The 52670-nt window shown below is 41.7% G+C and overlaps 1 protein-coding gene across 1 annotated transcript; it reads left to right on the top strand.

Moving 5' to 3' along the window:
* Positions 1–28636: 28636 nt before the first annotated feature.
* On the top strand, positions 28637–33026 carry cyp26a1 (cytochrome P450, family 26, subfamily A, polypeptide 1; the record flags this gene model as incomplete). Its single annotated transcript, XM_083932882.1, has 7 exons — positions 28637–28825; positions 29219–29443; positions 30118–30399; positions 30950–31099; positions 31233–31367; positions 32433–32579; positions 32688–33026. The coding sequence occupies 7 exons, from the start codon at positions 28637–28639 to the stop codon at positions 33024–33026; spliced, it is 1467 nt and encodes a 488-aa protein (XP_083789008.1).
* Positions 33027–52670: the final 19644 nt, after the last annotated feature.

The following is a 52670-nucleotide window of genomic DNA, read 5'->3' as shown; positions in this document are numbered from 1 at the left end:
GGTTGTGTTGCATATATCTATGCAAGTGACCATGGATGCGTGTGTGATACCAGCCTGTAGAGTCGCCTCGACCAGCTACCCAGTCAGTGTCTCAGAGTGTCAGCGCAATAACACAGCAAGTTGCCATGGAGATGTCCATGATTGGGTCCCAGCCACAGTCAACAACCGGTGTCCGTGAAGGAACGAGGGAGGAGGATGTGCAGAGCGTCACACAGCAGCGTTCTCTTGGAGGAGTTGTTCCAGCAGCAACCTTGGCCAAGGCAGCTGCAGAGATAGAGTCCGGAATGCAGATACGGTTATTATCGTTAGCGCGAGCAGTAGACACGACTACTCTGAATTTCTTTCTTGGTCACCAATATGATCCATACGCCTCTGCAAAGCTATTAACTTCTCCAAGATCTTTCCCATGGGGAAGTCTGATCAATACCTGCTTCACCTACAGCTACTGTATACCCCCCCAGTCCAAAAACAGCCGGTGACAACTCTCACCATCAGGAGGTGGTGCCCTGAGATGGAAAGTGCCCTGAGGGACTGTTACAACACCACAGTCTGGGATGTGCTGATCGGCCCACAAAGTGAGGACATAGAGGGGATGACACATTGTCTGACGGAGTACCTGAACTTCTGTGCAGACGTGGTCTCCCCTGTCAAGAATGTCCGCTGTTACCCTAATAACAAGCCATGGGTAACGCAGGAAGTTAAGGCTGTCCTCAACAAAAAGAAGGCTGCCTTCAGGAGCCGGGACAGGGAGGCCATGAAGGCAGCACAGCAGGAGGTTAAACACTGTGTGAGGGAAGCTAAGGATAGCTACAGGAGAAAGGTGGAGCAGAAGCTAAGGGCGAACAACATGAGGTCACAACACAAAGACCAGAGCTACAGGGGGGACAATGGAGAGGGCAAACGACCTGAATGACTTCTTCAAGAGGTTTAACCGGCCCTTGCCCCCCCACCCTCACTGCAGCTATCTCTCCTTCTTCCCTCTATCCCCCTCCCCTCCTCCATCTCAACACAATCCCTGCCTCACATCTCCACAGACCAGGTCAGAGGACAGCTGAGGAAGATCTGGCCCCGGAAAGCAGCAAGCCCGGATAAAGTGTGTCTGAGGGCGCACTCACACTGTCCTTCCGCACCGCGCCCCGGGCTTTAGGGTACTTGTCCCCCCTCCCTCTCCCCCCGTTTGTACTCACACTGCCTGGGCCTCGCGCAAATGCTTCTCGCTGTCCATACGTCATCACGCCGTAACGCGTCACACGCATTGATTGATGTCATCGCGATGCGTCTCTTTGATTACAAATCTTTCCATAGACCTTGGAGTTTTTATGCATCTTGTCCGACTGTTTTTGAATATTTTCATCCGACCAAATCTGCAGTAAACACTCCATCTCCGCATCACACCAACGTGAACCTTTCGCCGCCATTGTTGTTGTTGTTAAATGTCCGCGCATGGTCCGTCCTTCTAATTTCTATGTCCGAACAGGCGCACATAAATGAAGTCAGAACCGCCGTAGGCATCGTGCTCGTGCTCGTACACGTGGGCGTGCTCGTACATGTGCAAACATGCTCTACAAAAGCCCACCTCTTTCAGGCAGGCCGTGGACGGCCCGCTGGTCGCAGTTATGCGCGGAGCGGGTGCACTCACACTGCTCAAACGCACTAGGCTTTAGCTGAAAAAACGGTTTTGGCCCGGTGTGGAAGGACAGTGTGAGTGAGCCCTCAGACTACCGAAGACCTGTAAAACTGGGGGAACCACTACAAAGGATACATACATGCATGTATGTATGTATATTTATGAGTATATAATGACGTGACACAAATGTAAGTTTGCATTTTTTGACCACTTGCATTGCGCGTTCAGTCAACCCCTTTCTCGTTGTTTAATAATGGCGGCCGGATTTCCTTTTTTTTTTTTTTTGCTAGTGACATGCTTCACTTCCTCATAAGTTTCCATTAGTTTTTGCTGTTCAGATGCAGAGAAGAACACTGCACGTGTCTTTTCCATGTTTGCATCAGTGGATCTGTGGTCGACCTTGCAGTCTCCCTTTGATATCTGTGAACGCGCACTCAAAAGAATGACTTACACCTGACTTGATATTGAGAATGAGCAGAGACGTGACATTTGGGAGGGGTCTGAGCCCGTCCGCCATGTTGAAATCCCACGCTACTGGTTGCCAGGGAAACACTGCACCAGAGAGTGCTACAGTATGGAGCTTGAATCACAACTTGAAGCAAATAGAGTCAGATTACTGCGTTTAAACTGAGATATAACGAGACAATTGTGAAGAGATGGAGAAAAGGGTACTTACAGGGACAAACTTACAACCAGCTCCGAGCAAAGATATAAGATATTAGAGAAGCTGGCAAACAGCGTTGACCCATACGAGCTGGCTGACATGTTTTGCAGCTTGTAATGCTTATAAATGTAAAGTTATCATTCGATTTTAGCCCAGCGGGAGTCTTATGGACTTTGAAGTGGACAAACCAGTTCTGGTTAGGCTAGGGCCATTAACAATGTGAGCGGGGTGAAAGGAGTTTTTATTTCTTGCCGGTACTATCATATTGAACAATAGTGCGCATAGCGCACGCACACCGAAAAATACACTTAATTATTTATCATATAGTCTACTCATCAAGCATTCACATGGACTTATTATTTCTCTGGTACTTTTTATCACAATGCTAGTGTGAAAGTCTCAGACTTTGCAACAAACGTCTGTCTGCTAAAAAACTTTGATTACCAGCTGCACACATTGGCACAAGATCTGGTTAAGCAGTAAGCGCGCTGCTCGCTCGTTGTCTGTTATGCACACATAACAGAATATTGAAACAACATATTTTTCTGTATTTCTTTTTTATTTGGGAGACTTTGCAACAAACTTCTGTTTACTAAAACAATTTGGAAACCAGCTGCTCATGTTGGAGCAGGATGGTTAAGCAGTACGTGCGATATCAGGACAAGTTACATGTAATGTTTAAAGGGGAAAAGGTATTGCTTCTGGTAATTTGACATTAGCAGGTGTGTTGTCATGCTGAAAGTGCAATTTTGTTCAGAGACAGTATATTTTTCTTTCGGGTAGGGAAAGAAATCTTTTAGTGGTGCACCGTACCGGCCAGTACTGGCTTACTTTCACCCCTGAGTGTGAGACAGAGCAAGATTTAATGTTCTAGTTAGGCTAAAGCCATTAACGTTGTGAATGTGAGGTGAATGAGTTCTGCCTCTGCCAACAGAAAACAAATAATACCATGATATCGGGGACGGGGCACTGTGTCGTGGCGACACATTCTCATTTTCAATAGCTGCTGCTTCTCTTCCTGACTTGTGTACATGTAACTAATTAAGCCAGGGTGACCAGACTAGGTCAAAGCTGCCTTTTTCATTTATCCCGGATGTCTTAATTCTGCCTTCATGCAACAGCCCTCGGGTAGCCTAAGGATGCATTAGGCTGTCTCCGTCTGTCTAATTTGCATATTGAGAGTGTGGAAAAATCTAGATAAGAACACCTTGTAATTATGGGTTTAAAAGCACAGATGTCACTATACAGATACAGATAACTCACAGTGTAATACCAGGTGAAGATGGGATCTCAGCATCCACAGACCAACTGGCATGTCACACACCTCATTGTTTAATCTGAGGGCCTTTACTTGAGCAGAGCAGTTTGTTTTCCTCCCGGTGTCACAGCTGCTCTCATTCATAACAGACCCAGCAGTGTTGGGTGTCAGGTGATATCAGTGCATGCACTGCCCCTCTCTCTGCAGATCCTGTCAGCTGTAGGGTTAAGGATGCTGTCTATGTAACGTTAACTGCAGTTTTGTCTTCCAACCCACTCCAACGACTTGATTCATGCTTACAAGAAAACAAGGCCAACGTGTGAAATTATGTTACTGTTGAATATATATGCATATATATTTAACAATTCTTTCTTTTTGTTCCTCAGGGTGAAATTAAGCTTTAGAATCTTCTAACCTGTATATATTCAAAAAGCACGGCAATAATGAATTGGTTGCTTTACAGCCTTCGGGCAGGTTGTGGCTTATGACTCCTGATGACACGCATGTTATAAAGAATCTGTTTGTATGTGCACTTTTGCACTGAAACTGATTGTTGAAGATTTCCTTATAGATTTTTTTAAAAACTTTTTTAAAAAGTTGCTTGTAAATGCCGATTGTACATACTCCACATTTTATAAAGAAAATATCCCAGTAGTTTGTCTGCTACAAACAGAATCTGAGGTTGACACTGTGATACGCACCTCAATCAACACCTAAAGTAAATATGTAAAAGATTGAATTTGCGTCTGTTGCTTACTTGATGAACACAGTTGAGTACAATGTGAGGAGCTCAGTGATTTTGGTTGGCACCTTCCCTCCACTCATTTGCATGGTAAGATATGCAAGATATTAAAACTGCTATATTATGCTCTAGCATAGACCCTGTATAAAATTTCAGTATTAAGTATTTAAATGCTGTTCTTACAGATTGCAACTAAATGCAAAATGAAGGACAGTTCCAAATTGAGTTTTAGTAAAAGCATTTCTGTGCGCGACATGTTGTCTGGGTTTCATCCAGTGGCGGCTGCTGGTCTTTCAAGGAGGAGAAGCTAATTTTTCCGGCTTACATCATAAATGTGTTTGTTTATTTATATGTAAATTCTACCCTCGGTTCCTTTTCAAGAAAATTATTTTGAAAAGGAACGAGAAGCTGCCGCTGCTCGTTGGGGAAAGAAACCGCAGAGTGACATAACAGAGTCCCCAAACACAGCGCTAGTCGTTTTTAACAAAGACAAAGTCGCTGGGGATCTGTAAAGTCTCAGTTCAGAACAACGGAATGAAAAACTTGAAAAATGCTCCGCTGGATGTTTATTCTGATGTGCCAGTTACCTGTGATAAGAAGCTGATTCTGAACAAAAGATGAAGCCTTTCTAGCGTGTATTTAGTCAATGAAATGTACACACAAGTACATATTTCACCACTTTTTCTTTTGGTGATATTTTAGGGGAAGCTGAGCTTGCCCCTGCAGTCTAAGAGCAATTGCCACTGGTTTCATCTCATGGTTATGAAGGGGTTCTCCCAGTTCCATGTGTGTATAGGGCCATGCATTCATAACCATTTTACAATCAGTTCTCAAATTAAGCCAGCATTCAAACAATGACCACGTCTCAAATAAAAGGCCAGTGAAAACCATTGAGTATATTGCTGTGTCTCACATTTCCACATTACTGATTCCATCAGTACAGCAAGAGTCCTGTCATTCTCATCATTCTGCTGCGCTCACTTTCTCTTTTTACCACAAATACTGTTTTCATTCACTGATACCCTCCAGTTATTTCTACTTTGTTGTTTTTTCCAATCACTACTGAGCTCCTGTCTACATCTCAAGACCTCCTGCACCTCATTCAACTGGGCACTTGTGTACCAATGTAAAAAGGAAGCAGATTGTCTGTGTTACTCTGTGGTTGAAAATCATGGATTCAATTCAATTTTATTGACAGTGCCAAATCATAACAAAAGTTATCTCAAAGAACTTGACATATAGAGTAGGTTAAAACTACACTCTATGACTTATTTACAACAATTCCCCCATGAGCAGCAACAAGTCACACTTTCTTTAATAATAATAATAATTATTATTTTTATCATAATTATTATATACAGTATTTATTGTCAGGAAGGTGGGGGGGGGGGGTGGCACACAGGTGTGGACCCAGGGGTGTCTAAGTTATCCCAGAGGGATAACCACAAAATTGCAATAGCAATAGATAGAAAAGGGGGAAAAAAACACTAAGAAGATAAACTCAACCATCGCTGCCAAACAGCTGACACAAAACCTAAATTGTCCAGGAGACCCAGAAAACACAAAATAAAAGGCAAAGGCTTCCCAGGAGATACATTTTGATACCCCCAAAAGGCCGGAGTCACAACAAACTCTCCAGCACCCCAAGTTACACACTAGTGGTGAGATAATGAGTCAGCACAGAGCACTGGAGAGTAAGAGGACATGAAGCCTCCCCACACCTGAGCTTAATCAATGCCAATCAGTGCCCCACATACAACTGATTGCAGTGAGTTGATTCACTCACCACTCTCACTGAGCCAAAATGTTTGGGAGCCCTCACAGGACCCCCCTCTAAGGAACGGCACCAGATGTTCCAACAGGACCACCAGGCCGGAGGCGGTGGAAATCCCGGATAAGGGCTGGGTCCAAAATATCCCTAAGTGGGACCCAGGCACGCTCCTTAGGACCATATCCCTCCCAGTCCACAAGGTACTGAACCCCACATCCCACACGATGACTGTTCAAACCGAACCGTGTAAGCTGGTTGACCCCCAACCAACCTGGGCTGGAGGTGCCAGTGGACTGGAGCAGACTGGCAACAGAGATTTCCGAAACTACACTAGAATTTTCAACCAAATGGTTGCATCAGTAGATGTGCCGGATATGTGTGACAGAAGCGGGTGCATTCAGCACGGAGCTTCGAAACTGTTTTCACTCAGGAGGACAGTAAAAGGTTGTATTGATGTTCATTTTAATTTTAATGTTAAATCCCAAATAAATAGTTGAAATTTCGAGGGTGTTAAAGTGTTTTGTTAACAATGGTTGTGTGTCCTGATTGCAAGCTGTAATAGCCCACGGTTCATTTATTTCATAAGCGAGTAACACTTGTTAGTTGGTGAATAACAGTTGATGGTGACTGAACTTAGCTCTCTCATACCTGCCTTTGCTAGCACCTCTTCTTCTCTGCTTCTTCCTCTCCTCCGGTAAACACGACCGCAATGCATTGTGGTATATGGCAGAACAATGTAGTGTACATCGTATGTACAATCAAATTACTTGTGCATTGTGGGTATTTTATAGTGGACTATATAGTGAATGAAATTAACGACAGAGAATTCAAACACCACTACAAAATGGCATACACAATATATAGTGCACTACTTCTATGATAGGGAACATTTTCAAACACAGCTATTGTGTCATGTACTGAACAAATAACCAGCACAAACTAGGTTACTCCTACAGTTTGCAGTGCATTTGAAAGCATCCTGAAGAGTGTGGTGATTAACACACCTGAAAGCATTTGGGTGATTAATGAGGAGCATGTGCATGATGAGCTGTGTTTCAGAGTTCAGTGTGGACTGAGCTGTGCTGTGTTGTGTTTTGCTTTACTTCCCTTCACCTGTGCACTGTGATTCCCATCACATGGATGACCAAAGATGCAGAGAACCTTTACTGATAAACTGAACTGGGCAGAACTGTCCTCTGATACTCCTTTTCCACGAAGACATTTTTAGGGCCGGTTCAAAGCCGGTGCCCAATCCTGAACCGGTTCTTCCTGTTTTGACAGCCAGGGAACCGCTCTCGGCCAGGAAAACTGGTTCCATTAACAACAACCGGATTGGATGAAACCTTGTGGGCAGTTATGGGGAGCTGTGAGCAAATCGTAGAGTGCAAAGAGCAGGAGGAAGACGCTGTCTCAGTATTAGCCCATGGCAGGCAGGCGTCTGCCACTTCACCGAGGTGCCAATATAAAAGTTTATTAATGTTGCAAGCCCAGAAGTAGTGGCGGAAACTGGGGAGTGCTAGTCCACCTTCAGGTTCAGGGAGTTGAAGAATATGTTTTTTGATACGGGCTGGTTTATTATGCCAGATAAAGGTGTTAAGTTGTTGGTCCAGGTTAGTGAAGAACGATTTGTTAAGACAAATTGGGAGGTGTGGAAAAAGATACAGAAACTTTGGTAAAATTACCATCTTATTAAGATTAACCTGGCCTGCAAGGGACAGGGGGAGGCCAAGTCTGACTTGCATTTATCCAATATTTGAAAAAGGTCCCTGAAGGAGCTTGTAATAAACACCCCCAAGTACTTGAACACCTCGTCAGCTGTTTTAAAGGGAAATATGGATTGTGGGAGTGATCTCGCCAAGTTGTTGACAAAGAATAACTCACTTTTCTAAATATTCAATTTATACCCCGATAGGTGTCCAAACTGATTAAGGATTGATAAAACTGGGGGGATGTGGTGTTTGAAATAAATAAGACAAGGTCATCCACATGTAAGGAGAGTTTGTGGACCAGGCCAAAACAAGTGATGACTTCAAACTCATTCTGGGTTCTAAGCCAGATGGCTAACGGCTCGATGGCTATGTTGAACAACAGGGGTGAGAGCGGTCAGCCCTGCTGGGTCCCACGCCTGAGAGGGAAACATGCTGAACGGACGCCGTTAGTGTTTACACATGCTGAGGGGGTTGCATACAGAAGCTTAACCCAAGAAATAAAATTAGAATCAAAGCCAAATTTCTCCAAAATATAAAATAGGAAGCCCCACTCTACCCGGTTGAAGGCTTTCTCCGCATCTAGCGCCACTGCAACCTCAGGAGTGTCCGATCCATGTGAGACTATGATGTTGAGCAGCCTTCTGGTGTTGAAGAATGGATGTCTCCCTAATATGAAGCCTGTCTGTCTAAATTATCGATGACATCACACTTTGGAGGCGGAGGGTGAGGACCTTAGCAAGAATCTTACAATCTATGTTTAAAAGTGAGACCGGTCTGTAGCTGCCACATGAAGTAGGATCCTTGTCTTTCTTCAGTAGCAATGAAATAGATGACTCCTACAAGGTCGCCGGCAGTCTGTCTTCAGTTAAGGAGTCGTTAAACATTCTCACAAGGATGGGAGCTAATAGTGTTGAGTATGCCTTAAAGAACTCGACTGTAAAACCATTTTGTGCACCTCCAACGGGTCTACCGAGCTCTCTAGCGATGTTTATATCAATCTGAGGGTACGTTAAGCAATCTAAGGGGTTGGAGGTCACTGCAGTAATTGGGTTGCATTCAGAAGTATATAATGCATTGTAAAAATCAGAAAAAGACTTGTTGATTGTCACCGGGTCAGAAGTGTGGCTACCGTCTGGTAGTTGATTTTTAGAGATTAAACTGGAAGCACTAGCTGCGCGGACCTGCTGCACCAGGAGTCTCTCTGCCTTATGTCCCTGCTCAAAAAAGTTTTCTTTGGATTGAAGTTGCTGTCTCTCCACTACGCGTGTCATTAAGAGGCTGGGTTCCGAATGTAGTGGTAGCCGTTTCTTATGTAGAGGGGGGGATAGAGTAAGTTCCATCGAGTTTTACTAGTTCCTTTTGCCAAGCCTAGCCTATTCTGCCCTTCTCATTTGGGGAATATAAGATATCACTTGTCCTCGAACGGTAGCTTTAAGTGCTTTCCATAGAGTGCCACTGCTGACATCAGGGGTGTAAGAGCGGATTTGAGTTGCAACAAAATCTTTAAACTTACTATCCGATAAGTGTGAGCTGAACCTCCACGTGGAATTGTACCTTGTGGAAAACTAATGTCTGTGGTAGGATCATGGTCAAAATTGACTATTGGGTGATATTCACATGCATTCACGCAGTAGAGGAGGTTGTTATCGATTAAAAAGAAATCAATTCGGGAGAATGTGTGGTTTACATGGGGAAAAAAGGAGAAAGCCTTCCCATGAGGGTTTCTAAACCTCCAGGGATCATAAATTCCCAACTGTGATGCATATGTTTTTACTGTGTGTGCTGATATGAATTGCGTAACCTGTGTAGGAGAAGATCTGTCAAGAGTCACATCCTGCACCAGGTTGAAGTCTCCGCCTATGATAATGCGATGACTGTCAGCGTTTGGAATTTTGGAGAATAACCTTGTAAAAAACTGTTCATCATCCCAGGTGGGCACATAAACCAAAAACTAAGACCACTGGTGTGTTCTGGAGTGTGCCTGAAACTATGACATAGAGGCCTTCAGTATCTAGGATTACATTTATTGGCTCAAACAGGACCCTTTTTATGAATATTTATAGCTGCCCCTCTAACTCTATCTGTAAATTTCGAGTGGAATAGGTGACTCATCCACGCCCTCTTAATACGTGAGGTGTCGGCTGTTTTGAGGTGTTTCCTGCAGAAACATCTCATCCCCCTGAAGTTGCTGCAACTGTGTCAGGACCATACCTATTTTGATCGCTTTGTTCATTCCCTTAGTATTCGAGATCAGACTCACGCCAGTACCTTTCTTTAGCCATAGGAACAATAATAATAAGTGAGAATGACACTGCATGACCTTAAAGTAATCTGTAGTAGTGGAAGAAGAGAGTGGGAAAGGAAGGGTAAAAAAAAAAAAAAAGGCCCAAACGCACATAAAGCAGAACGAAGACAACATAAAACAAGACAGTAACAATGTGACCAATCTGAGCGCTACTCCCGTAGAAAAAACACATTCAGAGCTCTCTCGCTCAAACTAACCAATAGACTGAACTTCTGGGGTCTCCTCCCTAAACAATCAGGGTTTGACCCCGTAAAGTCACATGAGAATAATAGTAAAGAATAAAACATAGAAAGAGTATTAATAATTATGCCAGAACAGAGTGTCAGCAGAGGGCACCAAGATGCCATGGGGCAGGAAGGCCATGAGGGTTATTTCTATCTCAGCTCAGATGAATAGAATGCATTTATAAAACCCTCCTCCCTACGTTAGAATGCACGCTGTATCGATACAGGTCACCTCTGCTTATCAGACTATAAAAAGTATCAGGCTTCAGTAAAGTCCTTTGACCGAACAGAGACAAGAATACTTCAGATAACACTGTGGCGGTGGGTGATTAAATGTTTAAATAAAATAAAAAATAAAGCTGTGAAAGAAATATATAATAACAAACTAAAATCCACATGCAGACGAGCTTCCAGTGCTTGGCACGAAGGCTGACCAAAGACAAACTGAATTCACAACACAGTCTGTGATGGGGACATCAAGAGATTCTGGTAATCCAATCACTTTGATGTTATTGCGCCGGCTCCGGGACTCCAGGTCGCTGACGTTAGCCAGCAGCTTAGCGTTGCTCTCTGTTACCACAGCACAGGAGGCCTCCAGCCTGTAAATTTGCATTTACCTCGAGGCAGCCTATCTTCTGAGTGTGGTCTGACACTGTGGCGTGGACGTGGTCCAGCTTTGATTCGAGCGTTGAAATGGAGGCTTTGAACTCGGCAGAGCAGGCTTTGATCTTGGCGCAGAGGGCTTTGTTCTCGGTGGAGAGGGCTGCACAGTGATGCTCCAAGAGCTAAGTAATGGCCTCCTTTGTGGGGCTAGGCTTCACCCCCTGGTCTTTTACAGTCTGTCTGGTCGAATGTGTCGGCATATTTAGGTGGTGTATCCGTTAAACGAGACGAATATTAAAATTGTTGTGACTTTCAGGGTCCTAAAACGTAAAAATTATCAAAAGTTGCAGGAGCAAGACTCGACCCCTGTCTAATCCATCTCAGCCAAACCGGAAGCCCCCGGGTGTTAGCATTTCTGAGGAAATCTCAGACGTAATGATGTGGCTCTCTGGGGGCTCTCTAGCTCTCAGGTTCTGAGAACGTTCCCAAGTTGAACCAACAGTGAACCAGCACTAGATCTAGGTCTGGGTTGGACAAAAAGGGGTATGAGTGTATGGAAAAGGGCTAAACAAAGTTTCATGAGCTCAAACAGCCCCTACTCTAGTGATGGGATGTCTGGCTCTTTTCAAAAATTCCGAAGGGAGCCGAGCTCTTGTGGCTCCAAAATGACTCTTCATTTAGTATCACTCATGTCCCTTTCCAACCAAGACATTTTGAGGGCCTGTTCAGAGCCGGTGCCTAATCTAACCAGCCTAACCAGTTCTTCCTGTTTCGACAGCAAAAGAAGCGGCTCTCGGTTGGGAAAACTGGCAATAGCATCCAGCTGCAGACCCGGAGTACAAGTCCCTCACTTGACAAAGGTCCCTCACTTGACAAAGCCCCTTGCTTGACGGAAGTGAAAATGTAGTTTTTTTTAGTTAATGCAAAGTCACGCAATAGTTTTTTTAATAGGTTATTTAAACTTTTTTGAAAAAGCACAAAACATAGCAAGTTAAAGGAAATCGTTTTTTTAACTTTATTGAAAAAAAAAGTTTTTTTAATAGGTTATTTAAACTTTTTTGAAAAAGAACAAAACATAGCAAGTTAAAGGAAATCGTTTTTTTTTTTAACTTTATTGAAAAAATAAGTTTTTGTTTTTTTTGAAAAAGAACATACAGTTCCCCTCAGTCAGGTCTCAGTCCTTATACACAGTTAGTGTATCTTACAGTTAATGTAGTCCTGAATATTGTGACATTACAAAGATAAAATTTAAAATCAAATATTACAATGTGGATGTTTTAGTGAAGATAAACATCTGCAAAGTTTTAATGGAAACGAAAATTAAATGCAACTTTAATAAACAAATATTTTAAAGCCCTTTATCACAGGGTGACATGAAATTTCAAAGTAATAGTGGGCTGTAGGAAAGGATGATACTTAGTCAGTCCACGAACACAACAGTCCTGTGACTGCCAATAAATATTAATAAAATTGAAAAATATATGAATTTATATTAATAAATGATTATATGTTATGTGAAAGGTCAGTTAATTTTAAAGAAATCACAAAATGGAAACTGTAAATGTTAAGGCAGACAAATTGTGAGATGGTGCGAAGTTCGATCAGCAGACACAAGTATGGATTAACAAAGTTTAGTTTAATAGCCTTTTAATTTTGATTTCATGATCCAATTTTAGAATTCAATAATCAATAATCATCTAGGCAACAAGACATAAAGTTGTTTTGTCACTTTTTACTTCAATCTTAATGAGGCAAAGTTAACCAGTTTGTAATCATTCATTCATCTTCAACCGCCTGTCCCTGTCAGGGTGCAGGAGGCAGTGGCTGTGAAGATGGAGATAGAGGTGTTTTTGTTCGAAGCTGCAGTTTCTTCCTCTTGAAGTCTGTGGGCTTCTTGTACAGTTCCATGACAATGGGGCCCAAGGCAAAACATTTAGTGCCGGTGAACCTCTTTTTGAGGTTTGTAGTGCTTGAATTCAAAGAAGATAGCTGCTCCTTCTGGTAACTTCTCCACTTGTCTCTGGATCTCCACGTCCACACTGGAGTGAATGTAGGTGTCTTCCTTCCTGGAGGCCACAGGGTAGTCCTGCACTGGGTTCACATCTACACCGTTCAAATCTTTAACACTAATAGTCATGTATGGTAAGGCAATATACCAGTTTCTACCAATCTGGATCTGAATGATGAACACTGACATTTTACCTCAGGCAAAAGCACGTTAAAGACAAAGGCAACAGAATCTATGGGTTGTCTCGCTCCTGGTGTGTCTTTAAGGATTCCAAAAAGAAAAGAGATCACTTCATCAAGCTGCGTGTCATCATCAAAGTAGATGGTGGCTGTTTGCTTTTTTCCTTCCCACAGCGAATGCAGATGGCCTGCAAATAAACATCACTTTAAAATGACATGGCATTGATCATCTTCTGATAAATGCTTTAAGATGGACATCTAGTGAATGCCATAACTGCTAATGAATTTAGTGCCATATAGATACCTCAAGGTGTTGTCTTAGTTTAGTGTTCCCTGTTATGAAGTCAACCAGTACTGAACACTGCTGTTTCCGCTTCTCCTGCGCCTCTTCTACCATTTCCTGTAGTTTCACAGAGCAAATATTAAAATTATACTAAGCGCAGTTAATTCCACATACTTAGATGGCTTTTTACTGACCTCTAGTCTTTTCATGCTCCTAAAAGTAAACATTTTAAAATGTAGTTATGCTTAGTAAATGCTTGATATAAATTAGGGAGACTAGATAGCATGCTTGATATTAATAACTAAATCAAATACTAACCAACTCAGCCAGGTTGATTGTGCATGGCCTCTTTAAGTCACTGTGCTCCCTGATGACGTGATCATCCTGTGTAGCTCCTGTTGGCCACATTTATAATATAATGAACTTATAGTAATGTCATGAAAATTTACATTACTACCACTATTTAAAATTGTAAAAATCACATTAGTTTCTTAAACAAATAATGTCTCAAACCTTTCCATTATTGTCCTCCCCTTGGCTTGTCACCTCCTCCTGGACATTAAAAACAACTGTGTCCTTTTCAGGAAAGTATTTATTTTTTTAATCATGTCAAACTGTTAGAAATCAATCAGTTATGGTGATTAACATATATAGACTTTTATAATATCGGACACTTAATTCACCGGTCTTTCGTTTTAGTCTAAAGACTGATGGAAAAAGACCATTCAGCATGCTTAGTCTCTCCTTGGAAAAATGGGCAAACCTTCTGCCATGTCTGTAGAACAAACAAAGAGTCAAAAACAGACACAGACCCCTCAAGGTGCAGGTTTTCCATTAGCACTGCACACCACCATCTCCACAGAGCTGCCATGTCATCCTAAAGGAAGAACATTGCCACAAATACAAAGTGCATCCATATACGGGTTAAAGAGAAATATGCCGAGGCTGGCTTGTCTTTTCATCATTGTGGTGCTCATGGTTTTCATTAGCACTGGAGGTTTAATAAGCCTTTAGCGGCCGACACAACAATCTCAGCGCAGGAAAATCCCTTACACATCTCACAGGTTGCAAAAAAAACTTTATCAGAAATGTATTTGCCACAGAGGGACAACAGTATCCTCAAATTCCCGCGCATCAATATTGATAGTTAGCTCGTAGTTAGCAACATTATTAACATAGCAAAGCTTACGTTGTTTTTAAACGTCTCCATTATCTTCATCATGTTCAGCCGTGACAGCGAGTTCGCTAAAATTCCCGCCCACTTACTGATTCACTTCCGGCAAGCAAGGGGCTTTGTCAAGTGAGGGACCTGTGTCAAGTGAGGGGCTTGTACTCCGGGTCTGCAGCTGGATGCTACTCAAAACTGGTTCCAGAGCCTTCCATTTTAGCTTAATTTAGCAATTATTAATGATATGTTTGTTGATAAGCAATTTTTCATTGAGTGTTATCATAAAAGCCTTATTTTTACGCATTATTTTTCATTATAAAAAGAAATACACAGTTACTATTGTTTAACATTTGTTGTTTTTTAGTTCGATGTGGCTTCCAACTGGTCCAATCTGTTCAAACCTTTAATTTTTACTAATTTTCAATTCAATTCAATTTTATTTATAGTGCCAAATCAAAACAAACGTTATCTCAGGACACTTTACAGAGTAGGTATAGACCACAGTCTATGACTTATTTATGATTAACATAGACCCAACAATTCCCCCGTAGAGTACGGTGGCAACAAAAACCTTCCCTATAACAGGCAGGAACGTCGGACAGACCGAGCTCTATGGAGGACAGCCATCTATCTTGACCGGTTGGGGCGGAAGAAAAGGAGAGAAAAAAAGAGAAAAGACGGACAGATGGACAGAGAGAGACAAAGACAGACAAAAGACAGAGAGAAAGACACACTTCCAGAGATGCAAGCAACCAAAAAGTAACGGTAACTATAATAATATCTATGGTAATGTGGTAATTACTTATATGTTATGGCAGTTAATAAGCAGAATAGTAGAAACAAGCACAGCTAAGGTGATAGAATATGAAAATGCAAAAAAATGATGGTGGCAAACATGATCAAAGATGAGTAGCGGCAATAGCAGCTACGATACAGCGAGACAACGAGATAACCCTGATGGTGTTGTTATGGCTACAAATTTTATAGTTTATAAGACTAGTGATAGTATATATGACTAATAGTTATAATAGTAGCAGGAAGCGTTATGCAGGACCACGGCAGCAGGCACCACCACGATCAGCTGAGACCTGCGAGACTACAAAGCACAAACAACTCTGGGGGAGAAGTAGAAATTGTAACATGCATTGATGAGACATGAATTATACTGAGAGGAGAGAAGCTCAGAGTATCAGGAAAAGTATTTTCCCCCAGCAGACTAGGCCTATAGCAGCATCATTAAGTAGAACAAAATCATCTTAAAAATAACAACATTGCTAAGGGCTCGTAAGCCCTAGCTGTAAGCTTTATCGAAGAGGAACATTTTAAGTTTACTCTTAAATATGGGGACAGTGTCTGCCACATTATTTTGGACACACTTGAGACTCTTAACAGACTTGTTGGAGCAGCCTGATAATAAGTTGCAATAGTCCTGCCTAGAAGTAATAAATGCATGGACTAGTTTTTCTGCATCTTTCTGACACACAATGTTCCTAATTTTCGCATTATTAGGCAGGTGAAAATATGCTGTCCTTGTCGTTAATTTTATGTGAGAATCGAAGGACATATCCTGATCAAAAATAACAGATTCCTTACTCTGGTGCTGGAGGACAACAGAACACCATCCAGAGTAACGATGTCTTTAGCTATTGAGTTTTGGAGGCCTTTGGGGCCAAGTACAATAACTTCAGTTTCATCTGAGTTTAACATCAGAAAATTGCAGGTCATCCAGCTTTTTATTTCCTTAATGCACATTTGAAGTTTAGCTAACTGATCGGTTTCTTCTGGTTTGATCGACAAATATAATTGTGTATCATCAGCATAACAATGAAAGTTTATGGAGTGCTTCCTTATAATATTTCCTAAGGGAAGCATATATAAGGTGAATAGAATCGGTCCAAGGATAGAACCCTGCTGGTCTCCGTGACTAAGTTTAGTGTGCATGGAGGATTTGTCATTAACAAGTACAGAGACAAGTCCTTTGTCTGAAGATATTAGAAGGTCGAATAATTCAATTCAACTCAAATAACTCATTATTATGTAAAAAGTCACACAGCTGATTGGCGACTAATTTCTAGAGGATTTTAGAGAGTAAAGGAAGGTTAGATATAGGTCTATAGTTGGCTAGTACCTCAGGATCAAGACTGGGCTTTTTAAGAAGAGGTTTAATTAAAGCTACTTTAAAAGACTGTGGTACATAACCTGATAAAAACATATTAATCTTATCTAATACAGGAGTGCTAACTAAAGGTAACACTTCTTTAAGTAACCTAGTTGGAATAGAGTCTGGGAGACAAGTAGAAGGCTTTGATGCCAAAATAGTAGAGGTTAATTTGTTAAGGTCAACTGTAGAAAAGCACTCCAAGAATGTATCGGGTCGTACAGTTGTTTCTAAGGTTCCTGGGTTTGAAGAAAAATTTATTTTGTCTCTAATAGTTTTAATTTTGTCATTAAAGAAGGTCATGAAGTCGTTACTACTGAGGGTTATAGGAACACAAGGCTCAATAGAGCTGTGGCTCTCTGTCAGCCTGGCTACAGTGCTGAAAAGAAATCTAGGATTGTTCTTATTCTCCTCTATTAAAGATGAGTAATAGGCTGCTCTGGCATTACGGAGGGCCTTCCTATATGTTTTTAGACTTTCATGCCAAACTAAGCAAGATTTCTCCAATTAAGTGGAGTGCCATTTACTTTCCAATTTTCGCGATATTTGTTTTGATTCACAGGTTTGTGAGTTATACCATGGAGCTAACTTCCTCTGTTTCCTTATCTTCTTTTTTTAAAGGAGCAACAGAGTCGAGTGTTGTTTGTAGTGAGGCTGCAACACTGTCAACAAGATGATCAATTTCAGAGAAACTAACGTTAGTACAGGAATCTTGAATATTAGGATAAGGCATTAAATTAAATGCAGAATCGCTTCCTTAAATTTAGTAACAGCACTATCAGATAAACATCAAGTGTAACTTTTGCTCAGAGGTGAGTAGTCCTGTAATACAAATTCAAAAGTTATTAACAGGGCGGCTGTGGCTTGGTGGCACACACAGTGGGTCGTCCTCTGATCGAGAGATTGGTGGTTCGATCCCCATCTCCCCCCCGGTCCACATGTCGAAGTGTCCTTGAGCTAGACACTGAACCCCAAATTGCTCCCCGTGCTGCGCATGGGTGTGGGAATGTGGTGTGAATGGTTAGATCAGATCAGATTAGATGGTATATAAATGTCCACTGCCATCAGCGTGAATGTCTGTGTGAATGGGTTAATGTGACAAACACTGTGAAGCGCCTTGAGTAGTCAGATAACTAGAAAGGCGCTATATAAGTACAAGTCCATTTACCATTAAGTAATGGTCTGATAAAATAGGATTCTGTGGAAAGACTATTAAGTCATTGATTTCCACACCATAAGCCAAAACAAGGTCGAGTGTGTGTTTGAAACAGTGAGTAGGTTTATGTTCACTCATAGAGACAAAGACAAGAAACAGACTTTCAAATGAATTTTAATTTAGTTTAGGTTTAGGCTTGACTTATAGATAGCTGCAACGCCTCCTCCACTGCCTCGAGGAATATGAGTATTAATATGACTGGGAGGAGTGGATTTATTTAGGCTGACATATTCTTCATGACACAGCCTGGTTTCAGTCAGACAGAGTAAATCAATATGGTTATCTGATATCAGATCATTTACTAATACAGCTTTAGATGACAGAGATCTGATGTTTAAAATTCCACATTTTATTTTCTGATTTTGTTGCATTATCGCAGATTTTGTGCTGATTTGTATCAAGTTTTTCTGTATATATAGCTCCTCTTCTGTTCATTTTTGATCTGGTTAATTTAAATGATCGTGGGGCACACAGCTTTTGTAAAATGCTCCACAGGGAGTGCAGAGAGGTGTAGAAGACTGCAACTCAGCTTCCTGGGCATCTGTGATAAGGGCAGCGCAGTGACGCTGCAAATGGTTTAGCATGCTTGTGTTTCCAGGGACATATCCGACTTCGGTTGAACAACGTTGGCACAGTTTTCATCCAATCCACTCTTTGTCCAGCGTCACTTTAACTTTCTGGGGAAACATAACACTCCCTATGTTGACATTGAAGCCTCTTCCAGCTCATTTGTATTCACCATATGAACTATACAACCAGGGGAACCGAGCCTTTAAAGCAATGACTGCTCTTCGACCGACAGGGAACAGCTTCTGTTTCGGTTCGCACACCAGATTTTTCGAGCATTTTCGACCAAAAATAACTTGGTTCAGAACATTAAATGTTGATTCCATACAGGAACTGGAACATAGGTGGGTTATTTTTCATTGTGCAATGCCCTCCGTTGCTGAGGCGTCTTTTGATTACAATTGTTCTGTGCAAAACTGGTGGAAACGCGGGCTGGTCTGTTAGATTGCACCATGGTTCAAATAACTCTGAATGGTACCGGCTCAAGAACCCGTTCCCTTTTGGTCGAAAAGGCCTGTGTGTGAAACAGGTGCAGACAGACGGTGCCCCATCTTTAACTGCACCAGTTCATCACAATCTAGATATGGGTGCTCTACCCCTCCCTCTTCCTCTCTTTCTCTCTCACATTCACACAAAGACAAGAGCGTCATTTGTTCTGTGAAAGTTTTCTGTCATCTTGTATTTCACCCTCGGAGCCTTGCAGCTAACTGGGAAACAGCAAGTGAACTTTGGCCTGGGTCAGCGTTTGAATGCGAGGATCCCTGTCGCCATAGATGTAATGAGGCGAGAGACATTTGGAGAGCTCTATTATCACTGGATAGCAGCCAGCCACCCTGCCAACACACACACACACACACACACACACACACACACACACACACACACACACACACACACACAGACACAGACACACAGCCGGTTACTGTTGCTACACAGGTTTACTGTCTTGTCACATTCTGTCCCTCTAACATTGACCTCTCTTTGGGCCGCTGTGGCTCAGAGGAAGAGCAGTTCGTCATCCATTTGAGAGATCGGCGGTTCAATCCCTGGCCCCTCCGGTCTGCATGTCGAAGTGTCCTTGGTCAAGACACTGAACCCTGGATTGCTCCCTGTGCTGCACATGGGTGTGTGGATGTTGTGTGAATGGTTAGATTAGATTATATTAGAGATGGTATGTAGATCTACTGCCATCAGTGTGAATGTCTGTGGGGATGGGTGAATGGGACAAGTCCATTCACCTACACTTCCCCCATTACTTCCTCATTCTCTCTTCATCTACAAAGTGGATGTGGGTTTTCATCACACATCACCACACACCAAACACAGCAAACATCAAAGCCAGTATTTCTCAAGTGTCTGAGAGCAAGAGACCAAGAGCAGAAACTTACCCTTTTCTGGCCATAAATGCTCAGAGTGAAGCATATTCGGTCCAACTGTTCGTGTAAAAGTATTTGATCAACTTTGTTAAGGAAATGTGTCAAATCTGTGCTGATATATAGAGCCCTAATCTGACACGTGTTACCTGTTACTGTTACTTACCTAGGAAAGATGCTTTTCAAAAATAAGATTTTGGCAAAAGTTGCATTGTTGTGACTGACCCCTTGTGTTGGATGAAATAAAGCTCTCTCCAAAAAACAAGGTCCTCATGACCTCACAGCAATAGGGAAAATGCAGCTTTATAACGGAAATCATTTGGTGCAACCAACAGTTTACATCAAACTACATTTGATGGACATGTTTGAGTGGAAATAGCAAACCTGGTGCCATTTGGCCAATAGGTGGTGCTGTAGCAGCTGCGTCTAACTATAAAGCTGTGTGTGTATGTATGACTTTCTTTTGCATATCTCTGAATAGACACGCGGGTCCACAACAACGACACTAGCAGCAACACCAGAAGTCAAGGAATCGCCCTATTCCGGGAGGGTATGCCCCAAATGAGGACTGCAATGTGTCATTACAGATAATGTGCAGATATCATTCATTTCCGGATAAGCGGTTGAAGATGAGTGAGTGAGTAATGTTATGTGTATTTCACAACAATGGGTGGTATAGGAAAAATAAGTTTTCCCATGCACCTGTCACATTAACAATTGCAATGGAAAAGCAGTGCCTAACCTCGGGGTCAGGCAGGATAAATTTAAGGAGTCATGAGATACTTAACAGAAGAGGAAAAGCAAGAAAACACTTTTCTGTTATGCACACTTTTTTAACATTGTCATTTAAATCCTTGCCTTTTCTCTTATCAAGTACTGCATAATTTTACTTCTTCAAATAATGTTGTAACTAGTCATAACCAGTCATCAGACTCAAGTAATTTGGTCCAAGTCTCAAGTAAGTCCCAAGTCATTTTTTCTTGGGTAAGTTAAGTCACAGGTTACGTCAAGTCAGGTCACCCCCCAATCTTTATCAATCATTATCAATCTAATGTAAGCTAACATCAATACTCGTAATGTCAACATTGACATTGTTTAAAAATTTTCTATTTCATATTTTAACTGAAAACATAAAATGAACACAGACAAGTAATTTGGGTCATCATGTCTCAAGTCAAGTTGCGAGTTTTTCAAGTCTAACTCAAGTCTCAACTGTATATGAAGTATTTAGAATGAGCTCCAACTTCAACAGTAAAATGGTACTTACATTTTGAAGCCTCTGTAATACTGATTACATGAAAAACTAAACTTAGACTAAGTAAAAATATGTTAGCCTACTGATAATACTGATGTACTTTAATATTGGTAGCCTACTGTTTTGAATACCAGACTTTGACTTGTAATGGAGTAGTTTAGTTTTTTCACTGCAAGACAAAACATTTGTCAACCACTGGAATGTGTCACGCCACGGTGAGGTTTGTCCTTTCTTTGGGTTTTTTGTCTTGTGAATTTCCTGTTTTATTTTGAAAGATAACTCTCCTCTCGTTCCAGGTCACTTGCCCTTCCTCTTGTGTCACCGGTCTGACGTCATTCCCTGATTCCCGATTGTTTCCACCTGTGGCTCCCCTTCCCTCATGTGTATAAAGTCTGTGTCTTTCCCCCTGTTCTGTGCCAGATTATTTCTTACCCTGCGTCGAATTTATCCAGCGGTTTGTTCCACAGTCTTGTTCATGCTCTTGACATCTTTGTTTCGTTGTTCAGGTTTTTGTACTCCTTGTTTTGGTCCAAGTAAGTTTTCCCTTTTTGATTTCCCGTGTGACTTTGTTTTTTCCTCCAGGTTGGAGCGTCTTTATTTAATTAATTTTGTTCACTTTGTATTTGTTTATTCCTCCCGTACGGAGCGTTCTTATTTTGAGATTTATTTGTTAACTTTGCCTTTTGTTTTTATCTCCTGTGCGGAGCGCTTTTATTTGGTACTTTGGTTTATTACTGACGACTTTTGTTTTGTTCCTCCTGTGCGGAGGGATTTTTTGTCTGTGGCTTTTTCCCTGTGCCACGTCCCAGTCGTCAAGTTAATAAATTCAGTGTTGATCCGCAAACCTCCACATCTGAGTCCTCTTTCCTAGCCTGGGTCTGACAGAATGAAGGTTTCCGGGTTCCCAGAGGTGCTCCACAGCCCACAGAGGGTTTCCAACATGGTCTCTCTCTGTTTGGAATATTGCCAGATGCAGCACTATTATAGGTGTTGTAAAACAATGAGATTTGTAAAGGTTCATCACATCATCATCGAAATGCATCACTTCGTTTTGAAAAGGGGTTCCTTAGACCTCAGAGTTTTTGTGTGTTTTGACTGACTGCTTCTGAATATTTCATCTGACTGAATCTGCAGTAAAAACTCCACCTCTGCATCAGACCACCGTCACCCCTTCGGTGGCATCTTTTTAAGATGGGAACAGTAGGTTATAAATTGATGTCATGAACGCCTTCTCTGCTCATGCTCTTACATGTGCAATCATGCCGTGCCTTGGCCCACCTCTCCCAACAGGGCCTTTTGCACTCTCACTGGTCAAATTAACTACACTTTAGCTCTAATTGTGCTTGGGCATGGTACAAATGGTAAGTGTGAGTGTGCCCTTATAGGCCATGCAGGCAGCATACCTTACCAGCTAGTTACCAACTTTACAGCCTACTATGGTAAACATTTTTGCATACCTTTTTGCCTATACGCATAAAGTGTATAGGCAAAAAAGTGGTGCTATTTTCTGCATTATGAAGTTCACCTCTGATAATACAAACTGCAACTATCACAAAAACTACAACACATTATCTTGCTCAATATCACTCCCGGGAGTAGTAGACATGCTGAGATGCTTGATAAAAGTAACTCTGGATCTTTTATTATTCATAATAAAAAGCCAACATTTGAAACCAGCACAGTGTGTCCCTGTATCAATGCATGTGGTGGGGGTGGAGGAGTTCCTTCCTGCATGTCAACAGAAGTAAAAAGTATTTTAGAGCACGGATCAAACACATTAATAAGGCAGTAAAAAGCTTTTACATTCACATCGATAATACAGCAGGCAGACAGAGGGGTCGGAGGAAACCAAGGAACACATTCACTTGGTCTGACTTAAACGTGGAGCCTACCAGTATTTTAGTGACTGTGTCTCAATTTGTTTTAGCTTTTCAAATCTAATCAATCATATTCCTTCCTTCATTCTATAAAATGGCATTAGATTGAGAGGGGGACTGCTGACTACTACTCTATATAACAATAAATGTTTTAATAATTCACCAATATAAATTCAGCAATCTGAATGTCACAGATGGACAATGTGTCATGGAAGCCCTACTTGGAAGTTGGTGGCGCTATTGGGAAATGTCACAGGGTCATTAAAACCAAGTGGCGTCATCCTCCGAGTGTGAACACGAATCAGTTAATTAATTAAAAACTTATAATGCTTGAGGAAAGTTTATGGAGTGGAAAGGTTCTTCTGGGAGATTGAATGTGCCCATTTCACTTTTTAAATGTTGTATGGGCTTGGTAAAAACACATACTTTCAGTTGCAATTAAAATGTAACTTTACAGTCACATTACAGTATGAACTGTGTACTGTACAGGTGACATCAGTGAATTTGTAGATTTATGGACGTGGAGTCCAACAGGTGATCAGCAGGTTTGCCGTCAGTTTATGGAGCAGCATGGTGAGTTGTAGACTGAGGAATCATTCTCAAAACTTGAGCCTCCCTTCGCCCACCCACCCACCTCCTCCTTCTCCCTGCTGTATCACACATGAACAGCAGAATCCTGTTTCACACATTCACACTGTGATGAGAAATAATCACAAGCTGAGCAGCTGGAAACCCATTCAGCCTGAACATGCTTCACACGCTGCTGTCTGTCTGAACACAGAGTAAACAAGGATTCGTACATAAGTATTGTGTGTGGGGATGTAGGGTTTGTCAGAGCTCTGCTCTCTTTACAGCCAATGATCCTTCCTTCAATCAGATGAAATAATGTACTCAAAATAACTGTATTCATATTAAATGCTCAATTGACCTATTCAGGACTGAATGACGCATATTCTAAAATTTAGAAGAAAACAAAATTGACTAAATATCTGTGTAAAACAAAGAAATTCAACATTAAAAAAATCAACAGGCCAAATTCAACTGCAAAATTCAGTGCATGAAATTCAGTGAAATTCATTGCTCTTCTTTGGTTCACAGGAAGTCAACACTGAATTTCATGAACTGAATTTTGCAGCTGAATTTAGTTGATTTTTTTAACCTTGAATTTAAGAACATTGAAAGGTAAAGAGTTAAATTCAGAGTAAAAATATTCAGATACATATTGTCAATGCATAAATATTCAGTGCTAGAAATTCAATGTCTTTTTAATTTTTTGAAATCCAATGACAGACATTTACCAAATTAGACATGCCAGACTGGAAGCCAGGGGTTAAAGTACAAAACCCAATTCCAATGAAGTTGGGACGTTGTGTAAAACGTAAATAAAAACAGAATGCAATGATTTGCAGATCCTTTTCAAGCTATATTCAATTGAATGAACTACAAGGACAAGATATTTAATGTTCAAACATCAAACATCTTGTCTTTGTAGTGGGGATAATACTTTTTCTGATTCTCTGAGCTTCTATCCTCTCCGTCTTTATCATTCATGTCTCATCAATGCATGTTACTAATTCAACTTCTTCTCCGGAGTTGTTTGTGCTTTGTTATCTCGCAGGTCTCTGCTGATCGTGGTGGTGCCTGCTGCCGTGGTCCTGCATGACGCTTTCTGCTGCTATTAACACTATTACTCATATAAACCATCATTAGTCTTATAAATTATAACATTTATAGACATTAAAACACCATCAGTGCTATGTCTCACTGTATTGCAGCTGTTATTACCACTATTCATCATTGATCATATCTACCACCACAATTAATATTATCATTGTCTCTTCTGTCACCTTGGCTGTACTTGTTTCTTACTATTCTTCCTTATTAACTGCCATAACATGTAAGTCATGTTCACATTACTATAGATCTTATTATAGTTAGTGTTACTTTTGTGGTTGCTTGCGTTGTCCCTCTCTGTCCATCTGTCTGTCTTTTCTCTCTTTCTCTCTCCTTTTCTTCCTCCCCAACCGGTGCAGACAGATGTCTGTCCTCCATAGAGCTGGGTCTGTCCGACGTTCTTGCCTGTTAAAGAAACGGTTTTAGTTGCCACTGTGCAGTCTACAGGGGAATTGTTGGGTCTATGTAAATCATAAATAAGTCATTGAGTGTTGTCTTTACCTACTCTGTTAAGTGTCCTGAGATAACTTTTGTTGTGATTTGGCACTGTAAATAAAGTTGAATTGAATTGAATTGTAGTGTATTAATTAAACATAGGTTGATAAGGATTTGCAAATCATTGTATTCTGTTTTTATTTTCATTTTACACAACGTCCGAACTTCATTTGAATTAGGGTTTGTAAAAAGAATGCCTTGTAAACAGAGCCATAGTCAGAATCATGCAAAAGTACAGGCACCCAAAAGAAAGTTTTATATTATTTAATTTTTTAAATGTTATTAATTTAGATAGCTGCAAGTTCTTCTTCCAAGTAAATCTGAAAACTGGGAAAAAATCTGCTCATTGTTGCTCATTGTTTCAAAAGACAATCTGTTTTCCCTTTGATCCATATTAGATTGCATAGTTTCTTCCAGGAAAGTTTCTAGGACATTATCAGGAAATGACAGGCCCATAAAATAAAGTGTTGCTGTTTTATTTGCCATATAAAAGTCTACATACTGTTCCCAAGACTAGGAACTGCCCTGGGGCCCCTGGGGTTCTGGGGTGTAAGGCAAAATATGTATGCAATGGGATATCATATCTAAGATAAACTACACATTGCACATTGAAAGGAAGTGAGGTTAGGTGGGCCAATGAAGCAAACTTTTGCCCCGAGCACCCTAGCAGGATAATCCGTCAGGCTTTTTCTGATTCCCCCATGCTAATACAGATGCATTTATTAATTCTGTTATTGTTGGCCTTAAGGTAGCCAAATAGTAGCCTGGAAAACCAGACCCACATCTAGAAATGCAAAGGGTCTGGCAATGAGCAATAGACCTTCCCAACTCAAGGGGCAGCACCAACGCATGCAAGTGGCCTACTTAGTCAGTGTTTTTATACAGAAAAGCCCTCACATTGGCGGCCAGGAAAAGGCAGAAATTTGACGTCCTGCTTTCGCAGCATTCTAGTCGGGTAATCCGGTACTATGAGCTCTTTCAGATATGACAGAGCCTGACCAATAAGAACTTTGTAGGTAAGGAGAAGGATTTAAAATTCTATTCTAGATTTTACAGGTAGGCAGTGAAGCTAATACAAGAGAATCTTGTGATAACTTGTTTCTTCTCCTGATGAAAGCCACACTGGAAAAGTTTAGTAAAGAATCCCGTCTTTCATTGTCCCTGTGATCTAAAAATGTACGACTTTCTCTGTCAGCATCTCACAGATTTCACAGACTTTCCAATCGTTCATCTTGATGGTCGATATTCAGCTGTAGTGATGAGAAGGTGGTGACTTGCTGTCTCTCCTTCCTGTGATCAGCTGTTTCTTGGTTTTAAAACTTCTGGCTGTGGGTCGCACAACAGTTCATGTTATCGACACCTCCGCTCAATGTGCCGACAAGCCGCAAAACTCTATTTACATGTCATCCAAGCCAGCACATTGGGGGCTTGATCAGGCCACGATCTGTCTGAATATGTGGACTAGGCCGGCAAAAAGGCAACACATTTCTTTGTAAGCTTTTCATTTTTAAAACTTATTTTCAAGTGTATGAACAACCTTTCTCCAGAAATACTCAGCCAACTGGTAAACAAACAATACAGTAGTATCAGAACTAGGGGTGCAACAAGCAGAAATTGTATAACAACGAAAACGTAGAACAACATTCGGACAATCATGGTTCATAGTGTTAGGCACCAAACTGTGGAAAACATTACCACAGCAAATCAAAACACTGACAGAGCTCAAGGTTTTTAACACACAAGTAAAACAATGGTAGAAACTGTTAAACACCTGTGAACATTGACCCTCTCACACAGGGCAAGTGCGCGCGCACACACACACACACACACACATTACTTGTTATCCTTGTTTTTGTCATTATGTGTGTTGTATTTGATGTTCTGTATTCTAATGTGTGTGTATTGTCTTTAACTTTGCTTATGTAACTTTTAGTAAAGGTCTAACCAGGGATGGGTTGCAAAAATACTGCAAGAAACCTGTATGCATGGCATCTATTTTATATGAAACAAATGTACAATGTATTTGTCCCTGTTCAATAAACTTCTAGAATAAAACTTACCGTCCAGTGTAAAAACTCCTTAAAAGTCTGTAATAGTCTCCTATTTCTAAACCCCCAAAGTTCCCAGGGGAAAAAATCAGAGGACATGTCCCCAACGTCTATATAGCCATGCTTGTAAATAGCAGATAACCAAAGGAAAAGTCACGGACTTTTACAAGCAAGCCATGATGTGAAATCAGTGACTGGAATGGTGATAGTCGCCATGCCTTCTCATAAGGGTAAACCTCGGGTCACCCTCTTTTAAAAACGCACACAGTCAGCTCAGAACACACGGATCCATGTAATGTGTCATTGTAAAAGATGCAGCCGAACTGTCTCTCTCTCTGATAGACCCTGACACACACACATAAACACACGTTCTGTCGTTGTGGCAGGTCGTAAAACAACAAGAGGCCAAATGCAGAGTGAGGATGTGGTGGCTCGGGAGATGAGCGCCTTCTCTGCTCCTCGGTGTTTATTTTCATGCGGCGTAGCCCGGGGATAACCTTGCGCGTGTGTGAGCGTGTGTCCCTCCGCCTGTCTCTACTGACCCAAGTTTGAACCCACTGAGAGATATCATTTTTATAACACACACACACACACACACACACACACACACACTGGAGCAGGTCGAAGTCTTCCTCTAGATTAGAGAGAGGTTCAATCTGAAAGCAGAGTCAAGCAGAGGGCAGCGATGCTTTCCAGCGACGTGTTAAACGTCATTTCATCTCTGAGAGTGAGATGCTGCCTCATTGTTATAATGATACATCACGAAGACAACAGGGAAGTTGGAATCATTACAGCCACATGGTGAAATATTTGTCCAGACGGCATCGCCTTTAAACTGAACCAAACGGAATGAAGTCATAAAAAGTAGGGTTATGGTTCTTCCAGTGAGAACCACGGGGAGAAGGATTAAGATATTCTTCAGGAGCCTCTTTTCCATTTGCTGAAGCATCTGAAAATGTGCTGCTTAAAGCGTTTTGCTCTTGAATGCAGGCCGCCCTGCAGGCATCATTACTGATCCCACAAACGGGGATTAAGCCAAGGCAATGAGTGTGTAAACTAGCTGCCTTATTGCCAACAAAGGCGTCTTGGGACGCGCTTCCATTGTCTCGGAGGGAATCAGCACCTTTTCTCAGTGAAATCCGCCGCGGATTGTCTGCGTGCAACAGGAGGTAGGGATTAAGGATGCGGTGGCTGGAACAAATGGGGAGGCAAGCCAGCCATTACAGACCGGAGGCGGGGCCGAACGACACCCACAATTAAAGATGAACTTTGAGTGAACCAATTTATCTGAGGGAGGAGAAGGTAACAGGCTACCCGCAGTCCTTGCAGCCTATAAAATCCCTGGATGAGCAGCCTGCAGTCACTGTAGCTGATAGAGCTTCACCTGAACTGCACCGCTTCTCCAACAAGACGCTGCTTGGCACTCTGCAACATGGCTCTTAATACACTGCTGGCCACCTTTCTGTGCACCATCGTGCTTCCCATTCTACTGTTTCTGGTGGCGCTGAAACTGTGGGAGGTTTACATGATCCGAGGCAGAGATCCGAGCTGCCGCTGCCCGCTGCCCCCCGGATCCATGGGCTTACCTTTCATTGGAGAGACGCTGCAGCTCATCCTCCAGGTACTAAACGCATGACACAGTTATTGACAATCTCTTTCACACATCCACACGTGGAAATAGTTCTACAGACACTGGAGGAAATGTGACAAACTTTTGTTCAAGTTTTTTATGGTTTTGTATCAGTTTTCATATCGGCAAACAAACGGCACTGCTTCCAAGAGCGCACGATTCCACGGGACGCTGATGGCACCTACAGGGTTAAATATTGTATTTCAATGGAGTAAATATGCCATTTAACTCAATATTATCACTATCGGTTGTCCTAATTCCGTTTTTAAGACATACAGATAAACTGATTTTATCATCGCAGTAACATTCATTCATTTGAAACATTGTTGCTTGTGTGTACATTCATAATTTTATAAGTTTTCATTGTGGTGTCCATAATTGCAGAGGAGAAAGTTTCTGCGGATGAAGCGGCAGAAGTACGGTTACATCTACCGCACACACCTCTTTGGGAACCCCACTGTGCGCGTGACGGGCGCGGAGAACGTCAGGCAGATTCTGCTGGGGGAGCACAGGCTAGTGTCTGCGCATTGGCCCGCTTCTGTACGCACCATCCTGGGCTCTGATACACTGTCTAACGTGCACGGAGCCCGACACAAGAGCAAGAAAAAGGTAGGCTACATTACTGCCAGTGGGGTTTGAAACTTCAGTATCAATATCGATATGGAATCTGGTTTTGCTTTATCATTTGCTCAGAACACAGTCTGAAACTTTTCAAATAACCTGTTGTTTACATGCTGTCCTGTCTAATGAGACATGGGTTCCAGTTTACTTAAAGTCTATTAATATTTGACAGCACATTTATCAGTAAAAAATTGAGCATATATCCTATATTATTATCTTCTCTTGCTTAATTTGCATTAGGGCACAACTAACATGGTTGTTATTGTTTAAATTCATTCAATAATACATAGTCTTACAAATACTGTCTGATAATTAATCGCTGAACAAATAAGTAGTTTATAGAAAATTCTGTAGTTAAACATTTACACCCAATGTAAATCAATTTATGGATTTTTTAGAAATTAGTGACTTTATCAAAATACAATACAATCAAATGGAATGCAGGTTAGTGCACTAGGGTTGAGAAACATCTCACTTAAGTTGACAGAAGTGTCAATCACAAATGTCATGCCAAGTGAAATTAAACTGAATTATTCTTAATGCAGATTGTTTCACTTGCTCTAAGAAATAAACTTTAAGGGCTGAATGACCTGATAAGGAGATGTTTGCAGTGCACTTAGATAACATAATAAGATCTACTCTGTACTCCTGTCCTTCTCTAGGCCATCATGCAGGCTTTCTCCACAGAGGCTCTGGAGCTCTACGTCCCCGTTATCCAGGAGGAGGTGCGGGCTGCAATAAAGGAGTGGGTGGACAAGGACTCCTGCGTGCTGGTCTACCCAGAGATGAAGCGGCTGATGTTCCGCATCGCCATGAGGATCTTGCTGGGCTTCGAGCCAGAGCAGATCAAGGCAGGCGAGCAGCAGCTGGTGGAAGCCTTTGAAGAAATGATCAAGAATTTATTCTCTCTGCCCATCGATGTGCCTTTCAGCGGACTGTACAGAGTAAGAGACCAGTATATAGTCGTCATACAGATTCGCTTATTTTTTAAACTTCAAAGATGTGGATCAGATTTAAAATGAACCATGAGAAGATGTAGATTTATGACTGTTTGGTATGGTTATGGATAGTTCAATTAACTAATAATGCAATGTTAAAAGACCATTTTTCATATCACAGTTAACCATATTTTTAGCATGCTGACATCACGACAGTATTAAAGTCCTGAGATTCACTGTGGAGAATGACCTAACTTAAGCAAGTAGAGCTAGATGAACTAAAAGGCTACCTGCAATGTATAAATGGATTGTAGTAAATGGAGTTAAATATTTAAAAACTCTGGTACGGTCCTTTAGGTTAGAACAAGCACATCACATGAGGCAAGCTGCAAAGTGAAATGCCTGATAAATGATTCTGTTTATGTGCATATATATTATCCAATCTAATTCATCTTCTTCCATCGTGTTTCTGCTCTGCCCTCTGTTCATCCTTCCCTCTTATTTTCACCTCTCCTCTCTCCTTCCCTACTCCTCCTGTCATCTTCCTGTCCTCCAGGGTCTGAAGGCGAGGAACTTGATCCACTCCAAAATAGAAGAGAACATCAAGAAGAAGGTGCAGGAGTCAGACAAGGAGTCCAAACACAGAGATGCTCTGCAGCAGCTCATAGACAGCAGCAAGAAGAATGGGGAACCGTTCAGCATGCAGGTAGTGACCTGATCGCATTACATCTAATTTGTCCAACTACACATAAAAAAAAACTTTAAAAAGTGTCTTCTATCCTTATTTTAAGTCATTAAGGGCCTGAACTAATTATATGTGTCTACATTTGTGTTTCCAGGCTATTAAGGAGTCTGCTACAGAGCTGTTGTTTGGGGGCCATGAAACCACAGCCAGCACAGCCACCTCTCTGGTCATGTTCCTTGCCCTCAACCCTGAAGTTGTGGATAGAGTGAGGCAGGAACTGGTGGACAAGGTAATTAAACTGTACAACTTACAGGGCGAGTGGGTCTGTTATTTTATTTTATTTTTTTAGATTTTTAAATCAATCAGTCACTTCCCAGTAGTGTTCTTTGCATATTAAAATCCAAACATTTACATTTTGTTCTAAGAACCTATGTTTTAGCATCAAAATGCTGTTTCTCCATGTGACCTGACATGGGTTTCTGCATGATGACGTTGCTACATATATCCTTATCCATCCATAGTCATTCAGTATTATCTACAGTCACTTAGACGGCACATCCCCAGTTTGGAGGAGCAGACAGAGGACCGGCACAGATGCTAAGAAATGTACTGCTGTGGATGCCACATTAGTTTGGCTCTGAAAGTCACACAGTAACACAAACAGCTAACCAATTGAAGCAGCAGTAGACCAGCAATTCCCCTAATTTGCAAGGTAAAATATCGTTTTTTGTCAATGGAGTCTGGTCACTTTGAATAGAGCACTGTGTACTGCTATGGACAGGGGTAGCATATTTTAGCCACCTAAAAAAACGTTTTATTTAGAATATTTTAATCACTTTACCTTGCCATCAGACAGATATTTCTAGCTGCTGGGAGACCCTGGGAGAAAAGTTAGTATTATGAGTGTCTGAGTACCCTTAAGCATCGTAGCAATTAAGGAGAAAGTGTCAATATCTAATGTAATATAGTTACTACATTAACTTCCACAGTAGAGTTAGTATACCGTCATCCACACTGAACCTTTTCCGGTCAGATTGGTTAGCCAGGTCAGGTAAACAGTGCTAAGTTCCCTTGGTGTGTGCTTTGAGTTACTGTGTAACTAGGCATGTCTGAACTTGGAGGGCCAGCAGGACTAACGAGCTAACTTACAGTTAACAAGTGAAGTATAGATGGATTGTTTCCAGTTTCTAGCATAGCCTATTGTGTGGGTTTGATTACTGTTATATAATACCACTATTCTGAAATCAGTCTGGCTAAAATGAACAACCAGCGCTATCCCATTCCTCACCAACTATCATTACACTTAATACTGTCATCCACTTCTCCTCACGTGAAAATCGTTATATGTCTTCAGGAGAAGCAGGGAATGGACCTCTACAGTCTGAACATTGAGTCCTTGGAGCGGTTGAAGTACACCAGCTGTGTCATCAAAGAGACTCTGAGGATCAACCCTCCTGTTCCTGGAGGCTTCCGAGTGGCCCTCAAGACCTTTGAACTCAATGTAAGTTAACAAAAATCTCTATGAACTCAATCTGTAATGGCAGATTAAAAAGACACAATTCAAAACCTGTATCAAACTGCTAACGAATCATTCCCATCACCCCTTCAGGGTTTCCAAATTCCCAAAGGCTGGAATGTCATCTACAGCATCTGCGACACCCATGATGTGGCAGAGATCTTCCCCAACAAGGAAGACTTCCAGCCAGAGCGCTTCATGACCAAACCCTCGGCTGATTCCTCCAGGTTCCAGTACATCCCGTTTGGAGGTGGCCCCAGGATGTGTGTGGGGAAAGAGTTTGCTAAGATCCTGCTGAAGGTCTTCCTGGTGGAAGTGGTCACAAAGTGTCACTGGACTCTTTTAAATGGGCCACCCACTATGAAAACAGGACCAACTGTCTATCCTGTGGACAATCTGCCAACCAAGTTTAGCAGCTATGTACAAAATTAAACTGATATGTCAAGGGGTCGTATTTCCTAAAAGCAGAAGTCTCAAATCGCCTGTTTTACCTCCAAAGCCACAGGGGAATTACATTAAAATAAAGCAATTTGTGAAGTTTTTGGAATTACTCTGTGCTCTAAAGAATCCTATCGAATGTTGCATTTACACAAAAGGAAATATGTTTGTACTTCTGATAATTTTGTGTCCATGCGGATTCTTTTGACATGACATACATTGTACATAATGTAGATAACTTAAGAATGATTTTACATTTTATATTTTGATGTCAATACATTGGATTTGTATAAATATATGTATTTTGTTTGAACAAACTAAACAAAAGGCACTATACAAAGGCTTGGAACACTTTAATCAGCTCAGTGTATCTATAGGATTATGTACATATGTAATGTAGAGTCTGTTTATATAACTTTTGCATCTTACCCCAACTTATTTAAGCGACTTGTTGTATGTGCTTTTATTTAATAAAACTGTTACGCAAATAATCTTTTTTTTGTCATTTCATTTACATTAAACTGTTTTGTATTAAAAATATGTTAACATTTTGAGAAATGCACTAATTTGCCTTTTTTGTGACAGTAGAAAAGATCCAGATTGATCTAGTGAAATGTATTAAGTACAGAGGTGGAGTAAGGTTAGCCTAGCTAAGCATAACCACTGGAAGCAGAGGGAGAGAAAGCCAGTCTAACTTTGTCCAAAATGTGTGTAACATCTCTCTCTCTCTCTCTCTCTCTCTCTTTTTCTCTCTCTCTCTCTCTCTCTCTCTCTCTCTCTCTCTCTCTCTCTCTCTCTCTCTCTCTCTCTCTCTCTCTCTCTCTCTCTCTCTCTCTCTCTCTCTCTCTCTCTCTCTCTCTCTCTCGCTGTGTTGGAAACTGGGGTTGCTCTCTGCTTGTTGTGATAGACTGTTTGGCCTTGTGTGCATGTTAGTGCATGTGGTCGTGAAAAAAGATTGGTATTTCAGGTATTGGGGTGAAAGCCACATGGAGGCAATCCCAGCCCACTTTTTTTCAGTATTTCAAGTAGGGCTCCTTCAAACACAAACACGCTAAGCTAGGCTAGCAACATCCAAAAAAAAAACAGGACACATATTTCTATTCAATATATTTTAATATTCTATACATTCAGTTTTTTGGCAGTTTTCCAAGCCTTGGGGTGAGAGAGAGAGAGGGGGAGAGACATGCAGCAAAGGGCCGCAGGTCCGAGTCGAACCCACGGCCGCCGCCTCGAGGACCTTCCACCTCTTTACATGGGGCGACTACGCTAACCACTAAGCCTTTGGCCACCCCTGAATTCATTCTTTTTATTCAATATTCTTATATTTAGTTTCAAAGAACCTGACAAATCTAATCTTAAGGGAATTTTATATAAAATTGTTTTAAAAAATGCTGATCTGGCAAAGGGTTTAATGTAGTCAACAGTGAACTGTGTTTGAAAATGACAAGATAAAGAGCAGCTTGCTCTCTGTGTAAAGTTTGCTGATGACAGTTAATGTATTTACTTTGTAGTGACTGAAGGTGGGTGGTCCTGACACATGCACACACACACACACACACACACACACACACACACACACACACACACACACACACACACACACACACACACATTCCATTATCCTTTCAGAATCAATAAGTTGTGAGGAGAAAATAGGAGAGAAATCTGGAATCCATAGAAGGAGGGAAAGCAAAGCAGAGGGCTGATGACCCTGGCAGATGAGCAGACAGAGAGTGAAACAGAGTTCATACTGATCAGGTTAGTTTCAGGGCACTGAACCAGTATAGACCTTCAGTGGAACAGTGAAATTAGGCCAGTAGCACGAGAACATGTTTACTGCAGGGTCAGAGATAAGATTCTCACATTTAGGATAACAAAATGTTCATGGATTTCTGTTAAATGTGTTAATGTCGCAGTGGTCAAGCAGTTAACTTATGTATATCTGGGTGCTTAAATAGAACATTTCATTTGAAGAAAGGGTGTCTAAGGCATCTAAGGAGCAATCAGCTGAAGACCAGATGATCTGGGTGGTGAAACGCTCCAGTATTCATGAAACAAGTCAAACAACATGTGTATGGGATTCATTTGGTCTGTTAATAATAAACAAAGAAATAATTACGGCAATCCCAAATTATTATTCATTATTATATTTCAAATGCCACAAGATCGGGCTGTTCTTCATATGTGGAGGTATACAGATAAGAATGTTCATGATAGGCAAACGTGTGGAAGTTTTAAATCTGGTGTAAAATGCAGTGCAGCTTATCTGCATCATGACTCAGGCAGTTTACTGTGAACCACATACATTAAGTCATTTTCACAAACAAATGTCTTACTTTCTTAGATTCGTATTGCAAGAGTGTAGATATACTTTTTGAGATAACAACATAGTGGTTATTGTATAATCACCATGATCTGTAATTATCACAATAAAATGTTCATAATTAAAATACCTATGATTATTCACGATGAAGCAAAAATAAAATACACTAGCCAACTAAAAGATTCTTCACTTCTTAACTTCAAAATACCAGTGGAGCCAGGACATATGGCATTTTATTTGACATTAAAAAGGGGAATTTGTCCAGTACTCACATTGCTTTTCTGGTATGGTTTCATTTCAATAACAGGCTTTTGATTATTACTAAAATGAAACTTCACCAACCATGCCACCCGGACTGTTGTCCTCTGTAAGGTCGGGATACAGGTTTCATTTGGCTGAGGAAGATCTTGAAGATCAATGAAACCATTTATATTGGAGCCTAACAGTGTGCACACATAATTTGTCTCCTGCAGTTAAGTAATTTATGCCTCGTCTGGAGGTACCTCTTCTGACATTGTTATATCATTAACTCAAATGTGCCAACATTTATTTTATACCACATTGTTTACACTGCAATTAAATCATACATTTGATGTTCCTGCTAGGAGGACTCCTCTACACAAAACTGCTGAGAGTAACATTTACTAAGGAACTTTGAGAAGAGAGCTAAGAGAAAGGGCAGGGTTGACCCTGTTGCTATGGATGATGCCATGTTTTTTCAAACTGTGATTGGCTGTTTTGGTGTCAGTGAATTCTTGATAAAAATGCCATAGGAGGTATGTTTCCATATCTAAATTAACGTTTCAAACTTCTTCTGGAAATCTTCTCCCAACTGTCTGTGTACTAACCAGCATCTACTGTAGGTAACACACTGACTATGGAGAAGTACCTCACACTTCAAAAGAGTCAAACTGTCCCTTTAAGTGTTGTCAGTCTAATCAGCAACATGACACATTTTGACTGCATGTATTTAACACTTTATACAAGTTTTCACTTGTTAAATGAGAGCCAGTGTTTGTTCAGGCTAATGGCAGCTCTCTGGCAGATGTGCTTTGGCCTCTTTCACAAGTTGTTTCTCTTTCTGGTGCCCTTCTGATTTACACCCAGCCTCCCTCTACTCCACGGTGACTTCTTAGCATTGTACTGTTGTCCATGGCCCTTGTTTATTACTTAGCTACTGTGATTATTGGATCCACAAATGCTGAACTGTTGTACTTATTGTAAGTCACTGTTGATAAAAGTTTCAGCTTAATAGCCAAATTGTAATAGTAAATTGTCGCTGACACCTTTATGTCCAGCCATCCTATCCCCGCTAGTCCAGCCCTCGGACGATGTGAATGAACATCTCTGAACTTTGCCTCCTCTCCTTCTTCTAAAGAGCGTATGCTTCCCTCCATTGTTCACCATCACACAGTGAGACAAAACCTTACGCAGCCAAGGCCATTTTCGTCTAAATTTGTGACCATTTTAGTGAATTTACAACACAGTGTTGAAAGAGGTTTGAAACTAGCTAGCTTTCATTTAGGTCCTCAGGCCTGAACATAGTCCAGAGTAAATCATTGTTATAGCTACACAAGTAGTGCTATAGAAGGCAAAACTTTTATACACCAAACCACTTTGTTGCCATGAACGGTGCATGAGAAAGGTGAGGAGTGGAGGCTGGAGGAAGCAGAGGCTACCATAGAAATAAAAGGGAGAAAAGGAGAACAAAATCTGGTCTGCTTTCCAAGGTTTTGTCCTTGTTTGGATTCAAGATGTTGAATATCCCAGTACATTGTTTATTGTGAACTACAGTACAGTACAGTACAGTAAGTAAGTAAGTAAGTAAGTAAGTAAGTAAGTAAGTAAGTAAGTAAGTAAGTATGATATGTGTTTTCCGATGGAATAATAGTAATAATGATAGAAATTATTATTGCATGTTATCTCTATCCCTACACTTTTACTACAGACTCTAACATTTAAGAAAATATCACTGTGTACCATCTAACCCAAAGTAAAATGTTATGTATTTAATCTCTCTGCATGCATTTACTATAGTGGAAGTGGAAGCAAATAATTTAAATGTATTCTTTCATACCTCAAAAGTACAAAGGGCTATCTGCACTCTGCTCATGGCCTAAAACTCAAACAAATGGTCAGCAGAAGAAGGAAATAATCGAATTAAATGAAAGTCCCTTGTCCTATTATGCATGCTTACTCAGGCACAGTGAGGATGCACTTTAACTTCAATGCGCAGTCTGATGACCAAGGTCATTTAAAATCAATGGGCTTGTCTGTGCAGGGAAAGACAATGTAAGTCAATGGGAGTGTTTACTCCTCAAACTGCGTTTGCACAGTGTCTGCTGGCCCCTCCGCCCCTGCTGTGGAGTCATATGAGTGCCCAATAAGAAATGCTAAGCGGATCGTTAGCATGGCTGTTGGTGGCTCTCTGTGATTATTCATAATTTGAGAGACTGTTGACAAATTCAGCAGGTCAGGTAGAGTTCAACACCCTGGGAGAGAGGTGCTTAATACATCAGCACTCCTTTATCACACAAGTACTCTGATCAAGGTTTACCTACTGCTGTTTGTGCCTCAAATGCCAAACAGGATAATTTACAAATAACTATGGCTTATCATGTAACGGTTATAGATAAATTAGGTTACAAATGTTATTGGAATCAAAAACCTCAGGTGCTGAAAAATGTATAAGTGCCAAAAACTGCAATTCATTGAGTGGCCACTTGAGGCTGGCCACTAAAGCGAGTCAATCCCCATAGAGTCCCATGTTAAACTTTATGGCAGAAATACAACATGTTTACAGCCTGGTATAACTACAACTATATCCACGTGGCTCACAGGCCTCTTGCTAACTCAATGTTTTGCCACAGCCCTCAGCATCTGATACAACACACAAAGCAGTCACATGCACTAACACGTATGCACAGTTGGACCGGCTATCACAACAGAGAAACAGACAAACTCAGATTACAGCACACACAGAAGGAGAGTAGCTTCATTCTCTTCTCAGAACACCATTACTCCACTATATCTTTAAAAAGCAGATATTGGTTTGCTGCTATATAAATGTTCTGAATGTTGAGAAAAGCTCTCTCAGGGCTTAGAGGTTTGCTTAATTAAGGGTGTGCTGCTATCTTCTAAAGTAATAGAAGATACAGTACAATATACAGTAACTCACTCTCGCTCTTTCACTCATCCGCTTATCCGGGGTGGGGTTACGGGGGCAGCAGCTCTAGCAGGGGACCCCAAACTTCCCTTTCCCGGGCCACATTAACCAGTTCTCGTTCCCAGGCCAGTGTGGAGATATAATCTCTCCACCTGGTCCTGGGTCTTCCCCAAGGCCTCCTCCCGGCTGTTGTTTTGTTTACTGGAAGGCAGTGGCAAACAGAAAAGTCTTCAGTCTTGATTTAAAAGACCTAAGAGTTGCAGCAGATCTGCAGTTTTCTGGTAGTTTGTTCTAGATATGTGGCGCATAAAAACTTAACGCTGCCTCTCCATGTTTATTTCTGACTCTGGGGACACAGAGCAGATTCCAGACAGCTCCATACTCTCATCCAGTTGGTCACTCCAAAAAACAAGAAGCCGATGGTTACATATGCCAAATTTCAAAACGGTAGTCTACAAACCAATGAATGACATCACAGGGGATACGTCCATCTCTTTTATGCAGTTTATGGAAGTGCGCATGACCGACCACTGTGTGCATTCATTATATTATAATAAAACAAGACTGTTAACCAAACACAACTCTGCACACATCAGACTGATCAGTTTTAATTTGGTATTCTGCCTGTTTATGTGGTAGACATTTCATGCTTCATGTTTTATTCTTGATTTTATTTCTTGGTTTGCAATCCTAAAGGGCGACATTTGTTTTGTAGCTGTTTCTATCCACACTCAGCTCACACCATGCCATTCAATGTGATGCGTATTATTGTTATAACGGAGACCTGGCTGCAAGAAAACAACCCTGACTGTCGAGCTAGGAGGGCGACATTACATTGCTTTGTTGTCTATGCCTCCTCTCTGCCAGGCTGTTGATCTCTGTGCACTTTGCTGACTGAGTAATCTCCACTGCTAGACTCTCCTATTCAGTGGCGGCTGCTGGTCTTTCAAGGAGGGGAAGTTAATTTTCCTGGCTTACATCATAAATGTGTTTGTTTATTTATATGTAAATTCTACCCATCGTTCCTTTTCAAGAAAATTATCTGTGACCTTGTCATACCAACTAGGCGTCTTTTCCAGGGTCTTGACCAGTGTCCTCTCAATGGCCAGCAGAGCTAGGCTGCTTTAACGGCCTTGGCCCAGCTGGAGCTGCTGCGCCAGGTTACTGTGAAGTGTGACCGCCTGTGAGTGTGAGTGTGAGTGACGGGGGGAGAAGCTCCGCAGCTGCTGCTGTTCGTTTAGGAAAGACACTGCAGAGTGACAGAACAGAGTCGCAGAACACAACGCTTGTTGTTTTTAACAAAGACAAAGTCGCTGGGGATCGGTAAAGTCTCCGGATCAGTTTGTTTGACGTTTATTCTTGAAGATAGCTCATTCGCTCATTTAGCAGTCAATCAAAAAAACTCCACCTCAGACAGCTCATCCAATCATCATGCAGAAGCTGAGCATCCGGGCCAGCCCACTGTCCCATAGACCACCAGAGACGCTGAGCGTCTGATGGGCGGGACAAAGCCCAGCATTTATCCAATGACCGTCTAGTTTCGCTGCAGTGGAACAACCCGCTCTACGCTTCCCCATTGAAGTCAGCAGAAACTGAGTGTCCAACTGTGTAAAGCGCTATGGCGCCGTGGGGATGAATGAGAAGGAAGTTGTGCTGGTTACCTGTGATAAGTAGCTGATTCTGAACAAAAGATTAAGGCTTTCTATAGTGCGTATTTAGTCAATGAAATGTACACACTTATTTCAACACTTTTTTTTTTGTGAAATTTTAGGGGAAGCTAAACTTCCCTTGCAGTCTTAGAGCAATTGCCACTGCTCCTATTGCAACAGTCTCTTAGGATGCACTCACACTGTCCATTGGTACCGTACCCAAGCAGGCTTCACGGCGAAAGTCTAGTTCTTTTGACCAGTGTTAGTACAACTGTTCTGTTCCCATGCACGGAACGCTTAAGAGAGGTGGGCTTTAGTAAAGCATGGATGCACATGTACGAGCACGAGTATGTGCACACTTACGAGCACGAGCGCTAGAATTGACGGTGGTCCTGATGTCTGTATATATACAACTGTTCCCCGACGGACACACGGTTCGCGGTCTGATGCAGAGGTGTTTACTGCAGATTAAACACCGCAGATCTGGGCAGATGAGAATATTCTAAAACAGTTTGTCAAAACAAAATCTCTGAGGTGTGATGACGTATAAGCAAGAAGCAATAGATCCGAGGTCCGGATCATTTCAAGTAATGTGAGTGTGGGGCTGGCCTGGGCCATGGGGAAAGAGGCAGGGGGGACAATCACCCTAAAGCATAGCATGGATCATCTGGGCCAAGTGTGAGCGCGCCCTTAAATGCCTCGTGGTACAAGTGGTATTACAAAACCAGGTGGGCTGAGTCTAGCTTGAAAGCATGCTAATTTTTAATGCTAATTTCAGTAGACGTCTTTGATATGTCGTAGCTCTTACTTTGTCACACTCTGTCAATAATGTTAGCATTTTTTATGTTTTAAACTAAAAATCTGTCCATATTTTAAACGTTACAACTTTTAAATATATCACAGATGTTTAGGAAGTATTTTTCATTCCTTCTTTTTGCTATTGTGCAGGCAGGGTTTGTGTTGTTGAAGGGGTTTGGGAGCTGGAGGTGTCAGTATGATTCAGTGTCTCCACAGTCAGCTGCTATAAATTATTTCACTGTTCACAGTTGAACGTAAGACATCTGACAGCTACAGAATAGCTTCTGTCATCCTTTGTACTAACTGGATAGACAACAAAAATAATGGAGGATCTCTGCATTTCCATGCCAGATTTGGATGGATGGTGAATACCAAAAGGGAAGCAGTAATATATAAACAAACTTCTAATGCACTTATAATAATCCTAGCCAAAACCAGTAAACTGAAGAAACTAGGCAACTAGATAAAGGACACTGCACCCTGTATGTTTGTGTAAGATCTCAAATATTTTGGCACAATAGCCTGTAGGTCCATCCTCCTCCATGTTGGAATATCATCATAAAATTGGCAAACAACATAGGCTTTGAACTGCTTTAAGACTGAATGCAGTCTGGAGAGCATGAAATGGTGCAAACTAGCCTAATGTTGTTAACTTGTTTAAATCACACGTTACCAGAGTGGCTATCAACAGACCCTGGTTTCACAATAAATGGAAACATACAGATAAGTAGGCTATACATGATATAAAGTAGCTGGCCTGCGGTAATGTGTAGACCTGGCTTACACAAAGTAGCAGCTAGTGTGCAGGGAAATGTTTATGTGTTGCTTGGCAGTCCAATTCAAGGCCAGTTCAGAACTATTTATGTTGGCAGAGGAAAATAAATGATTAAATAAACAAACAAATCATAATCTGTAGTCGCTTATGTATCTATTCAACTATAAATGGCGTTTGTAGAACTTGTATTAAAGGAATATCACACTGGAGGTTGTGATGTTGTACTGAATATCAGCACAGCTGTGATTATCTTATAGTGACTACTAATACTTGATTCTGATTGGCTGCAATATACATGTGTGGACACATACTAAGTTTGCAAATCACTCCATCAGCCAGCGCCAGTTAATTTATGAAAATGTCAAGTGACACAAATGACAGGTGTATAATTTTTTATCACTTGCACAGTCGGTCCGATATTGACGGTCTGATATTTCTTGTTGTTTAATAATAGCGGAATTTCCATTTTTACTAAGGACATGCTTCACTTCATCATAAGTTTCCATTAGTTATTGCTGTTTGGGCACAGAGAAGAACACTGCAAGCATTATACCAGGATGATCAGACAAGACTAGTTAAAGGCTGGCTTTTTCATTCATCCAGGATGTCTTAATTCTGCCTTTGTGCGACAGCCATCCATCCATCCATCCATCTTCAACCGCTTGTCCCTGTCGGGGTCGCGGGGGGCTGGAGCTGATCCCAGCTGACATCGGGCGTGAGGCGGGGTACACCCTGGACAGGACGCCAGTCCATCGTAGGGCAATGCAGTGTGACAGCCGCCTGGTCTTATTGGGAGAGATGGTATTCATCTAACTTTAGATGGAGCCGCTCTCATATCTGAGAACCCGGCTGAGTTTGTTAGCAGTCTTAAACCATGACAATAACCCAATGTTGGGATCGGGAAGCAGAGTCGCAGTTTAAATCACCTCTCTGCGCTGCCCTCACTGGAGACACCCCAATCTCCCACTTAGTATCCTATAAAAATGGGGTCTGTCCCCTCACTCACTAATCTTCAACCGCTACAACTAAGCCAGTCCTAGTCCTGGGTCTTCCCCAAGGCCTCCTTCCAGCTGGATGTGCCTGGAACACCTCCCTAGGGAGGCGCCCAGGGTGCACCTTTATCAGATGCCCTCAACTGGTTCCTTTCAATGCAAAGGAGCAGCGGCTCTACTCCGATTTCGTCATGGATGGTTGAACTTCTCACCCTATAAGGATTGGTGTCAAAGCACACCCCTGGCGGAAGCCAACCCCAACTGGGAACGAATCCAATTTACTGCTGAGGATCTGGACACAGCTCTCGCTTTGAGTGTACAGAGATTGGATGGCCTTCAGAAGTGACGCCCTCACCCCTTACTCCCACAGCACCTCCCATAGTATCTCCCAGGGGAACCAGTCATATGCCTTCTCCAGATCCACAAAACACATGTAGACTGGATGGGCATACTCCCAGACCCCCTCCAGGATCCTTACGAGAGTGAAGAGCTGGTCAGTTGTTCCACATCCAGGACGGAAATCCAAATTGTTCCTCTTCATTCTGAGGTTCGACTATAGGACGAACCCTCCTTTTCAGCACCTTGGAGTAGACTTTACCAGGGAGCCCAAGTAGTGTGATACCCCTGTAATTGGCACACATTCTCTGGTCTCTCTTTTTGAACATTGGAATCACCACCCCAGTCTGCCACTCCCTTGGCACTGTCCCAGACTTCCACGCAAAGTTGAAGAGATGTGTCAACCAAGACAGCCCCTCCACACCCAAAGCTTTCAGCATTTCCGGATGAATCTCATCAATCCCTGGGGCTTTGCCACTGGGAAGTTGTTTGACTACCTCAGTGACTTCTGCCAGGGATATTGACGATGATCCCCAATCAGCTTCCAGCTCTGCCTCTACAAAAGAGGGTGTGTTAGTCGGATGAAGGAGTTCCTCAAAGTGCTCCTTCCATCGCCCAGATTACTTCATCAGCTGAGGTCACTAGCGTCCCGTCCTTACTGTAAACAGCTTGGACGGTTCCCCGTTTTCCCTTCCTGCGCTTTTCAGAAACACCTTGGTGCCGCCCAAAAGTACTTCTCCGAACTTCTACCACACTCGCTGCTTTGCCTCTAACACGGCAGAGGCTACAGCCCTTCAGGCCTGTCGGTGCCTTGCAACCGCCTCCGGAATCTTCCGGGATAACATTCCAGTGTTCGAGGGTTACTGCCCCTTGAGGCACCTAAGACTTTGAGGCCACAGGCTCACCGCCGCAGCTTCAGCAATGGAAGCTTTGAACATTGCCCACTTCGGTTCAATGCCCCCAACTTCCACAGGGATGCCAGAAAAGCTCCGCTGGAGTTGTGAGTTGAAGATCTCTCGGACAGGGGCCTCCTCCAGATGTTCCCAGTTAACCCGCACTACCCATTTGGGCTTACCCGATCTGTCCAGAATCTTCCCCCATCCTCTGACCCAGCTCATCACCAGATGGGGTCAGTTGACAGCTCTGCCCCTCTCTTCACTCAAGTGTCCAAAACATACGGCCTCAGATAAGATGATACAATCAGAAAATCGATCATCGACCTTTGGCCTAGGGTGCTCTGGTACCATGTACACTTATGAGCATCCTTATGTTCGAACGTTATTTGTTATAGACAATCCATGACTAGCACAGACATCTAATGACAGACCCCGCTCTGATTTAGATCAGGGAGGCCGTTCCTCCCAATCACGCCTCTCCAGGTGTCTCCATCATTGCCCACGTGGGCATTGAAGCCTCCCAGCAGAACTATGGAGTCCTCTACTGGGGCCCCATGCAGGACTCCATTCAGGGTCACCAAGAAGGCGAACTGCTGTTCGGTGCATATGCACAAACAACCGTTAGAGTTTTCCCCCCAACCACCCGCAGGCACAAGGAGGTGACCATCTCGTCCTGAGACATCTCTGCCATGGGAGACTCTACCAGGAGCACCAGGCTCCAGACAACATAACCCTCAGGTTCACAGGGACACACAAACCTCTCCACCACGATAAGATGATGAATCCCGATGATGTCATTCCCCTGATCATTTAAATGAGTTAAATCAAAAGTTAACAGAAGAGGAGCTATACAGGAAAACCTGATGAAAATTAACACCAACTCTGCAATCGTGCAACAAATTTGGAGCATTCTTTAATAACTTTTGAATTGGTATTACAGGGCACTGCTATGTTTATCTGACAGTGATGTAACTAAATTTAAGGAAGTGATTCCATCAGCATTTAATTTAAGTCTTAAAACATATATAAAAACATGTTAAAATTTTTCACTAACATGGGATTACCCATTAGCCACCGCTCCGGTTAGCATGTAGGCTAAGTTTTCTTGCCTTGAAGATTCCTATGCATACAGGAGATGGAAACTGTGAGCCATTTACAAGTCATCAAATTGCATTTTACATTAACAGAACTTAAAAAATTTAATTATTTTTCGAACAACTGAAAATATTAATCTCAAAGTCATGATAGTATATTGAATCAATAGGCATAATTTGTGTGTCATCCAAGCTAAATAAAATAACAATTTCAAGTAAAAAGTCTAAAAGTATCTCAGAACTTGATTTTTTATTTCACAGCAATATATATATATATATATATATTTAAGAATGACTAAAGGTACCCTGAGTTAGTTTTTAGAGTGGCCTTCTGTAATGCCAGAGCAGCCTATTACTCATCTTTAATAGAGGAGAATAAGAACAATCCAAGCTGACAAAGAGCCACAGCTCTTACTCTTACTTCTTTAATGATACACTTATAACTATTAGAGACAAAATCTACTCAACTGGCACCAATTTATCTTCAAACTCAGGAACCTTAGAAACAACTGTACGACCTGATGTATACTTGGACTTCTTTTCTACAATTGGCCTTCACAAATTAACTTCTACTATTTCTGCATCTAAGCCATATTCTTGTCTCTTATACTATTATCCAACTAGGTTACTTAAAGAATTATTAACTTTAGCACTCCTGTACTAGATATAATTAACATGTCTATCAGCAGGTTATTTACCATTGCATCCTGTTACAAAGACCGAAGCATGAAATTGGCATTAACTGCATTAAGCTGGTTTAAGTCTTATTTTTCAGATCAATCTCAATTTGTACATGTTAATGACAAATCCACCATGTCCACTAAAGTTAGCCACAGAGTTCTACAGGGTTCTGTCCTTGGACCGATTCTATTCATCTTATATATGCTTCCCTTAAGGAATATTATAAGGAAACACACATTTTCATTTTAATGCTGATGATACACAATTATATTTGTCGATCAAACCAGAAGAAACCAATCAGTTAGCTAAACTTCAAATGTGCATTAAGATAATAAAAAGCTTGATGACCTGCAATTTTCTGATGTTAAACTCAGATAAAAGAGAAGTTATTGTTCTACGCCCGAAGGCCTCTAAACTCAATATCTAAAGATATTGTTACTCTGGATGATGTTGTGTTGTCCTCCAGCACCACAGTAAGGAATCTAGGTGTTATTTTTGATCAGGATATGTCCTTCGATTCTCACATAAAACTAACAACACTGCGTATTTTCACGTGTGTAATATTGCGAAAATAAGAAACATTGTGTCTCAGAAAGATGCAGAAAAACTAGTCCATGCATTTGTTACTTCTAGGCTGGACTATTACAACTCCTTATTATCAGGATGCTCCAATAAGTCTGTTAAGAGTTGCTGAGTACTGACTAAAACAAATCAAAGAGAACATATTTCTCCTGTATTAGCTTCTTTGCACTGGCTACCTGTAAAATTTAAAATAGAATTTAAAATCCTTCTCCTTACCTACAAAGCTCTTATTGGTCAGGCTCTATCGTATCTTACAGAGCTCATAGTAGGGCATAATACTGTTCCTGTGGTACTCTGAGCTTCTATCCTCTCTATCTGTATCATTCATGTTCAATTAATGCATGTTACCAAATCAATTTCTTCCCCTGAGTTTTTTGTGCTTTGTTGTCTCTCAGGTCTCTGCTGATCATGGTGGTGCCTGCTGCCGTGGTCCTGCATGACGCTTCCTGCTGCTATTATTATTATTATTCATATATACTATCACCAATGTATAGTATCATAAATACTATCACTGTCACCAATCCTGTTCGTGATTTTCACAGAGGCTTATTATCGAGGCGTAGTCGTGGTGGGGAGGGGTTGCAGTTCAGTGAGCTGAGGATTTCGTCTCAGTGACCTTCAGCACTCACTGGATCGGTTCAAAGCCGAGTGTGAAACGGCTGGGATGATGATCAGCACCTCTAAATCTGAGGCCATGGCTCTCAGCAGGAAACCGGTGGATTGCTTACTCCAGTTAGGGAATGAGTCCTTACCCCGAGTGAAGGAGTTCAAGTACCTCGGGATCATGTTCACGAGTGAGGGGACGATGGAGCGTGAGTTTGGCCGGAAAATCGGAGCAGCGGGGGCGGTGTTGCAGTCGCTCTACCGCACCATTGTGACGAAAAGAGAGCTGAGCCGGAAGGCAAAGCTCTCGATCTACTGGTCAATCTTCGTTCCTACCCTAACCTGTGGTCATGAAAGCTGGGTCATGACCGAAAGAACGAGGTCGCTGGTACAAGTGGCAGAAATGGGTTTTCTCAGGAGGGTGGCTGGAGTCTCCCTTAGAGATAGGGTGAGAAGTTCAGCCATCTGTGAGGAACTCGGAGTAGAGCCACTGCTCCTTTGCGTTGAAAGGAGCCAGTTGAGGTGGTTTTGGGCGTCTAGAAAGGATGCCCCCTGGTTTCATGCACCACTGAGCAACTTTCTTAGAGATGAACAACCTTGAAGGCTGTATCCAGTTCTCTTTTTTCATCCATAGTGCAAACCCTGACCAAAAATATACAGTTATATTGAAAACAAAAATGCATATGTTGTGATATCAGTTAGGGGTTTTTATAGGATATGTACAAATTGGAGCTAATGATTGTAAGTATTTGTTGAATATTAGTGGTTATTAGTTATATTAAAGTCTGTGTACTATCTTATGCTATCTTATTGTCTTGTTACAAGCTGAGCAAAACCTTTGCCTAAGAGCTTTATCTTGACTTATATATTTTAACGGCGCTGACATGGTTTGTACAGAGTAGGCTTAAAGCATTCACATCACATTGTCCTGAGAGCTCAGTGGAACAAAAGCAGTTGTTTTGGTCTCGGATGGGGAAAGCCTCTCTATTTCACTGTTGTTAAGGTCCACAGGGATTAGTGCGCAGATTTTCCTGGCTGCCTATTGCCCTCACACATACTTTGCCCAAGTTCAAAAGTTCAGCACAGCTCTGAACTCTGTAAGGGACTCTGGAGGCAGACAGGGGGCACTCCATTCAGTCTGCACTTCCAATCACTGCTATTCCCAATATGGGTGCACTCACACTTACCATTTGTACTGTGCCCAAGCATGATTCAAGGCAAATGTCTAGTTTGTTTGACCAGTGTGAGTTAAACTGTTCCACTACCTGGCCTCGGCCCAGCTGAGAGAGATGGGCTTTAGTAAAGCACAATTGCAAGTGTATGAGTAAGAGCATTGACGGTGGTCCTGAGACTATTTATATACGACTGTTCCCCGGAACAGACAGATTTAAAAAGATGGTCTGATGCGTAGGTGGAATGTTCCCTGCAGATTTTGTCAGATGCAAATATTTAAAACCAGTTGGACAAAACAAAACCTCAGAGAGGTAAATGACGTATGAGCAAGAAGCAATCATCCTGAGGCCCAGAGTAGTGGGCGGGCCTGGGCCTTGAGGGAGAGGAAGGGGGAACAATCACGCTAAAGCGTGAGTATGAGTAGACCCTAAGGTAACCTAAGGTTCAGGGCATGGGATACCTGTGGAGTTACAACTTAAGGCCAAAGTGAGGGTGACACTAATGACTGAGCAAAGAGGTGATCCAGGAGGTAGGGATAACACACACACAAAGACAGATGTCACAGGTTATCTTAACTATTTGGTGTTTCAAAATAGTTTAAAACACCAAATGGTGAATCCTCATCCATCCTAGAGAGAAATCTGAAGAGTGTTTCTGGTGTTATTGGAGACTTTCGTGGTGTTTTGGACTCTGCTGCAAGAATCAGTCTGTAGTAACTGATCTCAACGAGCAGCGGATGCTGCTGTGAGCCCTTCCCCATCCCAAAGCACTCACAGGCGGGAAGTGTCTCGCAACCTTTTGCGACCTTCTTGGCAACTTTTTAAAAAAAAAGCTAGTAGCGACCAATCAGGGAAAAGGGAGAAATATATGGTCGGCCTTATTCATTCCCATGCATGTGGCTCAGAGTACAATTCAGTCTGTCAGTCTGTGTCTCTTTCCACGTAGCAGCGCTGTTGTTGTTATGTGACGCCGCGGGGGTTAGAGGTCAGAGGTTGGGAGATGACGGCATTGTTAACAAAGTATTTGTCACGCCGCGGTGAGGTTTGTCCTGTCATTGGGTTTTTGTTTTGTGAATTTCCTGTTCTTTTTTGAGATATAACTCTCCTCTAGGTCCAGGTCACTTGCCCTTCCTCTTGTGTCACCGGTCTGACGTCATTCCCTGATTCCCGATTGTTTCCACCTGTGGTTCCCCTTCCCTCATGTGTATAAAGTCTGTGTCTTCCCCCTTGTTCCGTGCCAGATTATTTCGTACCTTGTGTCGAATGTATCCAGCGTTTTATCCCACAGTCTTGTTCATGCCTTTGAGTTCTTTGTTTCCACGTTCAGGTGTTTGTATTCCTTGTTTAGTCCAAGTAAGTTTTCCCTTTTTGAATTCTCTTGTGACATTTGTTTTTTCCTCCTGGTTGGAGCGTCCGTGTTTGATTAATTATTTTGTTCACTTTGTTTTTGGTTATTTCTCCCGTACGGAGCGACTTTGTTTTGAGATTTATTTGTTAACTTTGCCTTTAGTTTTTTCCTCCTGTGGGAGTGATTTTTTGTTTGTGGCTTTTGCTTTGTGCCACGTTCCTGTCGTCAAGCTAATAAAATCAGTGTTGATCCGCGAACCTCCGCATCTGAGTCCTCATTCCTGCCTGGGTCTGACAGTATTATGTATATTACCACTCTGGGACGTTGTATCAGAAAAGACCGTTTTCAGGCTCCGGTAACGCCGGCTGCGTGTGGATGGTCGGCTTAACCGGTATTAAAAATGTGCGTTTATAGGAAAACGCGTTCTCGTGTGGATGGGCCATTAGTCACACACATTGAATGAGTACAGAATGAACACTGCAGTGATTTACAGTGTGTCAGCAATTGCTACCTTATCTGCTTCTGTTTTATCTGCTAGCTACTGTTAATCATTTCAATTTGCTGGGAAACATGCAGTTTACCGGTTCAAGTCCCCATATGTATCAAATATGCAGTGTAGAATGGTAGCTGTAGAGGTGACAGTTCTACCTCCTGGGTACCACAGAAGTGCCGTTGAGCAAAGCACCAAACTCCAACTGCTCAGAGAACTTTTCCATGGGGCAGCCCCCTCGCTCTGACATCCCTCCCTTAGTGAATCTGTATAGGTCCTGTTTGTGCATGTGTGTATTTATCACATTACATACACATACTGTGTATGTAATGTGATAACAACGGAGTAAAAACATTGAATTTGCCCTTAAGGGGCTAATAAAGAAATGCTTTCTTTCTGTATTTTCTCAGTCTAGGCCTCTTAGTTACAATGAAGCGAAATCTTAATGCATAGAAATTATTTTAGACATGTTTAATTAGTTTGCCTGTATTACCCACTCACATAGCTCAAAGCTCAAATTGTACAGGGTTATTTGTTTACACATTTAATTACTCTCAGCTTTTACGCACACATAATGTGGTAACAAAATTCCGTGAAAACCATATAGCAGATATGAGGGGTGCTTTAAAAATAGCTCTGCTCTATTAGAAACAATTCACCTTTGGCTCAGCCCCGCTGAGTCCCGCCCCCCTTAGTTACAGTTGCTAACTCGGACAAGCTGCTGTAGCTGACTGCATGATTACATTGGTAGCTGTCAATGTTGAAACAATTTCTAAAGAGGCTCTTGATATCTTTTGGAGTCAACATGGCTTAATAACGTCAAGGAGCCTTCAGAAAGTAGTATGCAATGGAGGGATTTGTGCAATATGTTAAATTGGAAATGGATAAAAAAACACTGAAATTAGAGGCACAGGTCTTCAGATCGCAGAGCAAGAGAGAGAGAAGCCTCACCTAACGTCCATCGTCTTTAATGAAGAATTGTTCTTGTACAGTAGGATAATGTATTCAATAAATTTTTTATTGTTTTAACTTAACAATTGTCAAACTGGAAAAGCACTGACATGTAGCTTGATGTATTTGTTTGCTGGCATCGCATATCATGACATAACATTATAATAGCAGCTAGAGTTAGTGGAATCTAGCTGAAAGCATATTATTGCTATACATTTATTGAATAACAATAAAGCTTTGCTGTATCTGACAATTCAAACTTAACAAGAGTATGACATATAACTAATGAATGTTTTCTCATTTTTAATTACTAAACCAGGTTACTGTTCTCACATCATTGGTCTCATGATCAGACAACACTGCACTGTATGTCTGTATACAAATGAAAGTAGGCCACAACAGTTAAATAGATCATTTTATTTTACATATATGAAAACATTTCTCATGTACATCATTAAGAAAACGCAGGCATAGGCGCACATTTTCCAGCAGAGTGGATATCCCTACAGTATGTTGGGCTGGAAATTGGACAGCATGCTTACAACATACCAAATGTGGTTGATGTTTGTTAACCTGACATTAGGAGTTTTGCCAGATACAATTTAAAATGTATTTATTTTGGTGATTGCCCTCTCCATGTGAACTCGGTTAGCAGCTATCTTTTTAGTTGTGGTGACATCTGTGGCTGCCATTTGTCTGTTGGACTGAGCAAAAGGGGGAATATTTACTTTTTAGGCAGATCTCCACCTTTTCAATGAGAAACCCCTTTTCAACCATAAGACCATCTCCTTAGTGCAAATAGTGGTGTTCTAGAAGTGTTTTCATCAACCTCAAAAAGTTGTTTTTTGAGCAATTTCTTTGTCAGACAAGGCTCCAGCGAACAGAGTTGATGTAAACAGAATAGCACCACATGGGTCACAAGAAACCAGAGATTTTAAAGTATTGGTTGACTTGTAGTTTGAAAATGTTTGTCTTTGAATAACTAATGAACTTGGCTTTTCAATCTTGCGTTCTGTGCAATCAAGTATTGCCATAGTTGTAGGGAAGTCACACACAATTTCTGATGTCAGCCTGTTTGGAATTATATTTTTTCTCAGTGCATACATTTCTGCATCCCTATGAGCCAGCATAGCCTTCAGTTTCACCAACTCCCCTGAAGACACATGTTGGTCCAGTTGTGGTTGGTCTTCCTCTGATGGCAGAGATGAGATGGCCTCTTCCTCTAGATGCTCTGCCAATACAAGTTTAGCGTTAATCATGTTGATCACAATTATAAATGAATTGTGAACTTAAGCATTGTAATTAGGCCAAAATTAAGATGCAGCACACCAGTGTAAAAAATAAAACACAATACAGATGATATGGTCTCTTCCTCTAGATGCTCTGCCAATAAAAGTTTAGCGTTAATCATGTTGATCACAATTATAAATTAATTGTGAACTTAAGCATTGTAATAAGGCCAAAATTAAGATGCAGCACACCAGTGTAAAAATAAAACACAATATAGTACTCCCTCTTTTATGTCATTGATTTCTAATATTTTGTCATATTTTTACTCTTGACTTCATTCTCCCATCCTTGATCTCGGGCCAGATCCTGTTGTGAGGCAGACAACATCCCTAAGCCCCTCTCTCCCGACAAAGACATACTACAAAACAACCACAGCTTCAGTCCCGAGGAAGATAGGAAGCTTCAGGTTGAGACAAAGGCACAGGCTGCCTGGGACAGAGGGCATGAAGAGCGAGAGGGGAGACTAACAGCCTCCAACTTTGGGAAGATAAT

This window comes from Echiichthys vipera (assembly GCF_963691815.1).
Source record: "Echiichthys vipera genome assembly, chromosome: 18".
Lineage (NCBI taxonomy): Eukaryota > Metazoa > Chordata > Actinopteri > Perciformes > Trachinidae > Echiichthys > Echiichthys vipera.
Note: the sequence above shows the minus strand (reverse complement) of the source record. Positions and strands in the feature narration are given on the sequence as shown.